The sequence below is a fragment of the Eleutherodactylus coqui genome, chromosome 12 (genome assembly GCF_035609145.1).
Source record: "Eleutherodactylus coqui strain aEleCoq1 chromosome 12, aEleCoq1.hap1, whole genome shotgun sequence".
NCBI classification, from domain to species: domain Eukaryota; kingdom Metazoa; phylum Chordata; class Amphibia; order Anura; family Eleutherodactylidae; genus Eleutherodactylus; species Eleutherodactylus coqui.
The window spans coordinates 37134151-37206239 of NC_089848.1; the positions used below are offsets into that span (position 1 = coordinate 37134151).

The 72089-nt window shown below is 46.2% G+C and overlaps 2 protein-coding genes across 2 annotated transcripts in view; one reads left to right on the top strand and one right to left on the bottom strand.

Moving 5' to 3' along the window:
- SNRPD1 (small nuclear ribonucleoprotein D1 polypeptide) overlaps window positions 1-3440 on the top strand; it is a 6281-nt gene extending 2841 nt beyond the window's left edge. The window contains exons 3-4 of the mRNA XM_066584728.1: window positions 796-987; window positions 3217-3440. Of these exons, the coding sequence (XP_066440825.1) occupies window positions 796-987; window positions 3217-3293 (269 nt within the window). The 3' untranslated portion in view covers window positions 3294-3440. The remainder of the gene's footprint in view (window positions 1-795; window positions 988-3216) is intronic.
- An 11746-nt stretch (window positions 3441-15186) lies between these two features.
- Window positions 15187-58198, bottom strand: SACM1L (SAC1 like phosphatidylinositide phosphatase). The gene is made up of 20 exons (XM_066585617.1): window positions 57982-58198; window positions 55134-55231; window positions 54534-54608; window positions 49657-49784; window positions 44657-44806; window positions 43573-43632; window positions 39151-39184; window positions 37780-37881; window positions 32999-33084; window positions 31485-31571; window positions 30140-30208; window positions 27563-27642; window positions 24716-24814; window positions 22265-22403; window positions 20668-20737; window positions 20513-20585; window positions 20339-20432; window positions 18266-18358; window positions 16682-16739; window positions 15187-15827 (listed from the first exon to the last, which is right to left on the bottom strand). Exons 1-20 carry the CDS (start codon window positions 58008-58010, stop codon window positions 15691-15693), a joined length of 1761 nt encoding a protein of 586 aa, XP_066441714.1. The 5' UTR covers window positions 58011-58198; the 3' UTR covers window positions 15187-15690.
- Between the last annotated feature and the right edge of the window lie 13891 nt (window positions 58199-72089).

The window sequence follows — 72089 nt, forward strand, 5'->3', positions numbered from 1 at the left end:
TCAGCCGCTCGCCGGACAAGTTGCATCTTAATGGCCCTATAATAAGTTCTACAATACAGGGGAAAGAAGATTCTGCGTTGTCTGTGAGGTCATGTGACGTTCCCTGGGCGGTGTGGCTCGGTGATGATGGGTTAATAGGTTTTTTCCATTTTACATAATGGGGGGGGGGGGGGGGTTTGGTTTTTATATTTCTTTCTTAACCATAACTTTTTATTATCCCGTGAGGACCTAATTCTCACCATATTTTATCATTCTACTACACTGCAATACTTTGGTATAGCAGTGTATTAGAATGGCCATGAAGGTCATCCAGAGACTGAGCCTCCTAGGCCACCATGGCTGGCAGACCTCAGGGCCATATTCAAGCATCCGTGTGCCATAGTAACCCATCAGGACCCCCACGATCACATGGCAGGGGTCCAATGGGTGAAAGGGAGCCCCCCCCCACCCCCTGTCAGTGTGTTACATTGTACAATCGCACTGACTGCGGTGTGTAAAAGGTTAAAGAGTGAAGATCGGCGGTTTCTTCAGTCTGGCTGTCGGAGCTGGTGCCAGGCTGCCATACGACGGGAGACCTGCACCAGGCTTCCAATGCAGCGCCATCGAACGGGGTCTGGGTGGTGGTTAAGGGGTTAAATGATAGAATTTAATAAATGTACCTGCAGCTTCTGTGGCAGTGATGGTCCACCTGCGGGACGTCAGCAGAAGAGTCATGTCTCCATCTTATTACTTCTGTGATGGAAGTTGCTGTCCCTCCTCACCTTCATGTCCTCTGAGATGTACCTTGTGTTGTAGGTGTGGACGTCAGTATGAACACTCACCTGAAAGCCGTCAAAATGACTGTTAAGAACCGCGAGCCGGTCCAGCTGGAGACGCTGAGCATCCGTGGGAACAACATCCGCTACTTCATCCTGCCGGACAGCCTGCCGCTCGACACCCTGCTGGTGGACGTGGAGCCCAAGGTGAAGGCGAAGAAGAGGGAAGCCGGTAAGTTGGGGCTTGTATCAAAAGCATGTGGGATCTCTTCTATTGTGCGTCTTGTGGGGGTCTCGCGGCTTGTGTATCTCATGCCACATCGTTCAGGATTATTCCTGGGTGTGAGAGGATAAACCTCCCCATCCCCCCCACGAGTCGTGCCACCGTGTCTGTAGATCCGGGTCGTTTAGAATCTCGTTAAACTAATATTCTGTGGCCAGACTTGTATGAATATGGTGGACCGGGTGGAGTCTTACCGGAGACCGTATGCTCCCTGCGTGTCACCAGTATTTGTGATACACCGTAGTAAAATCCCATAGACTTTAATTGTCCCACTTACACGCGCCGCGCAGCATACACCCGGAAAAATTGTGGCACGTTCTGTCTTGTGTACGCTTACACGCCAAGATGGTGATCGGTGGCACGCCGCAAGTACGCCTGTCATGTAAACCCAGCCTGAGACACAGCAATGGATGGGGGTCTAACCTCGGAGAGAAAGTTGGGGTGCAGCCCCCCTCTTTCAGGAGTACAGGACCGACTGGGGGGATCTGGTCCGCCCCTCCTCCAGTAACGGGATTGGCTCACATGGAACCTTCTCGTCGTGTCCGTGTACTCGCTCTGCCACCTATGGGGGGGGCTTTGTTTCTTCTCCCCTTTATAGTAGGAGTAAGATGAGTGTTTGCTGCTCTTCGCCTGGTTTTGGCTGATGGATGTTTACCAGTGCGGCTGCCGTGTCAGATGAGCGGCACAAACTGCAGCGCCACTTATACAATCCCCGATAATATACCCCGTTTCCACCACGGCGTCCGTAGTACTATGGTGGCTGCTCCAATATAACACCCCCGTCCGCACACGGACTGCGATAACCCCTCACCCACCCCGAGGATTTGGCTGCTTCCAGCTGTTGTCATGGTGGTTTATCTTCTGCTGCGTTACAGTGCTGGTGAATTGTGGGGGCTTGGATGTCGCCTCCATATACTGTTATTACACCTCTGAAAGCTGCTTTACCGAACCTGGTAGTTAGCTTTAGGGGTTAACGTGATGACTTTGTAGGAGGGTGTGGAAGATTAATAGAACTAGAACTAGAATGCAGAGTTGCCTAAATCGTCCAGCTTCCACCAGTGACCGTGGGCCCGCGGTGCCAACGCTGCAGAGCTTGGTGTTCGTGGAGTACAACTTGTTTAAGTGACGGATCGGCTTGTATGTGCATTTTTGTTGAAATTTGCATGCAGTTTTTTTGCATATTTTTTTAAACTGTCTTCTGTGCACCCTCAATAAGTCCGGGCTCACATGACCTGTGCTGATTGCATAATACACAGTTTGTGGGTGTAATATGCAGTAGGGATCTCCCATACCCTCCCATGTTGCTTCTCACACAAGCCGCACAAAACAAAAAATTGCAGCATGTTCTATCTTGGTGCGTAGTATGCACATATACTTGCTAAATTGCTGTTAGGGGGTCACCAGGCCAGCGTGTTACCTCTAATCTGGGTTCATCTCATATTCTTCACTAATGTGGGGAAAAAAACTCCCAAGATCGCATTGCCACACGATAAGACAGAATTACCTGTGGCCAAGCACTTCTCTAGTCAGACACAACATATGGAAGTAATACTTAAAGGCAATTTTAAGTCGCAACGACACAGAAGAATTTGGGAACATAAGTTTATAACCACCTTCGATACTATGAGAAGCGGTATGAATCTCGGAGGGATTTTTCACATCAGTGAAGATTAAGATATGAGTAACCCAGAGTAGAGGTAACACGCTGGCCTGTTGACCCCCCCTAACATCAATTTAGAGACTAGAATCTTCTGGAAGCCGTCCGTCACGTGATACTTCGGCTGTGAGCACAGCCGAAGTATCGCGTGATTACATGTTGACGCATCATACGCTGCACTGCCATGCGTGCCGGCTCCCCAGACGGGACTTGCGTGGTGGATCTGAAGAGGTGAGTTTGGGGTCTTTGGGAGGAGGGGGTGGTGCTTTGTCCGACACGGCCGTGGGCATGAGGCCTTACGGAGAACAATCGCACTTTAACAAGAACGCAGCATGTTCTATTTTACTGTGTATTGTGTGATAAATCCCCAGTGGCCTCTAGGGGGCGTGTAATAAATGCTGTAAACACGCCATTACTCTGCGTTTATACCCAGCGTCGCTAAGCAACAGAGCTGGAAATGTTCACAGCGACTCAATACTTTGTCTTCACTGATATTTTCTTGCACTTTCCTCCATAAACAGTTGCTGGGCGTGGCCGGGGCCGAGGGCGCGGCCGGGGAAGAGGACGCGGCCGAGGAAGAGGAGGACCAAGACGATAGTTTGCCGAGGGAGATGCTCATGGACAAAAAACATCATTTTGTACAGATCTTTTTGTTAAATTTTAATAATGGCTTTAGAACTTGTTCACAACAAACGGGGGGTTCATTCATTTTTGTTTTTTTGAATAAAATTGTTAAAAGCTCCAACACTCCTCTCCGCTTCTGCTTCACCCGGTTTTATCATAGATTGCCCTGAGGCTTCCTGCCGCGGGACAAGCTGCCCGGGGAGTCGCAGCCGAAAGTCTCGTGGTTGTGAAACTTTGCACATTTGTTTGCTAGAATGTATAGAAAAGTCTGTTTTCAGGCCCATCGTGTCCAGAAACACTGAGGGGGGGGGGGGGGTCTCTATATATTGCAATCATGTCAGGGGTGCACGGATGGAAAACTGTTCTCACCAGAGGGGCCCTTTATTTGTTTACAGTTTTTGCTGTGCAGGATATATAGTGTTCAGTTTATTCTGCAGGTCCGTATGGAGATGATTATAACATGTGAGTTTTTTTTCTTTAATTTTTCATACAGAGAGGGGAACGTGCACAAAAAAACGAGGATTAATCTTCCTGTTTCCTTTTCCATGATTCCATCCTGACAGCACACATGGAGGTTGCCCTCTGAGTTTAAAAGTCCCCCTCCTGCCACCATTCTATCCCAATGGATCCGTGCCCAATCATTTATTACTGCTGGAAATACAACATTTTATGTCACGTATGCATGCTTTAGGTCGCCTGCAGACGGCCGGTCAGATCCCCTACGAGAATTCTCACAGCGGGACCTGACCCGAGCCCCTGCAGGGACCAGTGCGGGTCTCGCCTGCTCCCGCCGCTCTAGCTCTGTGATGATGTGACGGCTGCCGCCCACCCGGCGCATGCGCAGAGTGGAGCCAGCGGCCGGGGAGTGACACTTCTGTGCGGGGCTCTGCAAGCCCGGCGTAGAAATAGAGCATGCCGCAATTTGTTTTCCACGCGGACAAATTGCGGCCGTCTGCATAGGATTGCCTTTTGTAACGCAATCCTATGGCAGCTTCAACGGGCGGAAATTCTGCGGGAAATCCCGACGTGGAATTTCCGCCCGTCTTCAGGCAGCCTTATACAGTAATCTATAAGGGTGGGTAAGTACGTGCTGTCATGATGGACTCATGGAAAAGGAATTAAATGTTTTAGCATGCTATCCATCCCGACAGAACACATGGAGGCAATACCAAGTTATACCGGTACACAGCTTGGAGTGGATCACCCTCTAAAGAATCAAAGTGACACACTAGTTGCCTGACTCGCACACAGGGCCACAAAAAATAAGGACTGTAAAGTACCTGGCTCCCACACACTGGAGACTGTAACGATCACCCACAGCAGTTCCTGGACCACTTGTACAGTAGGGGCAGTATTGCAGCTTCCGGCCACCAGAGGGAGCTCATCACAGCAGACGCTCACAGCAGGGACAGAGCTAGGTCTTACTTTTGGGGAGGCCTTATATTTAGCACTTCAGCAACACCTCTACTAGGCCTTATTTTTGGGTAGACACGGTAGTCTCATGACTATTATGTCGTTTAGCACTTTCAAATAGAGTAATCTACAGGATCTACCCAATCGACCTGGTGGTTGTTATTGTTACAAAAAAAAAAATAGAATACCTTGAAAGTCAGTCAGGATCTTTAGGGATACTGATTGTATGGGCTCAAAGGGAGGTCCCCAGAGACTGTCTAAAGGCTGATTTAGACACAATGATTTTCGCTCAAAAATCGCTCAAAGCTGTCTTTTGAGCAATAATCGTTGTGCCTAACTGCACTGACATCCTGCAGTTTTCGTTAAGCTGGTGCCGATCTTACAGCATACTGAAAGATCAGTTATCAGGAATTCACAGCAGGATATACATGATACTATTGTTTCAGCTGTATCCCACTCCCTGAGGACAGGCGGGGTATGAAGAACACAGCTGTCCAGCTGTGTTCTGCATCCCCTTCGCGGAGCACTCAGCTATATAACAGCTGGATGCAGAAGACATGTGGGGCCACCCCGCTTGTCTTCTGCATCCTCGCTCGAAGTGCAAGGTGATCGCTCAATGTTTAAGCGCTCACCTTGCGCTGTAAAACGCACGTGATTATTGCGCAAAAGATTTTCTGAGGGATAATCGTTGTCTAAACCAGGCTTTAGACTAGGTTAAGGTCCCAGGAGGAAGCAGATTTCCTGACGAAGGGTTTTAAGCTCGTTTCACACGGGGGATAAAATTGCGCAATGCGAGTGTGTGGAAATGCATTATGAAACACATGCTTTTCAATGGTTCCCTTAACGTTTGCGGTGGTGCGTGGAAAAAAAATCTTGCCTTTCTACATTTTGCTCTTTATCGCCCATTTTCACATCACAATGCATGAACTTGTGTTTTTCGCACAATGCATTTTAACATTAAAAAGTCCTATTGTCTTTCTCGCAAGATAAAGCATTGCGATATTGCTGCGATTTTCTCCTGGCAATATCACGTTCGCCCTTGTGAGGCTAGTCTGAGTCTATCTGACCCTCCAAGAAATCCGGACCCATTTCTGCTTTATTAGCTCAGTGTACCAAAGAGAACTAACCTCATAACGGAAAACTGGGCCTTGGGACAGAAGGTCCTGCCTAAGAGGCAGTGGGACTGGGGTCTGAACTGTTAATGACAACATCAATGGGAACTTTTTGTCCATGCAGGGGCAATGAAGAGTAGTTGGTTTGCCTGCTTTTGATCTTTTGTAGAGCTTGGGAGATTAGCGGGAGAGGGGGGCCAAATCCATGTCCCAATCCTAGGAGAGTATGTCTAGTGCCAGGGGATTGTCCGTTGTGTTTAGGGAGAAAAATCTGTGGTACTGTGAGTTCCTCCTTGAGGCAAAGAGGTCTATCTGGGGCTGACTCCACTGAGACGGCAATTGGTTGAAAACTCTCATGGCTTCTCTTATGGAGACAGTCTTTCCCCATAAATTTCCTAATGGATTGAACAATAGCCTCCTTTTTTTCTTGAGGTAGGAAAGAGAAGCCTTTTGATGAGTTAGGAAGTACCCCAAGAAAGATTTTGAGTGTCTAGGTCTAGGCTAGATTTTTTTAAAATTATGAAATCAGCCCAGTTCAGAGATTATCTGTCTGACCCAAGTGACTCCCCATGGAATCCAAACTATCTGAGATAGCCTACCGGCTCTATCATTTGGAAACGACTTTAGGCGCAGTGAATATGCCAAAGGGCAGGCAGACAAACTAAAAATGGACAATTTGTATCCCATTGTAACCGCAAACCTAAGATATTTTTATGTCGGGTGGATGGGGATATGGTAGTATGTGTCTTTGAGGTCAGTTGTGTACATGATGCTGCCTCAACTGATCAAGAAGATCGTAAGTCTGATAGTCTCCATTTCAAATTTAAACTAAAAACTGTACCTATTAAGGGACTTTAAATTAAATGTGGTTCGAAAGGAACCGTTAGGTTTGGTAACTAAAAAGTGGAATAATGAAAAAGCTGTTCCTCTAGAGGACTGGGATAACAGAGCTCCCAATTGTACTAGGTCCTGAACTCCTTGTTCCAATCTTTTTTGTAGAAGGGGGTGGTGGTAGGTGGGGGGGCTGAGCTGGTGTCGCTATGAACCTACCAGGTGGGAGGGATGAGAATTCTATCCTAAAACTCAAAACTATTATCTGCAGCACACAGGGGGTCCCAGTTATTTGGGTCCATTTCCCAAAAACTGGGAGAGCCTACCACCCACGGGCTCTCTACCTCAAGACAGCTCGATTCCAGATAGAGATAAAGAGGGAGTTCTTACCCTTACCTCCTTTAGGGTAGGACCATCTGCCTGTTTTGCCCTTGTCTTTCTGATCCCTAGACTGCTATGCCTGTTTGTGAATCGGTTTTTCGGGAAGACTCCATGACAGCACCAACTGTGGCGTACCAACTATATTAAAGAGGACCATCTGTCCTAATATCTAATCTATAGTATTTCGTAAAGTTTTGCAGCTTTTTCCAGACAGCTGCCTTGCATATCTGCTCCACTGACGCAGAGGCTCGTTCTGCCCAATATGTGGACATTGCCCTGGTAGAATGGGCTTTAAGACTCTCCGGGGCTGTTTTATCTAATGCTGCATACGCTTCTGTGATGGCTAGGCGGACCCATCTAGCTATAGAACTCTTCGCTTTTTTCCCCCCCTTTATTTGGGACGAAAAAGTGGATGAACATGTTATCATCCTGCCTCCACTGACTGATGGAGCAGATATATTGTAGCACGACTCTCCTAATGTCGAGGCAGTGAAACTTCTGTTCCTGGTTCTTTTTAGGGTTATTAAAGAATGGAACTATTATGTTCTTGGACCTATGGAAGGACGATGCTACCTTAGGTATAAATGAGGGATCTAGCTTAAGGATCTTGTTTTTGGGGACTCTGCAGAATGGATGGCGGATGGATAAGGTCTGGAGCTCGCTCATTCTTCTCGCTGAAGTAACGGCCACCAGGAAGATTGCTTTTATGGTCAGGATTCTGATAGGAATTGAGACTATTTTTTGTCCCAGACGGAGAGGATTGCCTCCTGTAACGTCCTTGTGTGGGACTGAGACAATGCGACCGCTGGGATACAAGAGGTTAATTTCCCCAGCAGGGACATGGAGGTTCGAATGGAGCAGGCCCTGTGCTTCAAGAATGCTCTGATAAGAAGCTGTAGGTCTTGGATTTTGGTCATAGGGAGAAAAGAGCATTGTTTCTCTGAGTCAACCAAAAATTGCAGGAAGGACTTCCTCTGGCTGGGGGTTGTGTCTGACTTCTGCCAGTTGAAGATCCAATCCAAGTGTTGTAAGAGTTGGATGGTTATTGCTAGGTGCGTGACTAAGAGATACTTGGTTTTGGCCACCACTAGGATGTCATCTAGGTATGGAATTATTAGTATGGATCCCTGCCTTAGGCTGGCTATCAGCTCTTCCATTATTTTGGTAAAGATAAGGGCACTATGGGTTACGGACATGCACAGTAGAGTTCAGTGGACGCCCCGGTGCACATATGAGGTTACACATCGCCATGATGACACTAACCATGGGAGGTAACTCACCTGTTTCTTGGGGGAGGTAACAATTGTTATGACATGTATTGTGATAGGTTAAGTCATTAATGTATGTACTATTTAAATGTGGTATGTTGCTGTGTATTTTATACTTGAAGAAGACTCACCAAGAGTCGAAACGTTTCTGCATTTGGAGGAATAAAGCATTTTTACTTGCACCAGATTGCTGCCATCTTTACCCCTCTTTTGGATTTTGGTAAAGAAGTGGGGGGCTGATGATATCCCGAATGATAGGCAAGTAAACTAGAAGTCGCGCACCTTTCCTCCCATGGGCAATGCAAATCTGAGGAGTTTCGGGGATTCAGGGTGAATTGGGACATAAAAGTAAGCATCCTTCAGATCGATGGAAGACATAAATGTTTCACTGTGAAGTTTACAGTCTCCATTATGAACCTCCTGTATTTTATAGAACTGCTTAGAGGTTTTAAATTTATAATGGTGTGCGACTTCCTGCAGTTTTTTTTTTTTTAAGCGAGAATAGCCTGGAATAGCGGCTTGTGAATTTTTTCCCCACGGGGACTAGAGTCACGGCCTGTAACTGCAGTAAATCACATAAGCCCTGCTGAAGAATGTGTAATTGTTGAATGGGGCGCTAGTTAGTCAAAACATTTTGTTTGGGGTGAGAGAGGAGCTTTATCTGGTACCCTTGTTTTAAGATCTTGGGGATCCAGGCATTCTCGCAGAGCTTGGCCCATCTTTCCGAGAAGGCCTGCAGTCTCAACCCTACTGGGATGCAGAAAACCATCAGTAAAGAATCTTGCGCTCCTGGATTGTATAAAAGAAACCGAAAGCAATGGCAGAAATCAAGTATAAGTACGACACTTACTCAGCAGGAAGGGAGGGGGGGGGGGGGTATGACTAGCAGATGCCCCCTCCTGGAAGTGTCGACTCCAACGTTTACGAGATGATTTATGGAATTCCCCGTGATAGGGGTTGAAGAAGAAGCTTCTTACTCTGCACTCCTTACTTTGGGTAACTGCAGCAGACCATTTTGCCCTTGCCTTTATATGGTTCTGACTGTTGGCCTGAGGCACGAAAAAAAGCGCCTTTGTCTCTGTGATTTTTCATCTGGAAAGCCCATTCTCGTATCTGCCACTTTCTCTTGGATTTTATCCAGATCAGGCCCAAACAGGAATTGCCCATGGAAGGGTAAGGAGCAGAATTTGCGTTTTGAGGCAAGTCCACAGACCAGGACCTGAGCCATAGAACTCTCCGAGTGGAATTGGACAGGGCTGCTGTGAGCACTGATTGTTAACCTGTTTCAGCTGAGGTGTCTGCCATAAAGCCTGTTTCTATCTTAAGAACTGGAAGTAAAGCATCTAATCGTGTGGGGTTTTGTTAGAAATATGGAGGCCTAGTTAGTTTAACCAAACGTTGAGCATCCCAGCCACACAAGTGGCTCCCACGCCGGGCCTAAGTAAGCTAGAGGCCGCTTCACAGGTCTTTTTCAGGAGGCTTTCCGCCTTGCTGTCCATGGGGTCTTTTAGTTTAGTGACATCCTTGAAGGGAAGGGACGTATATTTAGCCACCTTTGCTACTAGAAAAAGTCTACCTTAGACACCTTCTCCTAGTCCACGCAGTCTTCCTCAGAAAAGGGATAGCGTCTTTGGATGTCTCTGGAGGTGAAAGACCCCATTTCGGGTTTACTACACTTTTTTTTAATGCTAGCATGGACAGGAAAGATGTGCTTCCGCCTTTTGCTTAGACCCCTTAAAACTTCATCCTGGATGATACATGGCTTCTTGGGTTTCTCCATGTTGAAGGTAGGCCTGACTGCTTTAATAAGCTCTGCAGTGTCCTCATGGTTAAATATGAACTTTTTATAGGTCATCATTTGAGGATCCGCTTGCTCCTCGATATCCGAGAATATTACACTTTTATCGAAGGCAGAATAGTTGCCCGAGCAAGTTGACCCCTTGACTTGTGCCAGAATAGAGGAAGTAGCTGGTGGTATGGCCTAAGACACTAGGCATGAGTGGACTTCCTCTCTAATTAGCAGCCTGACACCTTCCATGAATCTCCAGGATTCTTCTTTTATGATTTTGGCTATGCATAATTTGTACAGGGTTTTAGTGTATGCTGGTGGCAATTTTTTCAAGGACGCCGCCCATTTTTTGTTTTGATTTTGCTGTCCCAGCTGCATTCTTGACCCCTGGTAAACAACAGCAGGGAAAGGATATATAAATTCATATACACAGATACATTTGTTTTTGCATGAGGCAGCCAACGGGCTATTTACAACACCGGTTCAGGAGTGTCCAACACTAGAGCACTCATATCTACAGTATATAGTACTGCAGTTTAACTGGATGTAGATGCTATAAAAGCACTAGGATCCTTGTAATCAACCTTATCTTTTCTTGGATTCCTTTTTCTTTTTTTAAGAATTGCCACCAAAACCATGCCCCCCCCATGCGATTGCGTCATCGGGCCAGTCACATGGTCCCACAGGCTCCACCCGCCACTAACGTCATTACCTAGGGGAGCATCAGAGCGCTGCGCCTGCTCCTACAGCAGGCCCATATGCACAACGGACCAGGAGCATAGGGAGAAGGGGTTGAAGACGTGCGCAGCTCTAACGTAAAGCAACGGTGGCTGCGCTGATTTCGAATCGAGCCTGGGTGAACCTCCCCTGCAGCAACCCAGGAGACGATCCTCTGGAAGAGAAAAGCAGCCCCGGCTGCCTCTGGTCATGCCGTAAGTATCTTCTTTTTTTCCTTCTTCATGCCAGGTACTCCTGCGAGCTCCTAGCACCTTTCTGGATACCTGCCTACTGACAGAACAGGAAAACCACTAAGGAAGTTGGGAGGGCTTTAAACCTCTCCGTGTGTTCCTGTCCTATCTGGAGGCGGCAATCTCAGGTGGTGCTGTCGTGGAGACTAGAGGGAAAAGGAGGATTCCTTTTTGGTCGGTACTCGACTGCAAATACTTTTTTCTTATCACCAGCTTTCTCCAGAATGTTGTCCAGTTCTGGCCCAAATAATCACTCTCCCTGGAAGGGACTGGAGCATAATTTATTTCTCCCCTGTCTCTCCTGTCCGTGCCTTAAGCCATAGGGCCACGCCTTGCGGAGTTGCCCAATATCTCGTATTTGTCTCAGAAGTGCATGGACCATTCTGAGGCATCCGCCAGGAATCTAGTGGTCATTGTAAGCAGTACCACACGTTTCATGATTTCTTCCCTAGGCTTCCTCTGTTTCAGACAGTTGTCCAGTTGCAAGAGCCAGAAGTACCTTGAGTGTGCCACAGAGGTGGCTGCTATATTTTATTCCAGAAGACTGGATGTCATCTCCCATGATTTTTTGAGGTCAACCTTTTTATCCATAGGGTTCCTTAACCCTTATGTCCGCACCCAGGTACCCAATAGCCGCTTATTCATGATTTTTCTGTTTGTGCAAAGATTTTTTTTCAAGCGGCTTTAGATCCTTACAATGACCTTTCTTTTTTTTTTTAAAATGGAAATATTTTACCAGAATTTTTAAAGCATGTAATCATTTTAAAAAATAGAGTTGAAAATAGCGTTCCGCAGTCGCACCCCGGGTGCCCGTGTGTATTTTTATATTATAAATGAATTTTTAGCTTTCTAAAATGGTATTAAAATAAACATTTATAAACACTAATAATTCTATAATTTATAATTAAATAATTGAAATAAGTTATATAATTACATGCTTAGAGTAACATTTTCGCAGAGGATACATTTTGTCGTAGTTACGGCGTGTTCAGCGCACACGGGTTTACTGCAATTCGCACAAGATATTCTTGTTTTTCTGCGTTTTCTGATAGTTTGTGGATAGCAAATGTGGCAAGAATCAACCACAACTTCTCGCGCAGTTTGATTTAACTTTGACTGAGATGTCGAATGTAGCGAAACCCTGGAAATCGATCGACCAAAAACACTTCCAACTGCCAATTTAGTTTCATAATTTCTGAGAATTTGCAGATTTTCAGAACGATCTTATTGGTCCTGCAGGCTCTTCACTCAACTGTCTCAAGAAAAGCCGTCTTTGGTTAGTTTTCTTTGGAACCATTTTATTGTTTTCGCAATCCACGTGGCTGAACTCGCAATGTCGACAAGGTTTTAAAAAAAAAAAAGGCTAATTGTCATCTATTTGTACGCCGATGCGTGGTATATCTGCCTGACATTCGGTCCATAGTGTCGACACCAGCTTTGCATTTATTTTGCAAACTCCGTTGTTAATTCTTCCATGGTTTCGTAACCTGACTGATTACACGCACAGCAGAACGCGTTCGGACTCCTAATGAAATACATTTGTAATACATTGTATTCATATTTATAAAAATATAAATAATGAAAAGTTTAAAAGCTCGTTTCAGTAAAAACAGGAGAAAACTATTACAATAAATTCCTGTATTTGTCAGAGAACATGTTTATGCATTAAAATTCAAAATACAGTGAACATCCGTTACTCAGTCCTCTGAGTACGAGAGTATCAGTGACCCCCGAATTCTGTAAAGCGCGTGGGTACCCGGGGGCGAAATGTTGATAAGTCCGGGTTCGTATAAAACGGTTAAGCTGGGGAGAATCTTGAAATGGCAAGGTGGTTTTCCTAATCACTTTTACTACTTGTAGGTCTGCTTTGGGCACTTCACCCCAGAGCTTTGTATCCTCTGCCTATCCTTAAATTCCCTGGAGATAGATGGCCTCTTTTCTGCATTCTTCCATTCTTCAGTTACGAGCTGCTTTAGCCTTTTTATTTACCAGAAAGACCATCTTGCGGCGTGACCATAAGCTCCTAAACATTTCGTCCTGGACAGACCATGGCTGTTGGATGTCTAGACTTCCATAGTCTCTTGTACGGCTTTTAGTAGTTCTTCAGTACGACCGGTAGAGAAGTATTATATTTTACCGTCTTTGACGATCAAGGGGGGGCTGCTAATTCAGAGAGTTCATCCTCAGATAATTCCATATCCGAATTTCGGAAAAATAGCTCAGAGTGCGGTGCCTTTATTTTTCTGGTCTGGAGGGTCCTGGCTGAGGCCGTGAGACCATTTCCTCTTGTAGTGCCTTAACCTCTTATCCATTAGGGATACCGACTCCTCCCCGACTAGGTCTGCGGTACAATCAGCGCAAAGAGATTTGTTTGCATGGTCATCATTTTTGACACATAATGCAAATTTTTTTTTTTTTAAATCAGGCTTTGGCCTTGGAGTTTCATCCTGCAATAACAGGAGAAGCCGGCCTACCGGACAGCCTGTATACGGGGGTTTTTTTTGTCTAGGTGGACTACTCATGGTTTGTGGATTTCCCCGGAAAAAGTGTCTGACGTCATTGGAGAGCGTTGCAGCACTCAGTCATTCCCTGGTGCCCTTACACCAGACGTCACACCGCATCAGGGCCCATACACAGGAATGCCGTGCATGTGAGGATGGGCCCAGCAAGCTGAAGGCTGCTTCTGCTCCGCGTGAGCGACTGCAAGGTATACGCTTCAGTTTTCTGGCACCCCTGCGCCAGACCATAAAGGTTCCCACAACCGTTCCGTTCTTCACTCCATGAAGGAACCCCCCTCTGTGTCCATAGGAACAGGAAGAACTCTGGAGAATTATGGTAGGAGGTGTCCTTTTAAAATTTCTTCTTCCTGTCCCAGCAGGGCCAGAGGGCAACCTCCATGTGTGCTGTTAGGATGCACAGAATGGTAAAAAGGGGTGTTGTGGGGTTTTTATACCCCTGTAGGGGACTTAAACCAGACAAGTCCTGATCACTATGATAGTGTATTACAACTCTTCGCTATTGTGATCGATAATGTATTGCAGTACAGATCACAGGCCATGGCAACCCATTAGCCCTCTATTACATGGCGTGTTCCCTCTTGACATTATTGGCCCTCCGATGTGTAATCACAGAGGGCCAATAATGTTAGAAGGAACACACTACCGCTGTAAACTCTTTACATGCCATAATTTACATTTTACTGTTAATACCTTACATGCCAGGATCAGAGACCCTACTCATCATCTACTTATATAGGGCCCTCTAATAACTATGTGTAGATATACCACCCTGCTAAGATATAAATTTACGTACTGTGGATTAAGGCGTTAACCGTAATAAGCTTTATAAAAGGTACGTTTACATGGTACGACTGTGGGGCACACAAGTGCCCGACAGCCGTACCAGTGACTATTGTTCCTGTGCTTCACACAGGAGTGATAGCCGTTCAAATGGGCGGTTCGGGCATCGGCTGCCTGCCCACCCGCCTCCATTCGCAGTAAACAGGAGTTGCTCACAGACTGAGGAGCCGTTCCATTTCATTCAGTTGAAATGGAAGGACTAACGATTGCTGATATATATACGGATATGCCAACAGCACATAAAGTATACCACGCTTGTAGTCAGACCTTTTAGTTCATGAAACAGCCACACGGAGCCTGGGCTTACTCCGGATTGTAGTATCCTAAGTAGAAGACGTGGCAGCGTCAATGGGTGTAGAAAATAAAAGTAAATTTATTCTCCCAAGTGACTTGCTCAGTGCCCTGTCAGAGGCCATGTGTACACGCACTGACAGTCGCCGACTTGCTCAGTGCCCTGTCAGAGGCCATGTGTACACGCACCGACAGTCGCCGACTTGCTCAGTGCCCTGTCAGAGGCCATGTGTACACGAACTGGCAGTGGCCCGAAGCTGCTCATTTGAGGGATTATTCGGCTGACTACTGGCCCGTGTGAAGGTACCTTGTAAAATATTACAATGCAAGCTTATCTACAGAGTGAACCAAGGAGACATCGCACCGCCTTCGCCTCTCGCAGCGCTCGTTTCCACTAATTTATTCCATTTTAATAGTTTCACAGTTCTTAAACAATCAGGTTTTAGCAAGACGACTGAATTAAAACATTTTATTATAAATTAAGGCATACAAATGAAGAAAGGAGATGTCTTATTACACGCAGTAGGAGGAATGCTTAGAGCTCATTTATTTATCGTGCTTCTCTTCTTAAACTAAATGCAGATTTAAATAAACAAGTATTGTGTGATTAGAGAATCTTAAGGCGGAACTCAGAATGAAAGTCTTTATTGTAGAACAAGTCACTTACACGCTTAACGATGAGGTCTCGTCTCCGGCGATGGTGGAAGAGTCGGTAATATGCTGCAAATCATTGCAAAAATGCACACGGAGAAGCAGATGGCTGAGAGTATGTTGTGCTCCACGTCCCGCAGCGTACATGGCTGCATCGTCATGCCCAAGGCAGAAAACAAGAGCCAATGGTGGTTTGAATCAACTTCAGTATTCGGAAGATCAACAATGCGATTGAAAGCAGATTAGTAAAGACTCCAGGTATGGCTTGTGGAACGATCACTGCCAAGGTACGCCGAACAATTGCAAATTCAGTCCATCTTCTCTTTTTGCACTAGTTTTGGAGCATCGACAAAGTCTTTGCCGTTGTAGAGGATAATAGTGGCTGTTCCGATGCTAGCGATACCCCAGAACAGTACATAGGCCAGGGTCTCAGTCCACGTGTCACCTGCAAGAAGTAATAGATTTTATGTATACACAGAAGGATTCCTTTCACTTCATCCCACCCCAAAAAAACCAACATTTTCGTCACAAGAACTATACAGGTCCAGCAAGTTAACATGTCATAGTGATGGGGTGTGAGCCGACGCTCTGCACATCCCGGCTGTATTATGCAGCAGTACCCCCTCTCTGATGGCCAGGATCAGAACTGACTTGTATCCGAGCCATTTAACCCCTTGGGTGCATGATGACCACAGCATTTAAGCAGTTATCAGGAGGCCGAGCTTTCCATTATGCAATTGTGTAGTGCCTATTGGTTGCAATGGCAGCCAGGGGCGTAATGAATGCCCCAGATCCGCCATCTTATTGAACCCATTAAGGAGTATGTATGCTATGCCGAAAGGCATAATACACTGCAATAATTCTGTAGTGCAGTGGTATCCGCTATCAGGCTCATACATGGTCAATGTGAAACAGTTAAAAAAAACACTTTTGAAAAAAAAAAATAAAATAGTATAGCTGCGTCTGCAAAAGTCTAATTTCTTAAAATATCATTTATACCATGTTAAAAACTTGGGGTCTGGGGTCACCCGGACTCTAAAAAAAAAGTAATTGAATAAAAAGCAATCAAAACAATACATGTACCCAAACATGGTAAAAATAAAAAACTAACTACTGCCCTCCCTGAAAAAAAATGAGCGTTCATACAGCAATAAAATAAAGAAAATGGGGTTGAAAAGTAAAGTTGTTGCCAGTAAAATACAAAAGTGGTGAAAAGTGGGGGGAAGGGGGCAGCAGGAGAGAGGAGCAAAGTGATTGCTATGATAGTTGGCCACAACACATACAGCAGAGCCGACTTACCGGCCATCAGCAGGCAGATGATGCACATGGAAAATGCAACCACCATAATGATTGGCAACTAGAAGTGAAAGACAAGTTAGAATGCAGTCATTGGCTTACATGTTCATGGGCCAGAAAAACAAGCAAAACTTGGATTGATAATATGCTAGAATTCCAAAATGATTCTCCTGGCATAAAAGTACAACTGTACAGCAATTTGATGAGGTTTTGGAAAGACCATGGCAATGTTACTAAACGCCACACCTCACAGGACTAGTAGTTAATGTCAGCAGCGTAACTCATATCTATAGAATTAAACCATTTATGTTATGCTCTGGGGGGCCGGGGGGTCCTCTGCCTCTTCCCCCCTGGGGATCTGCCGGTAGCATTTACCACTTTGCTCTCTCGACATTGGCGGTTATGATGCCAGGCGGCTAGTCTGAGTTACTGGCGCTGCCCACTAAGCAAGATTTGGACGTGCTGGTGACACAGTTGAAGCAGTCCCAACAGCAAGCTCTAAGCTCCATGTGGGGTGATACTGATGAACTTGTGAAGGCCTCCTTGTCTGTATAATGCAAAAGTGGGACTGTTCCCAGATGTCTTGGGCCGCACCGTGGGGATGAGGCGCTCACTTCAACCATTGCTAATTAAAATTCGGGAGGCAGGGTCAAGCCTTTCATTTGACTGTCGCCCCCTTTCTCCTTAGTCAGTTGAACACAGGAATAGACAGAAGTCTTAGGAGAAGGCAGAAGCTGTCTAGTTCCTCGTAGTGACCAAGTCTGGTACTCTACCGCCCTTTCACAGCACTGGGTGGAGAACTCTATCTTCGTCTAGAATACCTGTGCGAAGCTGTTCGCCACAACTACCCGAGATCCGTCCTGGAACTTCCAACCAAAGCTTAAGGTGTGCTGGTGGGTTGAGATTCACTGGCCTCACTTCAGAGACCATTTGTTCCGTTCGCGAGTCAGTTCCCACATCATTTTCAAATCCGCTTCCTAGCATGTTGGACTCTTTTCATCTACAATTTGTAGTTGCATCTGAGTGCCGAATATTAGGTTTTAGGTACCTCCATAACCCTACTTTTTTCAACCCTGTTGTCCCCTTCCCCATTATGCACCGCCTGCCCTCAGCAGCCTGAGCCACATTGAACAAAAGTAGCCTTTGAGGAAATCTAGACAAAGACCGTTGTACTTATTCTAGTCACCTCGGAGGCCACCCTTACGCCCCCCCCCCCCCCCCTTCTCCGAGATACAAAACAGCTTTTGAAGAACTCACCCTTGACTCAGGCCTGATCTATCACACTTTATGATGGTACATATCCTTCTCACTGCTTACCCATCGGATCAACCGCCCCCTCGGTTTATGCTTCATTGGAAAGCTGACCTGCGTCTGTCCCTGTCACCCGTGCAGCAACAGTGAATCTTTGTCTTGTCCCATAAATCTCTATTAGCTTTTCTAAGAGGCAAACCAAGAGGTCCTATAGAGGTGCTATAGGGTACCCTCATGTCTACATGTTCTTTTTCCTTCTATTGATCCACTTTGCTGGAGATGTGGTGAAAAAGACGGCACTCACAGCCCCCCCCCTCTAAAGATTTACAAACTTACAGCTAAAAACTTCCAGTCTTTCTGAATTTGTAGAGGACTTGTAGAATAGACTTCTTCAACTGAATAATTTCCAAGAAACAAATCAATTGAATCCTGCAAAAGAAAAACATTGCATGTCAGTGCCTGCAAGTATTGTACTCTTCTATATGCCCATTCTGTACCACTGCAGACCCGATCAAGACCTGAAACCGGATTACTGATCAATACGAACAAGTCACACAGCAATAAAAATAAACGAGAAGCAGAATATACATTTTACAAGCCGGCTAGAGTCAGAACACTGGTTCACAGGAAGGAATAAACTGGAAAGAGCCCCCTTACAGCCGACCTCAAGCTAATCATGGAGGGGGCGATTGACAAAACCCAAGCCCCATGCCTGTTAAATCATGGTTGATGACCACGGCATACTAGACCCATGAAACAGCAAACAGTATTTACACACACAGATCACCTCTGTATACAGGTTTAACAATACAGAGGATGAGATGCAGCCTTGGCTCATGCCTTTTCCGATTTAATATATATCACACGCCACAGAAGTGTGACAATGTTGTGGGGGCTCCTGTGACCCCCTTGTGTGTGCGGCCGAGTATTATTCTGCTGGAAGCCCCCATGAGAGGAACACATGGGCTGCAGGATGTCCTGAACATATCGCTGAACTGTCATTGTCCCTCGTAGCACTACTAGGGGGGACCGACCGTTGTATGTGATGCCCCTCAGTCCATCACACCAGCAGGGGGCAGTGTGCTGCTCCACAGCAAAGGCAGGATTGAGGCGCTCACCCCCGAGGTCTCCAGAAACGAACACGGTAGTCATCAGCGCCCAAACTACACCTGGGTTCATCCCTGAAGACGACCCGGTTCCACTCTGTAGTTTCCAGTTTCGTTGTTCACGTCACCACTGCAAATGGAGTAGTCCATGCAAATATGAAACAGCAACAGAGGGTATCTTTCTTACTTTCAATCCATCTTTATTGTGCCTGGTAGGCTTTTTCATGCTTTACTATGGGGAAGGAGCGCGAGATCTCATTTAGATGTTGCGCGCGCGCTCTATGAAGCGGCAGACGCCGCTGAACATGAGCACTTGGCTGGAAGCTTCATTGTGTAGTGAATCTTTATGAGTGGAGACACCTGCATCTTCAATTCAGAGCACCCATCAGAGCATCTTTTGGACATTTGGTATGTTCGTTTTTAACTATTCATGTCTATGATAGGGCTTTATGTCTTATGTGTTTGATACAAATAGGCGGTGTATTATGTAGGGGTGTATGGACCTGACAAAGACCAAGTTTATAACGGTCGAAACGTTGTCATTTTACTGGGCACAATAAAGTTGGACTGAAATTGAGAAAGATACCCTCTGATGCGGTTTCATATTTGCATGGACTACTGAGTTTTACCGATACAGGATCCAGAACCGGGTGAGAAAAGTGCATCAACTAAGTATTTGGCAATTCCTCCCTCTTTTCTGAGGTATATGTGTGTGCTGCTACCACATCTATAGTTTCAACCACTGCAAATGGAGGCAATGGTGGGTGGGTGGGTGTCCAATGCATTACACATAATGGGCACTGAGTCCAAATGTCTGTCAGAACCATTTTCAGCCCCTTGGTTGAAAGACACAGGGGGCCTGAAACAATAGTACCACCTGTCTCTGGGTGGCAGACAATGAAACAGTTTGATAATCTGAGAAGCACTTCTGACTATTCTCTCTACAGGTGGTCTGCAGGGGGCGTCCTGAGCCCGGTCATCTTGTGTGCCCTCACACACCCACTGGTGCCAACACCCCCTAACAGTCTGGTCAGAACGGCCGGTGGGGGAGAATTCATCGATACGACCATCCAGCTTCTTACATCCCAATAATGCGCCCCTCTCAGACTCTGGTAACGGGTGAAATCTGTTCTGTGTGTCGTAGAGGCGTCTAGTGGCCAACAAGCTCTACACAAGCGGAAGAAGAGGTCACTACACACAAGGAGCCTCCGAGAGCCTCTTATAGGCCAAGGGGGGCACAAGACTATTCATATCTTGTGACTTTCATCCAGAGTGAATACAGAGCTTGAATATAATGGCCTACCTGTCTAAAGCCATCAGAAAAGTTGTTCTTGTAATATCGTATGAGAGAGTTCCAGCCATCCATTATAAGTCCCCAGTGCGTTCGTTTGCCAGTTCTGAAAAACAAATACATGCTCAAGGCAGCGGATACACGTTTATGACGCAGCAGGGCATTATCTGCAGGGTTATAACTTGCCTTGTGTAGTCCGTCTTCAGAGCTCCTGTTCCTGCATATTGCTTGGCGCACGCATTCGCATTATCGGCCCAAGCTGTGAACACAGGGTAATAGATTAGACTAAACTCTGACAAGCTTCATTTATGGGAATTTATGATGATTAGCAACAACTTTACCATTTTTATAAATCTTTTCAAACTGTACTTGTTCTTCTATTCTCTGTCCAATATGGAGGACTCCAAGCCTCTGTAACAAAAGTAGTAACAAAGGTTTTACTAGTTGGGACAAGGCCTGAAGCCGGCCACACACGGGTTTATGAGGAAGTATTTTAGCCTCTTCTGGGCCAGATGATAACCAAGAGAAAACTAGAATGGGTTGTCTGAGTTATGCAAAAGGCATCTGAAGGGTCCCCCGTGGTGATCCTCCCTCCGCCGGCGGCTCGGGGTCTCTGCTGTGCCACAGCCAATGGCCGCTCTCGGAGATTATAAGGGAGCTCTGTCATTGGCGGCAGCAGCTTGCTTGGAGCCGGCTCAGGCTGACTTGCAGCCCGTACAAATGACGTCAGCAGTGAGACCTGGAGCCAGCGGTGGGGGATGAGCGGGGAGAGATAAGCATCAGCTGCTCTAGTTTACCCCATCGAGATGCCCTTTACATAAGTCGGACAACCCCTTTAATATTCTAGTGGTAGCTCTTTATCATTACTAACATCTTACTTCCCTTTCTATGATGCCAGGTAACATAACATATCAGGTCAAGCTGGTTATAAATTAAAGGGGTGGTCTAAGATTAGCAAAATATGGCTCCGATCTTCCAGAAACAGCAGCGCACGTCCATGGATCGTGGAGACAATGTAGCGCAGCTTTGTTACAATGGAGCCCAATTATCAGATACAACTAGAGATGAGCGAGCGTACTCATCAAGGGAAATTACTCGAGCGAGTATGGGCATTTTCGAGTACATGCCTGCTTGCCCGAAAAGATTCGGAGGCCGGCGGGGGAGATCTCTCTCTCTCCCACCTGCTCACTCCCGCAACTCACCGCTCACTCCCACAACTCACCGCTCTCCCCCGCCGGCCCCCGAATCTTTTCGGGCAATCAGGCATGTACTCGAAAATGGCCATACTCGCTCGAGTAATTTCCCTTAACAAGTACGCTCGCTCATCTCTAGATACAACCAATGACTGCCTTCTCCTAAAGCGGTTCCCACCTGCTCATGTTTTTCTAACCCTGGAAATGTCTTAGAGACCGTTGAGTGCAGCTTTAATTTTTTTTTTAAATAAGTCAGGACTGCATTCAAAATTATTGGAAATGTGAAGGAAGGCCTTCTCCTTTCTGCTGGACCCACTTCTTACTTTGGCGCAGGAAGCCACATGTGCATTTCCAGCCTTAAACGGGCACTAACTACGCCCCCAGTGTTCGCTCATCTTGTAATATACATGCATTAATGGTTTTTCTTTTACCACTGAATCAAGTTTAAGTGGCTGCCACTAGGGGGCTCCCTTCCGGCAGCTCTGCAATCCACTGCAGAGGGACGGCATTCAGATGGCGCAGGGCTATGTAAGTTGGAGAGGAAGCGCCGGCCAGCACCGTAATGGCAGAATGGCTGCTTAGGACACGTTCTCCACCTGTACGTGGACCGCAAACCGCAGGGCAGGAGAAAAACGGGAAGATCTACATTGAAGACTGAATTGATCAAGTTCAATCTGGGTGCAAATAGCAGCAAAGTACGTTTTAACTCAATTTTCCTATAATAGACTAAATAATATCGCCATACCTGTAACTGAGCCTGAAGGGAGCGACGAGCCAGCAGACTCTGAATAACGTTGGTGCGATCCAAACAATCCATACAGTTACTTCGGAATATCCCATCTTGGGTCATTAACACTTTTCCTTCAGAGTCCACCAAGAAATAGCTAATTGGAGGAAACAAAACCACGTATTTTATGCACTTCATTCTGCAGACCACCAATAGTTTTTATGTATATATAATATACACACACAGGCAGTTAGAAGGGACCTCCAGGGACATCGGGTCCGACCCCCTGCTCAGTGCAGGATCACTAAATCATCCTAATATTATAATTTTTTATATTACTATACACACACACGTTAAGTAATAATTAACCCCTTCAGGACACGGCCCTTTTGCCCCCATTTTCAGATTCTCTGCCACACATTTCAAAAAGTCATAACTCTTATTTATCCTGCTTTCTGGATCAGTTGTATGTTTCAGCGGTGCGACTCTGCAATCTTTGAGTTGAGGAGGGGGGGGGGGGGTCTTGTTTCTACAGCAAGAATGACATGGTGACTTTTCTACTGGTCGGTACAATTAAAACAATACTGAATTTATGTTTTTTTTTTTGCTGTACTACTCTTAAAAAATAAAATTTCTTTGTAACAAAAAAAAAAATTTCTGCCGCCATCTTCTGACCGCCATAACCTTTTTTTTAATTTTTTTATTTATCTGTCGACATGTTTGTGTGAGGGCTCGTTTTTTGTGGAATGACCTGTAGTTTCAATCGGGGTACATAGGACTTTTTACATCGCTTTTTATAAAATTCTTTCTTCCAAACAGAGTGACCAAAAATAGCGATATTCTGCTTTATTTTAACATTCACTGTGCTAGATAAACAATGCGATACTTTGACAGATCAGACGGTTACGGATGCAGAGATGCCAAATAGTTTTTGTTCGAAACATGAGACAGGGTGCGGGGGGCTTTAATTATCTTTTCTTCTCTTATAATAATAAAGAAAAAAAATTAAGACCCCACAGGGGAGTTGAACTTGCGCTAGTTTGATCGCTCCAAAAGTTTCATGTTATACCATTACATTACACCACCGGCATGACTACATAGGCAATCTGCAATGACCGCCCTAGGAGCCTTTAGAAGGCCTCAGCTACCATAGGAAACGAACGTTACTCCATAATCTCATCGGAAGTCAATGGAAGCCGTCCAACCCGCGGCCCATCTGCATTTAACATTGCGTGCAGGTCGCAGATTCCGTATCATTGCCCAACGGCGCGGGGAGGAAAAAAAGAAAAAAAAAACCAAACTGTACTGCGCATGTCTGATGGCGAGCTGCCGGGTTCATCCACAGTACAGATAAAGAGGAGAGATGACCGGTACATGCAGACGCCGCTGCTGTCAGGGTCGGATTCCGCAGTGGGATCCCGCATGCGGATCCGGCTCTGCCGTGTGCAGGCGGCCTAAGAAATTTATAAATCACTAAGTTAAAAAAAAAAAAAATCAGGATCTGTTTTAATTAGTAAAAAATTGTAATTAATAATTATTTCTTGTTATTAAAGATTATTATATTTATTTAGCGCCAACATATTCCGCAGCGCTTACAACACAGGGGGAACAAACAAAACCACAGTTCCATGTAGTAATCAGTTGGAAACAGTAGGGGTGAGGGTCCTGCTCCAACGAGCTTACATACTGCAAATAGGGTGATACAGAAGGTAAAGGGGCTGGAGATGGGCACGGTATGGTGAGGTGGAGATGTGCCCGGTATGGCGAGGCGGAGAGTGAGGGATGCTATACACAGACAATGGTCAGGCTGTATAGTGGCGGAATCAGTATGACTGCAGGTACCAGATGATTACGGCTAGCAGGGATTGCAGTCTGTGGGACATGGATCATGTTATCAGGGGAGTAAATAGGGGTTTTGGTTTAGAGGATATGGTATGCCATCCTAAAGAGGTGCGTTTTTAGAGCACGCCTGAAGTTTTGTGTGTTGGGGATTGCCCGGATAGTTTTGGGGTAGAGGGTTCCAGAGGACTGGTGCTGCTCTGGAGAAGTCTTGGAGGCGAGAAAGAGAGGTTCGAATTAAAGGGGCACTCAGTCTGATTTCATTAGAGGGCTAGGTGGTGGATTGAGATGAGGGATACAATGTAGGGCAGTGCTGTGGAGGGCTTTGTGGGTGAAGGTAGCGAGTTTGAACTGTATTCTGTATTTGACGGGCAGCCAGTGCAGTGACTGGCACAGGGCAGAGGCATCTGAGTAGCGGCTGGTCAGAAAGATGAGCCAATACAATCAATCTAACTAAAGACTAAGAACTGGCAAATAACTGGTAACAGTCAGACATTTCCTGCGATACTATGTAGGAAGCTGGGAGCTCAGGGTTGGCCTCTGTTTAGGGCTTGCATGATGCTCTATTGCTGACAGTTCCACTAATAGTGTCGTATGTGACTGTGTCCTAATATCCACCAGCACTCTCACCCAAATTCATCTTGAACTTCAGCCACCTGATCCACCAAAATCTGCAAGCGGTCCCAGCGCATGTGGCTGCATTCTTTGTGGAAGTCGAAAGCAAAATATCTATAAAAAAATAAAAATAAGAACTCAGTTGCAGACGATAAAGGATAAAACTACATTCAGTGAGCCGTTACATCAGGCCGTCACATCGGGCTCTTCCTATAGAATGAAGCAGAACAAACCCATGAGCTAGAAACCTGCCAATATCCAACGCCTCCCCTGGGTATCACCCACGCACACAGAGGTATATATGAATGCTTTGCCCCAACTGGCTTAGAGCGTTGGAGCCGCTGTGGGTGTTAGGTGCTCGCTGTAACTTATTTAGGAGGTAGGTGTTGCTTTCATTAATAGAGTTCTGTTTCCATGCTTGAGGATCCTCTCCGCTGCATTAAACTCTTCACTTTCTTGGATGTTCTCCAGTCGCACTCCGGTTTCAGCAAGGAAATACTTCAAACCTCTTTGTACTTTCTCAAGTTACTGGCCCCTCTTATACTATCCGTCACGAAAACAGGCCCGCTCTGTAGCTTCTGCAGGTACAATATAGGCTCTAGAGGTAGTTTTGCTTGATTTTGACACGAAGACCTTTTAAAGGGGTTTTCCAATTACAGAGAATAATAGCACATCTTGTGAGATCTGATAAGCATTGGCCTGCCATCCGGAGTAGGCAGAGGTGGCTATGTAATACTCTCCCATTTAAGACTACTGAAAATCAGGACTCACATAAGGGTCAGGCACCCAATTTGGCTGCCATCTCATTACAGGCAGGACAGTGCAATTTTCTTTAACTATTAAGAACAATTTAACTTTGTATAGATATATCAGGGGTCAGTTCAGAGATCTCTCCCATCATCTATTATACCAAGGACTGTAACAAGGGGGCGCTCTAATAACTATGTATAGATATATCAGGGGTCAGTTCAGAGATCTCTCCCATCATCTATTATACCCAGGACTGTAACAAGGGGGTACTCTAATAACCATGTATAGATATATCAGGGGTCAGAACAGAGATCTCTCCCATCATCTATCTATACCCAGGACTATAACAAGAGGGCGCTCTAATAACTATGTATAGATATATCAGGAGTCAGTACAGAGATCTCTCCAGTCATCTATTATACCCAGGACTATAACAAGGGGGCGCTCTAATAACTATGTATAGATATGTCAGGGTCAGTACAGAGATCTCTCCATCACCTATTATACCCAGGAGTGTAACAAGGGGGCGCTCTAATAACTATGTATAATATATCAGGGGTCAGTACAGAGATCTCTCCCATCATCTATTATACCCAGGACTGTAACAAGGGGGCGCTCTAATAACTATGTATAGATATATTAGGGGTCAGTACAGAGATCTCTCCCATCATCTATTATACCCAGGACTGTAACAAGGGGGCGCTCTAATAACTATGTATAGATATATCAGAGGTCAGTACAGAGATCTCTCCCATCATCTATTATACCCAGGACTGTAACAAGGGGGCGCTCTAATAACTATGTATAGATATATTAGGGGTCAGTACAGAGATCTCTCCCATCATCTATTATACCCAGGACTATAACAAGAGGGCGCTCTAATAACTATGTATAGATATATTAGGGGTCAGTACAGAGATCTTTCCCATCATCTATTATACCCAGGACTGTAACAAGGGGGCGCTCTAATAACTATGTATAGATATATCAGGGTCAGAACAGAGATCTCTCCCATCATCTATCTATACCCAGGACTATAACAAGAGGGCGCTCTAATAACCATGTATAGATATGTAAGGGGTCAGTACAGAGATTTCTCCATGATCAGTTTGTACCCAGGACTGTGACAAGGGGGCGCTCTACGTATAGAGAAAAAAAGGTTTCTACTCCAACATAAAAAGTAATTAAATGAAATAAAGTTTTGCTTCATTTCACTGAGATTCTACATATAAATCTATCTGGGTCCTCTGTGAAGTGCAAGAATTATTTAAAGGGGGTTGTCGTACGACATTTGGCTCAATTCCGAAGTGAAAGGCAAGAAGCATCCGCACATGTGCACCACTGGCTCCATTCACTTTAACCAGACCTCTGGAGATCGTTGAGTTAGCTATGCATACGCAGCCGCCCGCTGCCATTCACTTCAGTATTGAGACACGGCTGGGGTGTCTGCATAACAGGCAAGCTTGTTTTGAGAGAACCCCTTTAATTTACTAGCCAATGAGCGCTTTCCACAACGGATTACCAGTAGTGCTCTCATTGGTCAATATCACAGAGTCCGTGAACAGAAGCGGCACCCAGAAAAAGCGTCCAGGAGGGTTTTATTTTGCCCGGTCTGAATAAACTGACTTGTATTAATTTGTGGTCTAACTTTTCTTGGAGCCTGGAAGCATTGCCCTTGGTTGGAGAGCAGCGGGCCGGGTGGGATGATACCTTAAGACTCCTCTTCATTGAAACATTTGTATAAAATATCAACTGGCTCAGGCGTGATCTGTGAGCTGAGGGCAATCTAAAGGTTTCTGGAACTCCTAATCATTCCAATAGGAGCGAGACCAGGTCTACCAAAAGCTGAAAAAGGATCCCTACTGTAGTCCGAGGCTGGTGGGCATCTCAGCCGGCAGACTCCCACTAGTTACCCTGAGTTTTTAAAGGAGATACTTTTGAGAGGTCACAAAGTAAAACTTAATCCCTTCTCTAAATCTTCGCTTCTAAAATGAAAGCAGAGAACTCAGGGATCCACGTTATTGAGATTCAGAGGAACTTCTAGGCAGAACTACACAACACTACAGTAATAGAAATCTAACAAGTCTTGAGACACTGAAATTGTATAATTACCGAACCATTCCATTTCCAAGACCATCGACCATCTGGGAAAACGTTTGCTCAAGGGGTTTTTCGGATCCTTTTTGGTTAACCTAAAATGAAGTAAAACCCCAAATTTTAAAATAAGTTTAAAAAAGGTTTATATAAAAAAATAATAAAAAAAGGTAAAAAAAACACAACCCTTTTGCCATATTTATAGGAAAATAAAAATACATATTTGGTGTCGCTGCGTACGTAAAAGTCCGATCTATCAAAGTAATGCGTTACGGACCCCACACCGTGAGTCTCATCAGAAAAAAAAAAAGATGCCAGAATTGCGCCTTTGTCAACCTCTTTGTTTAAGAAAGAATGTAATAAAGAAGCAATGAAAAGTCGTATGTATACAAATATGGTAACAGCGGAAACTACCGGGCGTCCCGCACAAAAGGAGTCCGTGCAGAACCATGCCGACGGAAACAATAAAAAGTTACAGCCATCAGGAGACGGAGGGGATTTCAAAAATGTAATGGCTTGGAAAAAAAAATATGAGTACAGGAAAAACAAAACCCTAAATTTGACATTGTAATAAATCGGACGGACCCACAGAGGAAAGTTTGTTGCAGTTTGTGTTCCGTAGAAACAAGATGGAGGAATTTAGACTTTGCCATTTCACTCCACTAATTTTTTTGTTTTTCAGTACAATAAATACAAGTACCATCGAAAAATACAACTGGTCCCACAGAAAACAACCAGAGACGTCGACGGATAAACAAAGTTATGATCTTTTAGAAAGGGAGGGGGGGGGGGGGGGGGGAGGAATGAAAATGGGGGGGGGGGGAAAAACCAAAAAACGTCTGTGCCATTAAGGGGTTAAATGGTTATCCCAAAATCTAAAAGTCATTCCCCATGCACAGGACTGTTGGAGGTAACCGAGCATTCGTACTTGGCCATTTCTGTCAGCCCCGTTGAAATTAATGGAGCTGCAGCCAAGCACTCTCTGGTATCACTCCAACCAATGTGGGGGCAGTGAGTCCACAGTGACAGAAGGGGCACAAGTGACCCTGTTCTCTACGTCTGTGGGGGTCCCAAAGCTAAAGCTATCTCTTATCTTGTGGATTGGGGTTAATTTAAGATTTGGGAACAAACTCTAAAATAACTAGGGCAATTTTTTAATTTGTTTCAGCAGATTTAGAGCTGTAGGCAGGTGAGGGTAACTATTAGGGATGAGCGAGCGTACTCGGAAAAGCACTATTCGCTCGAGTAATTTGCTTTATCCGAGTATCGCTGTGCTCGTCCCTGAAGATTCGGGTGCCGCTGCGGCTGACAGGTGAGTCGCAGCGGGGAGCAGGGGAGAGCGGGTGGGAGAGAGGGAGAGAAAGATCTCCCCTCCGTTCCTCCCCGCTCTCCCCTGCAGCTCCCCGCTCCGGGCCGGCACCCAAATCTTTAGACCCGAGCACAGCGATACTCGGATAAAGCAAATTACTCGAGCGAGTAGTGCTTTTCCGAGTACGCTCGCTCATCTCTAGTAACGATGCCATAGGGGGTGCTATTATGGGAGTCACAAGCAGGGCTCGCTCATACGGGCATAATCTCACTTCAGTTGTTAAAATACTCTACATATTTGTGTGACGCCCGCACTCTTCAGCCCCTCCGCCTTGTTTTAAGCGCTTGTTTGCTCCCGCCCATTCACTTCAATGGCCTATTACATTGTGTAATCTGCCCCAAAGCAGGTCACGCCACGTTGTTTTGGCGCCTGCACATCACATGAAGAAAAAATACACTCATGTCAACGAGCCCTCTGAAATCAATAAGTTCTATTTACTGCATATTATGTCTGAAAACCCCCTTTAACAACTAAGCGGCTGCACACAGCTTAATGCTCTTATGTGCAAACCTGCCCTCCAAACGTGAAGGTTGAGATCTGCTCAGGCGCCTTCATACACCAGACCGCTGACTGCGTCCACAGCCGGAGGGGCGCGCAATAAAAACGCACTTCATGTCACAATGAAACTTTCATTTTTTTTCTTCTTGCACTTTCTGAATAGCTTTATTTATAAAACGCCTCCTGTAGGACCTGCGGGGTGAATTAAACACGCTGCACATTTTGCTCCAGAGATACTTGTGCAAAAACTCACAATTGTTTTGGCCTACCAGCCGCCACTCCTCTGAGAAGAGTGTGCCGCCAGCTGCATGGGTGCGATCGCACCAGTATTGGGGGTAATGCAGTCCTTTTCCATTTAGCAGTTTTCCACTATAACTGGGCATTCACTGGAGCCCTCGTAACCGGACCGCTGCTGTGCCAACTACTGGCAGCGCGGGTTGGGGCGCTACTGCTGCCCTTACTGACTACATAGCACTAGGAATAAAGCCATCATAAGCCCCTGGGTCCTTCTGCAGATCCCCAGCTGTCCAACGGCGAGAGCAGGGGCTTTCGAACCTCGGACATATATACCCACCTCCATGCCTAGGGATCCTCAGCGGGGTCAAGACTTCAGAAAACAAGATGGAGGCCTGAAGCAGAAGCGGCGGCTGCAAGCCGCTCATTTACATATTGGTTGCACATGGCCCTTACAAGAACACTGCAAACCATAGATCAGTCTAAACACGTACCAGGTTAACGAGGACTTGCTTCCCGTAACTAATTATCTGCGAGTCAAAATGTCGCTGAAATCCGTCCATCTGCGGAGAAAAAGAAGAAACATCAAGTAAGCGCCGTGCAAACAGCGCCATTGCAATAAGAACAGTCCAACACGAGGGCCGCCAGAGCGATAAACCATAAGAAATATTAGGGGGATCATTTTGCGCCTCTGAGATATTTCGGAATAAAGTCCCTCCATCTAAATGAAGATCTCCGGCTTTACCGCAGACAAATCCCGCCGCTCATGCATCCCCAGTGCTGGAGACTACGGCTTGTGGCGTGGAAATCTCCGGAATATAACCTTTACTCGTTAGTCCCAACGGCCTCGCAGCGCCGCTCCTACGGGATTCTCGCGTTACCGCTGCATCACTTTAACAATAGAATCTAAAGCATTAAATGCCATCCCCACCAATCCGGAACCGTGAAACCAGTCACATGATGCAAGGACTGCCCACCATAAACTAAACATCATTAACATATAATCCGCTCTATAGTTTAACCCAAATTGATATCATGACCGCAAATATCCAGACCGCGCCACAGCGCATAAGCCGCTACGCTCATCTCCTCCCCTCGTAGGGTTAAGGACCCTTTCTATGCCACAGTATCTACAAGGTCCAATGGACACATTTTAAGGAGTGTTTTGCTGCCTCAGAAGTGTCTGATCTCCCGCAATGTCTTCTGAAGCAGCACCTTAGTGTTCTGGTTGTGCATCCGCCATTCTACATTACACGGAACATGCAATCACGTTACACGCTCACTGGGTTACTACATGTGTCGGGGACACGCGTGTACTGGCATGGCTGCCACCTCCCATGGCCGCAGTTCTAGTTCCCCCACAATGTAACCGGGTTTACTGATAAAAGCACTTGGTGACGAGCTGTTGCCTGAGGTTTTGCCGCTTGTAGCCACAGAATCCCCCCAGTACGACGCTACAAGGGGCTTTATAAAGAGCTCCATTATTTGTTCTTATTACTAAATTGCGTGAAAGTAGTAATTGCATGTTTTCTTCCAACTCCCGGACTGCTCTACAGCTGCAGTATCCTCCTCCTATGTTGCCGATTCGGTCCACGGAGAGGAGCCACGTGTGGCCGGTCTATCTACAACCCACTCTTCATGGAGGTTATACATGTCTTTCACAGCCTTATGGTATGTTGTGGGCGACTGCCAGGAGCATGAAGAATATTGTCCCCACAGCTTCCTTGTGGTTTTCACTATTCCTAAATGTTACGTCTCCTGATTGGTGCGCTAGGACGGGCCGCACACGCCAACTGGCGCGCCAGGACGGGCAGCACATGCAAACTGGCGCTTACTTACATGGTTTACTGCATTGTTGATCTGAGGCTTTGGTTTGTATTTCAAGTTCGGTCTCTGTGACCAGAAAAATGGAATTGATCCACGAGTCTAGAAACGGAGAAAACATACAGCGATGAGCCTTGTGCTCTACAAACTATTAGACGATAACAGATTTCTGCCAACTGAGGACAATCATTAAAGCCCCACAATAAGAACATCCAGACTTATGCAACTATATGCGTCCAAAGGGGAAGGAGGTCCACGTCACATGACCCAGAGCAGCCAGTAAAGGCTGGATTGGGACTGGTTTCTGGTTAAGTTTATTTTCCCGGACGACCCCGCAACCATACGACGCTGTTTATAATGCTCCTTTTACGGATGTTATCCCCGGCTGGTTCATGTTTGTGCAGCCCGTTTAGACCGCATGGTTGTCACTCTCCTTCACTTCTTGTTCAGGGTTTGACATTCCTATTCGAAAGACTGAAGGACCAGACTTTAAACTGCATGGGCCGGCAATGATTTTTATGCCAGCTGTAACTGGACGAGGGAAGACCGCACGATTCTCGCTCGCGGTTCAGTCGTTGGTTCGTGTTTAGACTGAACGCTAATCGTTCCATCTGAGCGCAGCATAAGAACGCTTCCGATTCCCAACAATAGGATTTGCATCAAATGAATTCAGACAAAGTGAAGGAGATTGAACCCTCTAGTCCCACTTCAGCCGAGCCGGACTGGATCAATTTCCCGCATCGATGTCTTGTATCAAGAAAAAGCATCCTGGGTGATCAAAACAAGGTTTTCCATCTCCAAGACAGTTTCCAAGTTAACTGGCTTCTGTAGTCAACAAGGTCACTTCTTTTCTGGGATATTTCTGAAATGCAAAGTGCAGTTTATTTCTATTGCGGATTCACCGTTTTAACCCCTCTAAGACTATCCATACATCCCAATGGGTGGCTATGGCACCCGGAGGCTAGGAGCCTCTGGTTGAGCTTCATAGGCCTTTGAATGCACTACTGTATTGAAGTATAGCAGTGTATTAAAATAATAAAAGATGCTGATCAAGTCCCCTAGGGGGACAAAAATAAAGTTAAAAAAACTATACAAAAAGTGTAAAAAAAAAAAAAAACAACAACAAAGTTTGTATACCGAAAGTGCAGAGAAAAAAAAACACAAAAAACAAAGCGGTATATATTAATACCAAAATCGTGCTGACACAGAGAATAGTGTTATCACATTTATTTTGCGCATAAACGCCATTAAAATATAATTTAAAAACACAGGATCTTTTTTTCCCCAGCACCCCTAAAATTTTTTAAAATAAAAATTATACATTACATGCACCCAAAAATTACGACATAAAAAAATACAACTTGTTCTGCAATACGCCGGCCCTCATACGGCTATGTCGACAGAGAAATTAAAAAGTAATGCTTCCTGGAATAAGACAGTAAAAAAAAAAAAAAAATAGTTTGCAAACAGACTGTCACTAAGGGGTTAAAAAGCTGAGAGCGAATGAAATCCATTGGTGTAAGCCTTACTTGGACAAATGAAGCTTTGCCCCCATTGCAGTAAACAATTTGTTCCGTCTCAACAAAATTTGCAGCATGTCCTTCAGAATCAATACCTGAAACAGAGCAGAATACAAAGGAGTTCAAACAAATTAAAGGCAATGAGCACCTTTAAGACTAGAGTTTGTTTACATTGGTTAGTGATTGCCTGGAGCGGCTCTAAATGTGAGCTACAGTCCTTATTTTGTCATTTGCTGTCGGACCCCCGATACGCGGTCTGCAATCTGCTCCTAGTTTCAGAGTATTCCCCCACAGTAATATGTATCTAGGATGCTGCTGCCCTCACTAGCTCACACGCTCCTGCACAGCCTCAGTCCTCATGAGGGATTGTGCTAGCGGACATTGACGTTAAGGAGTGTGGAAGTTCCCACCCCCTTTTGCTAGAGACTCCAAGGGATATATCTTTTACTGGACTCTGAAGGTGTGGGGCTGGGCTATGACACAGGTACTTCCCTCCCCATCTGTGCACTCTTAAGCCTGTGGCATCTATATATTGTTCAGTAAGTTTAGCCTGTTTGATCTGCCCGCCCTAAAGACTTGGATGCTTTCCACAATCTGATCTACCATGTAAAAAATCCTGCCTGCTGTTACCTCTAGCACTAGGAGGGAATAGAGTCCGCCAACACAGCTGGGAGCAGCGTGCTGTCAGATCTATGTTGGAAGCAGCAGGACAGTCCGCCATGTGAAGGAACTGCACATGCTCTACCACAATGAAATGTTAGGACATTTTACATGAAAGACAATTGAGAGAGTTGCTTAATTTGGGATGCAGGAAGCAAAACAAACAAAATCTCTCTGCAAAGTGTCCAAAGCTTTTATTAAAAAAATAACTTCTGACCATGTGAGTGGCACAAAATACAAGGAGTTTAACAGTCAGGGCCACCGGGAATATCTGCTGTACGAAAAGGAATACAACTAGGACCTTCTGTACAACAGTCCGAACACACTGTTCTCTGCACCATCCGATTCACGTACAGAGCGCATAAGTGTGTCTCGGCCTCGGGTCTGGAGACGCGGTCAGGCCGGGACACACTTCTACACTCCCTACGTGAATCGGATGGTGCAGCAGACGGTGTGGTTGGGTCCTTCAGAAGATGTGGGAGAACTTTCTGGGGCTGTGGCGGTGGCCGTGGGCCATCTTGGTGGCAGTTAATTTGCATTCAACCCTAGGAACGTCAATGGAAAAGGGAACATGATTTAAGGGTAGAATTTCATCAGAGATTGAAGTGCAACCATTTTCGAGTTACGGATTGTGTCATTTTGAGCATTAACAAAGGGGTTATGTTGAATAATGCGGTATGGAAACCAAACACCAATAGGATGTACTTTCAGGTACCAGAAGATGCTGTTATCAATCCAGGCCAGAACAGAGATCTTCCTGATGGTTGATAACAGCAGTTCATGTGAGCTGGCTGAAGCTTTCCATGAAGAAGGACAATTCAGAAATTCAGGGATACTGGTAGTGAGCACAACAAGCTGAACCGGTCATCTACACAGTCATTCTGATGCCCAGCGCTAGCGGCTTTCACAAAGAGCCCCTCAGCAATCTTTATTCTAAGCAAAATAACTCCAATTTTGATGACCTCTCTGGGTATTGTAGTCCGCCCATTCCATTTATTACTTTAGTTGCCCACCTTTGTGCCCGCTCAAGCTCTATGTCCTCTTTGAGTACCGGTGCCCAAAACTGTCCACAATATCCCATGTGTGGTCTGACCATTGACTTGTAAAGAGGAAGAACAATGTTCTCCTCATGTGCCCCTAGACCTCTTCTGATGCCCCCAGGATTCCCTTTGCCTTGGCAGCAGCTGCCTGACACTGGTTGCTCCAGTTAAGCTTACAGGTAACTAAAATCCCAAGTCCCTCTCCCTGTCAGTGTTCCCCAGTGGTTTCCCATTTAGTGTGTAATGGTGACGTGTATTTCTCTGCCTGTGTGCAGAACCGCACATTTATCAGTGTTTGACCCTTATTTACCACTTTTCTGCCCCCAACTTATCCAGATCCGTTTACAACCACATTCTATCCTCTCAATATCTTTGCATAGTTTGGTATCGTCTGCAAATATTGATATTTTATTGCACAATCCTTCTACCAGGTCATTAATATATTAAAGAGAGTAGGGCCCAATACTGCCCCCTGTGGTGTCCCACTAGTAACAGTGATCCCCTCCAGTACTGCCCCATGTGGTACCCCACTAGTAACAGTGACCCCCTCCAATACTGCCCCCCTGTGGTACCCCACTAGTAACTGTGACCCAATCAGAGTACGTACCATTTATAACCCCCCTCTGATGTCTATCTCTGACCAGTTACTTACCCCCTTACTCACATTCTCGCCCAGACCAGGCATTCTCATGTTATATACCAACCTGTTATGCAGCACAGTATCAAACACTTTGGAAAAGTCCAGATACACAAGATCCAGTAACTCCCTGGTCCACTCTAGAACTTACCTCCTCGTAGAAGCGGATCAGGTTGGTGTGACAGGAGCGATCTCTCATAGATCCTCCAGGATGGCATCTCTTAGAAACCCTTCACACATTTTACCCACAATAGACTTCAGACGCGCGATCAGTGTTTTCCAACGACATCATTCAACATAACTTTATTATTGCTCAACATGACCTCCATAACTCAGAAACTGATGCAGGGACTGACAGAATAACGGCACCAATCACTGCCCGATGAAATTCTATCCTTGCATCGTGTATCCCATCCCCCCCTGAAGTTTCTTGGGCTGAATCCAAGTTATCAGCCACCGAGAGAGCCGACAGTCAGCACCATAGGGCAAAAAAGTGTCCCCTCCCGCACCTACGGTAAGTGTTCTACCAAGTCTCCTATCAGACAATATTCTGTGTGACCCGGAGTTTTGAATCACCCAGTATTTAGAAGTTTTATTACAACAATAGGCCGTTCATCCGCATCCTTCGCTCTCCTGGCACCCATGGAAGCAGCTGACAGCCTCTGATGAGCCCAGCGCCATCTTCATGATAGACGGCCTGGCAGAAGTCAGGTGACAGCTGCGGCCAATCTGAGTCCACAGAGTCACCGGCCCAAACACCATGGTGCCCAGGCTATGAGCGCTGATGTGAGTGTTGACAGTGACACTGCGGCCTCCGATAGAAGTCAGCTGATCGCTGCAGCCAGTCGGGCCATCTACCCGGTCTGGGCACCAGGAGGAGAGTATGCCCCTTTTTACACTTTAGGCCGGGCTCAGCAGGTGGACAGGTTTTTGTTGTAATGACAAAACCCCTTTAAGAATTCAGACTACCGATAAATGCAGATTTTATCCGGTGTGAAAACGGTGATCCTATACTAAAGGGCTGTTCCCATCTCCAAGATGCCTGATAAATGCAGGGCCCAGAGACGCACCCATCAGTAGAACAGGGGCCACAAGGTCTTTGGGCACTCCGATGCCACATTTTCTATACAGGTAGGTCGTCCTCTTCACTGAAGTCTAAGTCCATTGAAAGGAAAGGGAAGAGCAGCAGCTTTAATGTCCGACCTTCGTTGAGGTGCTGCTAGAGGGAATCCGTTGCCACTTTGATGCCCTTGTCCGACCGCAGCAGGTAGTGACAGGCAGGCCGACCGCAGGGATAGGTCTGACTTAGGTCATTTCACACGGGCAATAAACTGTGGGGTTTGTTTAGTTGCGATTTGAGGATCGTTCCGCCCCCCCCTCCCGCCTCTATTTATAGTAAACAGGCAGTAGTTTGTAGATGGACTGCCTGTTTACACGGGCCGACCTGTTCAGTTCTCATGCATGCAGAGACCACCGTTCCTCGTTCACTGGTGCATGCAATTAGACTGAACCATAAACAAAAGAACCTGAAAGATTTTGCAGCCCATGTACAAGGGTTATGTATCTTAAGTAGTTTGTCAGAAACCTAGGCCCCCTGCACACGGGCCGAAATTCCACGGCAGAATTTCTACCCTCGCCCACTGCTATAGGATTGCATGCATGCAATCCTATGCACACCGCCGCCATTTGTCCGCATGAAAAAAAAAAATCACGGTATGGCCTATTTCTGTGCAGTTCTTGCAGAGGCCCACACAGAAATGTCAGTAGTGACGGGCCAGCCCTGCTCTGCGCATGTCCTGGCTGGGCAGCAGCTGGCACATCGCAGAGCAGAGGAGATGACGGGAGCGGGTGAGCCGCAGGTCTCTGCAGGGGCACGGGTCCACATCCTGCTGCGAGAATTCTCACAGCGGGATCCAACGCGGCTGTCTGTAGGCGGCCTAACACATAGAAAAAACACATACAAAAGGACTACAGGAAGTAGTTCTCAATATTCCCAAATTACAGGCTCGCTCCGCCTACCCCACCCTTCAGTCACTGATTGGCAGTTCTTTCTCTATGCCCAGTAACAGGTAGACAGCCATCAGTGGTTGGGGAATGGGGTGGGCGGGGGCCACCCGAGATTGGATGGGCGGGGATAGCAGCAGCTCATGAATATCAAGGACTACTTCCTCTAGTCCTCTGTGTGTTCTGCTAGTAATAAAATGTAGGTTTCTGACAAACTACTTAACGGATACATAAGTCAGACATACCACTGCAATCAGCCTGAGTTGTGGAATGAATACATTCGGTGCATCCAACATCATGCAGAATTGCTTACAGGGGAATTCAGGTTTAACCCTTTATGGACGTTCCATAACTGCTTTTTAGGAGATCATCATCCTCGACATCTTAAACTTAACACAGATAACGCCGGCACTGAAAAGATCAGCATAGAGGAAATAAAAGTACCATACCTCTAACATAGTATCTGACGCCGGGCCGGAAGCAACTTCTTCTAGAGATGAGGATCCAATCAAAGTATTTTCCATTAACAGAACAGGAGTGGATAGCAATGACTGGACATAGTTAAGAAAAACAAAAAGATACAAAAACACAGAAACCACCGACCAATTGTAAACCGGCTAACTCTTTATTTACACAGCACTTCACACTACGATCCAGCGATTGCGGCAACCTACTTACTGCTGTGAAATCAGGTTTTTTTATTTTAATCAGTGCTCTGAATCAAAAACTTTGAAGCGACATCGTGCAGCCGCCGGGCGGGCTTGCAGATTACCGGCGACATCGTGCAGCCGGCGGGCGGGCTTGCAGATTACCGGCGACATCGTGCAGCCGCCGGGCAGTGTTTTAGCCTTAAACAGTTTTTTGCCATAAAACCAAGTAATCTTGTAGATATGAGACCTTTCAGTGGCTTCCAAAAATGCATGATGTTACAGCGAGCTTTCCAAACTACTTGAGGTTCCTGAAGAAGAGCCAAGAGTAGGTTGGAAAGCTCGCTATATCATGCATTTTTGTTACCCATTAAAAGCTATTATATCTACAGGATTACTTGGTTTCTCTTGCTGGAAACAATCACATTTTGCTCTACTGGCGACACTGAACCAAACTTTTCTTGTTTTGCTGTGTGGGAGCAGAACACCCGATCACAACCCGTGAGCCTTACATCAACTTACTGTAACTTATCAACAGCCTTATGCAACGACAAACCTACATTCTTAAAAACGGCTCGTCTGAGTTATGCAAGTTTTTTGCCCGCTGTAAGTATTATAAAACAATCTATACTCCTCCCATCTGACCGCCGGCTTTGTTTGCATTGTACAGCGCTGATATGCCCGTATACAAGATTGACTGCTGCAGTCAGTCACTGGTGATCGACGAGACCACAGAGGTATGCAATTGGCTGCACCAGTCACGTGTATATACTGGCATGTCACCACATCAGCGTGAGAACATCGCCTGGTTCTGGAACAGCGGAGGGTGTGTGTGTGGGAGGAGGTAACGGGACAGGTAGGTGTAGTTTTCTTTAGAACACTCCAAGCTGTCAGAAAAAGGTTTTGATACCTCACCCTTCAAACGGTATAAACGCAGTAATATTAGGTCTCGCTAAACCAGCGTTTGAGGTCCCGTTCAGAATCCCAGTAGCCGCTGCTAGAAAACAAGACTAAATAGCTACAAAATGTCGGCCAAACATAAATCGTCAGTGGGGTCCATAAGACAGATTTGATCAGCCAGGGGATGCCGTTGTCCTGCTCCCCAAGCAGGGACGCTCCGACGCCGAGCGCTGGTGTGAACAGGCACTTATGGGGTTGGATAGTAAAGGATACACCCATGGATGACCGGCATGGCAAACTTATGAATCTGTAAATGGAAAAAGTAAATATTATTTGATATCTGCAAAATTAGATATGGGAAGGATTAGCGTAGTATTGGTTTCACATGCAGGTCCTTAACAAAATTAGACAAAAAAAAATTTAAATAAAAAACACTACAGTTTTGATGACATTTTTATTTTTTAAGCCAACACCAGTAGTGGAGCCAGCAGGGAGGAGAAAACCTTCCTTTATAATTTTCTAAATCTTGTAGATCCATTTTTGGAGCTTTCAGACCAGAGATTGGATCTGCAGGAAGATCATTTGCATATTCCCTTGCATTCTGGGAAGATCAAAGAATCACCCTAAGCGGAAAGATTGCCGGGATTAGCCCGGTCTAGCTGCTCGGAGTACATCGCCAGACAGCGTGCTTAACAGTGCGCAAAGTTGTACACTTAGTATCTTATAGGTTATGTATCGTGACTACAATTCTTGACTTTTAGAAGCTTGGAAGTGGACATCAACTGACAACATGGAAGAGGAGAGCAGCCACATGGTGAGCTGCAACATATGCTATATGTTTACAGACCGACCAGAGGAAAAGCCAAACTGCACCGGCCAGAAATGTCAGCTTGAGTGTCTACTGGAGGAAAAAGTTTTGGATTTCTAGACCATGGAGTGAATTACCTATACGATGGACTGCTTGCTAGAGACAGGTTGCAACTTACAAAAACAAGGAAGCTCATTAGTAGAGCTGTAAACTAGAACAATATGGGAAGGGAAGTGAAAGGACAGATACAAATATACAGCTAATTAATACATTTGTGAACTTTGTTATTAGAAGTGGAAAGGAAACACAGACAAAAAATTCTGAAGGAAAGCAGAGGAGCAAGAGACCCCGATCACAAACTACACAAATGCACAGAGCATGGGAAACAAACAAGGAGAATTGGAGCTCCGAACACAGGAAGAGAAATATGATGTCATCAGCATCAAGGAAATTTGGTGGAATCATACACATGATTGGATACAAGGCTTGAAGGATACAACTTATTTATAAGAAACAGACCTAATAAAAGGGGAGGAGGGTGTTGCGTTGTATGTTATGAAAACATTCATCTCCACAGAGATTCAAGCTTCAGAGCTGGGAGTTCTGTAGAAACTGTTTGGGTAAGAATACAAGGAGAGAACAACAGAAAGGACACCATTGTAGGCATTTACTATAGGCCGCCTGGACAAGCAGAAGATATGGATGAACTCTTTCTACATCAGATGGCCAAGCTCTTAAAGAAGCTCAACATAGTGATCATGGGAGATTTTACCCATCCAGACATTTGTTGGGAATCTCTCAGGTAAAAGTAATGGATCCAACAAACTCTTATCCGCTCTTACTGACAACTTTATCCTCCAGAAGGTAGAAGAGAAAACAAGGAGATCTGCTATCTTGGACCTAATTCTTACCAACAGGGAGGGAATGGTTGAAGTAAGGGTATCTGGGACCTTAGGAGGCAGTGATCATGTGATCCTTGGATATTGGATAACACTGGCAAAAAGACCTGAGAAGACTTCGACCTCAAGGTTTGATTTCAGAAAGGCAGATTTTAATGAACTCAGAAAGAGGGTAGGAAGAATCCAATGGCTGGATGTTCTTAAGGACAGAAATGTCCAAGAAGGTTGGGAAATATTGTGAAATGAGATTCTCAAAGCACAACCGTTAACAATCCCTAAAAGAAGCAAGAATGGGAAGCATTTAAAGAGACCAGGATGGATGAACACAGAAGTTGCACACATGTTAAAAATGAAGAAAAATATGTTTATCAAATGGTAAGAGGAGGGAATATCTAAAGACGAACATAATGCAGTCTGAAAAGACTGTAGGGCAAGTGTCAGAAAAGCTAATAATGAATTGAGGCTTACAACAGAGGCCAAAAGCAATAAAAAAAAAGGTTTGGAGGTATGTCAAAAGCAAAAGAAAAGTCAAAGATGTTATTAGATGCTTACAAGATGAAAATAGTGAATTGGTTAAGAAGGATGTTGAGAAGGCCGAACTTTTAAATTCCTATTTTGTATCTGTTTTCGCTCAGAAAGTAGATGGAACATCAACTATCTTCCCTGTGCTATTGGGGGAATAAAAGAATGCAGGCTATCTATAAGCAGAAAGATGGTGAGGGAACACTTAGCTAACTTACATGAATTGAAGTCTCAAGGTCCAGATGAATTACATCCTAGGATACTAAAGGAAGCAGCAGAGGTAACTGCTAAACCATTCGCCACAATCTTTGAAAATTCCTTGAGAACAGGAGAAGTCCTAGAAGATTGGAAAAGGGCAAATGTTGTCCCCATCTTCAAAAAAAGGGAAGAAGGTGAATCCAGGAAACTACAGGCCTGTGAGCCTGACTTCTACATCGGGAAAGATCTTTGAACAAATTATTAAACAGCATGTATGCAAGTACTTGGATAAAAATGGAGTAATTAACCAGAGCCAGCATGGGTTTGTAACAAACAAGCCATGCCAGATGAATTTAAGTTTCTTCTATGACAGAATCAACGACTGGACACTGTATATCTTGACTTTAATAAAGCATTTGACAAAGTATCTCCCACCATACTTATTGAAAAAAATGACCAAATATGAGATTGACAAGGCAACTGGCTGAATGATCGTACTCAAAGAGTGATCATAAATGGCTGCCCATCCAAGTGGAAGAATGTATCAGGAGGGAATTGATGGGAAACCGATCAAATTTGCCGACGACACAAAGCTAGGAAGGATAGCTAACACTAGGGAAGAGAGTATTCCAGAAGATCTAGAAAAGCTTGAACAGTGGGCGGTCACTAACAGAATGGTATTTAACAAGGAGAAATGCAAAATCCTACATCTGGACAAGAAATGTGAAAAAAAGCACATACAGAAGGGAAGGAATTGAGCTAAGCAGCAGCACTTGTGAAAAAGACTTGGGTATACTAACAGATCATAGACTGAACATGAGTCAACAATGTGATGCAGCCAAAAAGGCAAACAACTCTGGGATGTATTAAGAGAAGCATAGAGTCTAGATCACGTGAGGTCATTATCCCCCTCTACACTTCCTTAGTCAGACCTCATCTGGAATACTGTGTCCAGTTCTGGCACCCCACTTTAAAAAAGACAGACAAACTGGAGCAAGTTCAGAGAAGAGTTACCAAGATGGTGAGCGCTCTGCAAATCATGTTCTATGAGGAACGGTTAAAGGATCTGGGAATGTTTAGCTTGCAGAAGAGAAGGCTGAGAGGAAACCTAATAGCGGTCTACAAATATCTGAAGGCCTGTCACAGTGCAGAGGGATCAGTCCTATTCCCATCTGCACAAGGAAAGACTAGCAGCAATGGGATGAAACTGAAAGGGAGGAGACACAGATTAGATATTGGACAGTGAGGGTGATCAATGAGTGGAACAGGTTACCACAGGAGGTGGTGAGTTCTCCTTCAATGGAAGTGCTCAAACAAAGGCGGGACAAATATCTGGGATGATTTAGCGAATCCTGCACTGAGCAGGGGGTTGGATCCGATGACCCTGGAGGTCCCTTCCAACTCTACCATTCTATGACACTTTTGGTATATAGAAGGCTGCCAATGCAAACCTTTCAATCGTCTGAAAAGGCCCAAATCTTTGGATTCAGGTTAGTTGTATCTTATGGTTATCGACTGAGCATCACAACAAGCTGCCTCACCATGAAAGATTTCAGAGGTTTTAACAAAAATCTAAAATTTGAGTTTGCAAATCTTTTAAGACAGACAACAACAGAGGGTTAATGGTAAATCGGCGGGACATTACACACTTGAAAAGCAGCAAGTTAATCAAATGGAATTACGCCGAATGCACATGGCTGGGAAGGATCCCGCAGCGGAATCAGACTGTGCCCAACCGCTGACCCCTGTGTGCTTGTCCACAGTGTTCTTTATATGTAATGCGGATGTAGTACAGATGACACAGCGCCATCGCTAGGCAAATAGGAAATCCTGCCACACAGGAGCAAGAATCGCTGGCTCGCAGCGGGGAGATGATTCAGGATCATCGCTCATCATTTAGGCTGCATAAAATCCTGAACGCTGATCGTTCAGTGTAAACAGCAGCCGTTCAGTACTGAACAGCCGCTATGTTAAATGATTGGAGGGGGCGGGGAGAGCAAGGAAATCTCCTCCAGCTGCTCCGCTGCGAGCCAACGATACTCGATCCTGTGCAGCAGCACCAGAGTACATGGGGGGGGGGACGAGTATCGGGCATCATGTGCATACACTGAAGTTAAAATATTGCCTGTAAAGCGTCCCATTTCCTGTTAAAAAAATTGAAGGTGCAAAAAAAAAAACCCCAGAAATGTGACATTTCAGCAGGCTACAAAACCGTGGTGAGGACACAGCCTAATGATACTGTAAATCAGTGACATTGGTATTCTTTACCTCAGGTTGGGCAGAAAATTCTCGAAGTAGATGGCCGTTCCAAACAAATCTCTGATCTGCCTGGAAAAAAAAATGCACTTATTAATTCCAATAAAAGTACCAGAAGTGAATGCTGCAATCACAACTGAGACGTCAACTCAGATGGATCATCAGCGTAACAAAATGTATATATGTATTAAATAATGTATATAAAAGCAAGCACTGACTGACTGACTCGCCACTAATTCTCTAACTTCCCGGTGTTGCAAAACTTAAAATTTGGCAGGAGCATTCTTTAGGTCCTAAATAGGAGAAGTAAAAGGGTCGCAACTTGATTATTCAATTCGAAGTGCGAAAGTAAGTGACCCCCTATGTCATGGAACTAATAACACATCTGAACCACACAAACATGAAATTTGACACGACCATCACCGATTGGTGGATCTTTTGTTATGAACAGTAACAGACAGACGTGTCAGGAGGGCGGAGAAGACATGAAAGCGCTGTACAGATGGACATACATGACAGACTGCTGGATTCAGCTGCCTGTCACTATATTGTGCTGCCCTCAGCCGGGAAAACTAAGGCCTCATGTCCATGGACGGATTGGATTCTGCATGCAGAAACCATTTGCGGCTAGCAGATGCAGTAGTTTTTCCGCGCGAATGTATGCAAATGCACTGCGGATCATCCGCGTGGAAAAAAAATCCGCAACCCCACCTGCCAGCCGTTTCCTCACCTCCCTAGTTGATTTTAACCTTCAAATCCATAGTGCATCTGTAATTGTATTTGCGGATGCACTGTGGATCGTCCGCACCCATTGACTTCTATTGAGCCCGTCTGCACTGAATGGAGCGCGCTGCAACTTGTTTTCCACATCAAACGCAAATCAAATCTGCATGCTTAAATTCCGCTGTGGGCATGATGGGGCTTAAGGGGCCCAACAGCTTCTGCTCACTTGTAGCACTTGGAAGTACAAGGAATCATCGACCTGCAAGCGCCAGAAGCGGTGATTTATGACATCTCCTACATATATCTCCGTGCAGATAGAGTCCTGCTTACGTTCCTTAAACTTGTAAGTGTGTAATAGTTTGCTTTCTCTTACCCTTTCCAGAAGGCTCATTTCTTGGAATTCTGGACTTGTGTTGGACAATCTCTGCAGAGTATGGGTAAGATCATAGGAGGTGGAGAAGTAGAACCCGTCCACGCTGAGCACATGGTTGATCATGGAGAGGAACGCTTTATTGTCCTGTAACTGAAGAGGAGAATCAGGTCAACATTCTTCACTGAAAAACCTACATACCGAGCAAAACGGGTGAAATATAGTAAAAGCGTGTTACAAAGAAACAGCAAACTGAGAAGTTCACAAGAAGCGGGCTGCAAGCGGGCGTACTTGCATTGTGAAATCCGGCACGGGCGTCCGCCCACAGATTTTGCAGCAAATACTGCCCATAGCATGCTATGGAAATGCCCTTTATACTGCACACGAGCGGAAATAGATTGCAATTTTTAGCTTGTAGAAAAAGGAAAAAATAAATAAATCACAGCATGCTGTATTTTTGAGCAGCTTCCATTGAAGTCAATGGAAGCAGTCCGACCTGCAGCCATTCTGCAATTAACATTGCAGAAAGGTTGCTGGATCCGCGTCATCGCCTAGCGATGGATCAGGAAGATTTGTACTCTGTATGTCCGTTGGCTGAACAGCCGGATCATCCACGGTACAGAAGAAAGAAGAAAACAGGTATGTGGGGTCACCGGCCGGGCACAGGGTCGGATTCTGCTGCGGTATCCCGCAACCACAATCCAACCCATTCGTGTGCAGTCGGCTAAAATCAGTAGAGGAATAGGTCGTCTTCCTAATCAACAGAATTTTCAAATATGACACTTGCACATATCCACGAGCAGGTGAAAAAACAAGCACAATGAAAGATGGCAACAGTCAAAATATGTAAGGCCAAAAAAAAACCCACGACACACGTTCAGCCTATTACCCTCCAATGTTCATCCAGAGGAAGGCAAAAAAAAGGGAGGCAGAAGCCAATGTTCCCCATTTAACTCCTTTAGTGGCATGCCCGGAAAATCTCCAGGGCTTGCTGCACTGACCATACAGTTAGACCCTGAAGATTTCTGTGGACAGCTCTAGTGCTGAAATGTGCAGAGCACTGAGCTGTCATATGAAATCTTCCAGGGTTTTTACTGCATACACAGCGCAGCCTGCCATAATACCAACTTTCAAATTATTGAATTCAATGAATGGCAGAGCGCTGCCTGTGATTGGCTGAGCATTGTGACCAATCACAGGCAGCGTCCAGCTGTCATTCTATGAATGGCTGAGCGCTCAGCCAAATCAGACACAGCGCTTTTAGCAGGATCTTCAGGGCAGTGCAGGGAGACAAGTGGCAAGACCTGCCAGATCCCGAAAGCGACAGAGAGGGGAGTATTTTATTTATTTTATATTATATATATATATATATATATATATATTTTTTTTTTTTTTTTTTTTTTACGCATGCTAGGGAGGATTTTTTTAGGGTACCATTTGGAGAGGTGAATATATATATATTATTATTTTTTTTTTTAACATACATACTAGGGATGATTACACTCCCAAGTTCAGAAAAGAAAAATCATATTTAAATTGCTAATTAAAAACAAAAAAAGAGCTTGGTCACTAAGGAGTTAACTATTCTGCCAGTTCTAGATTTCTATTGGGATGTGCTGACCTCATTTATCCTTTTTAGTTCTAACTGTACTAACCCCTCCCCTGCTATTTCCATTACTTAGTCACAGGTCGCTGTCTACACAGTCTCGCCTTAAGCTTACATCCTAGGTCCCTGAAATCATTGTGCACCATGACCACTGGATCCTCACCAGCTCTTCCCAGCAATCTGTCATCCGGATCCACGATGTGTCAAACTCCAGCGCCAGGAAGACAACACACCGTTCGATGATCCCGGTCTTTGTGGCAGATTGCCCTGTCTGTCCCCCTAACAGAGTCCCCCACTACCAGGACCTGTCTAGCCTGCCCTGCGCTCCTATTCCCCTTATTACTAAAGCAGACATCACCATCGCGGTCAGTGGCCATAGGTTGCTGCAGCAGTGCTAACCCTGTAATGGCATCCCCCTCCTCTGCCAACTTGGCAAACATCTTGGGGTGTGCCAGTTCAGGACTAGCCTCCCTGGATCTCCTCCCTCTATCCCTCCTCCTGTCACCCAGCTAGCTGCCTGCTCATCCTGCACCCCCATACTTCCATCTACCCCAGCGAGTGCTGGCTCAGTTATCCTCGGTGTCAATGGATCTCAGTGTTGTAATCCACACATTTAGATCCAGGATCTCTGCTTCCAAATGTACAACAAGCTCACATTTTGTACAGCAGTATGTACCTGGCTGGTCAAGGACGGCATGCACGGCACAAGATGCACACCGGACGCCATGCATGGCACGAGATGCACACCGGACGCCATACATGGCACGAGATGCACACCGGACGCCATACATGGCACGAGATGCACACCGGACGCCATACATGGCACGAGATGCACACCGGACGCCATACATGGCACGAGATGCACACCGGACGCCATACATGGCACGAGATGCACACCGGATGGCATTGTCAGTCATGGAGCTCATCGTAAACGGGGATCATACAGATAGATTAGATAAAAGTAACATATGCAAACATTTCAAATAAGCAGTAAATAAGTTAGTCTTCCAAAGTTCCTGAATCCAAAGTCACTGATACCAAGTCACACACTTGACATAATAGATTTAGAAGACCGTACACGAAGAATACAACCGCACGCCCACTTAATAGTTACGTGTAAATAAGCCTCAGTGCTCAAAACTTGTTCGAACTTGAGCAATAATCATTCAGTGTGAATTCGGGAAAAAACAAACAAATGCTCACTTGTCTTCAGCGTTTTGTTTAAGCTGACTTGTCAGCCAAGAGAGGATGCTGGACAACCGACATGACCCTGGCCTAGTGGGTTCTTCTGGGATTGCCTATCTGGGCCATTATGGTAGCGTTCTTTAACTGGCAAAAGCAAGAAAATGGCAGCAGGGAGATATAGTGACTGGTAGCGGAAGACAGAGTTGCAGGGGGCACAGCAGGACCTAAGGCTGAGGGGGAAGAGCAGGATCTGGCCAACTGCCGATGTACTTCCGGGAGAAAGTCTGCCCCTTCCAAGACGCTAACAAGTCGTCCCACCCTCTGGCTTCAGCCTGTGGAGGTGCAGCTAGCCCTGAAGGGAGAAAGGCGGCGGAAGAGCAGTTTTCTCCCCAGCACAGGTGAGGAAAGAGGGGAGACCACGGTAGAGTCATGCTTCAAAGAGTTGGAAGAGGAACAAGGAGGATGGGGGAAGCCAAGGAAGACCTCCTGACTACATGGCTCCAGGACATAAGGAAACCCTGAAAAAGGAAAGGATGTCTCCCAGACAGTGGATGGGAGAACGAAAAGTGTCCCAGAGGCACATGGCAGGGAAGTTGCCACACTTACTAAGTCTGGGATATTTACTTGGGCTGAGGTACATAATTTCAGAAATAATCAGCTGGCCAGGATAGTAGGAGTCCAGCAGTGTTCACCCCAACTCATCGCCCCTTGGTAAGGTAGGGAGTACTCCGGCTGGGAGGACCCTAAAGATGTTGGAAAAGTATATTGCATACTCAGCATGGATCTGAGCGCAGGAGTTTTCATTTTATTCATTTCTTGTTATACTGAACCATTCACTTTGGATTACAGAACCTCCCAGACTCTCCCCCCACTCTGTGGATACTTTAGGTCTTCCAAGTGCTTTCACCATTTGGCATACAGGGTCCAGCTGCCCACACCAGGCGAGTTCCTACCAAGATATTGTTTTTTTAAGCATTTACTTGTATTTCTATATTTCGAAGCGCTGTTTACGCATTGTCTTGCCCCACAGCAGTTAGGGCACGTTTGTGACTTGTGTTCCTCTGGAGGCAGGGCAGGTAACACAGAGGTTAGAGCCACACTGTTCTCCCTCATGTGGGGCAACGGGGTGATTTGGTGCCAACCCTTTATTCCCAATCTAAAAGGAGAAAAAAAAACAAAAAAAACAGACATAGATAAGAGAAGCCCTGCAGAGCAGGAGGTCCACCTCCTATGGACACTAAGCTAAAACTAACTTATCTCAGTGCCTGCAGGAGGGGCGTAGCTGGTAGGAGGGATTAGCTCTTCTGTGCTAAAGGTCCAACTCCTATTGGCGGTAGCTATACCAAACGTCTTGCTGTGTCCCCCAATGAGACAGACCAGAAATAGAGGGATCGAGTGTTTTCGAACAAGGCATGGTCATAGTGCTATACTGGCTGCAACCAACATTTTCAAAAACTGCCAACATTTTGGGCTTTTACAACAGTGTTAAAAATATACCAAAAATGGTGTGATCAAGGAAGAACATATAAGGAAATGGGATCCTATGTATTAAAACAAATCGCTGATTTAAGGGGTCAGAAGAGGATGTTCAGAATCTTCTGATGGACAGTCAAGCAAATTGCAGCTCAACACAACACTGGTGGTCCAACTAATCTGTCCAAATGCACAACTCATCATTCCTTAGCACGATGACCTATAACAGACGACCAATTCAACTGCCATTGCTAGGAGAAACAGGAAAGAGACTCCAGTGGGCGAGACAGCGCAAAAGGTGGATCACTGAGTAATGGGGGATACCTTCACCTGGTTGAATGAATCAAGGTTTCTGCTGCACCATGTCTTTGGGAGGGTGAGAATCTGGACCAAGCAGCATGGATGACCACCTCCTATCAGGACACGTCAGCACCTCCAGGTAATCTGCAGCCACTATTCCTGCAGAACCCTCGCGGAGCAGTGAGAGTCGGCTAACAAAATGGCCTTCAATGTAGTATATTTAGCTACATCTTTGATATATTACATACATAGACTACCGCTCATTACCTTCAACACACAAATTGTCAATTTTTCAGCAGAGAAGCTACTCGAACGAATATGGATTTATTTAGACGGTGATCAGTGCCGAGTGTGGATGAGAGGAAACCTGGAAACCTTGCGTTAGTATATCTGTGGTACACCGAGCTGCAGAGCATGCACAGGTCTGGCCAAAACTCACCTGAGTATCAGTTAAATGTAAAATGGTCTTTTTATAGGAAATTATATCAAAATCTGTTGCCTTCCAAATGGAATGGTTGAGAAGGTCGCCCACTTTCTTCTTACGAGTAATCACCACCAAATACATTCCTGCAAAATTGAAGAGAATTGTATCAGATATAATCCACCAGAAGCGTCCAATGTAGGGAAAACACAAAACGGCTCCAAGGATCGGGGTGGAAGGAAAGCGATGCTCCAATAGCTGAACGCTTTAATTTACCATATTTACCAGCTAGAGAGCCATACAATATAGGCGGGGTCGGAACGTGTTTCGGCTAGCACGCGCCTTTTTCAAGCAAAATCTAGAAATACATCTAGATATTCAAAATAAACTTGCTCAGGATTTTTTTCCGTGTCCGACGCCGGTTAGTTGCCGTGACTGGCTGAACACGGTTTTTTTTCGGCCTCCTATACCATGTAGGACTTTGGTGGTCCAGCTGGTTGGAGATAATCATGTAGTATCAGATATCGTGTCGGGGAGAACTTGGACACCAGCCCTTACACAAATGCAAGGAGGTTCCTCACCACCCCCTGAGGAACATGGGACCCCAACCTATGTTGGCCACAAGAACGCAACGATTTGGGGGGAGGATTTTTAAGGCCCAAAATTCCCAATTTTCAAAAGCCATCATTTTTCTGTTGAAATGGCCATATGGGGGGGGGGGGTGTTTTTTTTTGCGTGGTGAACTAGTTTTTATTGGCATCATTTATGGGTCCATAGAATGTATTGTAGAAAACAATCAATTCTACCATTTTTGTTTCCTCACAGCGTTAATCATGCAGCATAAATGGCAAATTCTCTCAGCGTGTTGGTACAAGGACTACAATTTTTTAGGTTTTTCCACTTTTGTGCAATAAAAACCTTCATTTTTCCATAGACGGATCTCTAGGAGCTGTTTTTTTTTGTGACTAGCTGTATTTTTTTTTTTTTTTATTGATACCATTTTGGGATACATACAGATTTTTTGATCACTTATTGCTTTTTTTTGGGGGGGGGGGGGGGGGGGGCAAAATGAACAAAGCATTTTGCCTATGTTTAGATTCTTTTTACCATTTTTTTCCCATGCAGGATAAATTTGGGCGTTCAGTTTATTGTACAGGTAGTTATGGTTACAATGATGAGGTGTTTAATTTTTTTTTTTTTTTTTCTATATACAAACAGGGTAAATTGCACAAAAGATTTTTTTCCCCTCTACACTTATTTTCATGTGCTTGTAGGGGACTTGAACCATAAAAGCTTTGATCGCTATGATAATACATTGCAGTACTTCTGTAATGCGATGTATTATAGCTCACAATACTCTGTCCCTGGGACGATCCCTAAAATATAACCTTTATTTAAAACTTCGGCTTCCAAATGAACAAACATATAAAGAAAAATATGACTATCCCGGCCTCCTTGTGTCTAATATCAGCAGCTGGTATAACTGCCACAACAGATCTACGCACCTCAGCCCACATGGGTTGTAGATTCGGTTTTCCCTAAGTAGGTAAATCTTATACTTAGGGATATTTTTGTAGTATATACCAGGTAGGTATCCGCTACCACATTCCCTATTTAGAGATTAGCGGGTCTGTGTGTAGATACATGCATTATTCACAGTCGAGCCCTGACGAATACCCTCGACTGATCACAACTTTAGTAGGGATCTGTACCAACTACATGGTCACTGTGGAATGACGGTATGTACCATTACTGCCAGATTTCCAGTCCTGGTACCATATGTCCGCTATCAGGACTACAGCTGGATCCAGACGTAGCGTTATACACTCAACCTTCAGTTTATAATATCCAACAGCCCAACGTCAAACATGCTGAAGTAACAGGCAAGTCTGTCCTGGAATAGACCGAAGTGCCTGAAATTAAGTCCCCAGCAGTTTGTATGATGTTGTGCGTGGCACTAGTCATCTATCATCATGTACGTATGTGCATAGGCTGCTGCTCGGTTAATGCTTATTGGTTCTGGTTCAACGCGTTTGTCGGTTCAAACGACTCCTCAGGAACCCAAAATAAACTAAACCTTCTCTGCAGGTGCCTCTATGGGGCAAACACTAGTGACCCCCACTGAGCACGTCTAGAAGATACGCTGAAGAATCCTGACTGCGGAGTGCTATGGAGATGCCTAAATGGGTTCTGGAGAAGGATACCCCTGGCCTAGATTCTTGCCTGGAGCTACATGACAGAGGATAGGCTTCTAATTCTTTGGCTGTCAGCAATCTCTCAGTCATTTAAACACCTATCTATCTGGATAGTACAGGGTTAACACAACAAACAAGACGGCAGCATGGCCTCCAGCCTCGATGGTAGAAATCCAGCAGGTGCTCCCTCCATTATAGGCCTAGCCATGTGCCCTGTGAGCAGATTGGGGCCACAATGGGGGTATTGATGAACACAGAAGAACTAGTGCTGTAAGATTTGGGAGTTTCCCTGCTTGAAACAAAGGAAACTAATGAAAGTGACATTTATGAAAAAAAACAAAACATTAATTTAATTTTTCACCTGCTTTATAATAATTTTTGCAAACAACTGGGGTCAGAACGCTCAGACCATACCTAGATGAATGGTCTAAGGGGTATAGATTTCAAAACGGGATCACTTGTGGGGGCTTGATGGCTCTACAAGTGAGCAATGGGGCCCGGAATGTATTCCGTCGTGCCCTGAAAGCCAACGGGTGTTCCCTCCATTATAGACCGAGCCGTGTGTCCTGTAGGTAGATGGGGGCTACAACGGATAGTTTCTGAACACGGGACAAACAGGGGGATCCATTTTGGGGTGCAAATCCTCATTTGCATGTGCACTATACAAAAAAAAAAAAAAAAAAAAAGCTTCCCAATACATTAAATAATACAACTCGTTCCGCAAAAAAACAAGCCCTCAGACACCGACGTCAATGGTTAAATAAGTTATGATTTTTTTTTTTTTTTAACCCCTTCCCTCCCCATGACATTAGGGTACGTTATGGGAGAGGGGTAGTTCCCACAAAATGACGCATCCTTACGTCAGAGGAATAGCGCAAGATCATGACAGATCTCGTGCTATCCCGCAGCGGGTACCGGCTGTGAGTCATAGCCGATCTCCCACAGCAGCAGCGGAGATGCGCCCCCTGCTGTTAACCCCTTCCCTGTCGCGATCTATATAAATCGCGGCATGGGAAGGGTTCACAGAGGGAGCACGCTGCCTCTGTGAAGTTGCCGGGCTCTCGCGATATAATCGCAGAGAGCCCGGCCTGTTGCGTCAGACACTGGCGTCTTGTGTTGCCAGTGCCTGGAATCGCTGTATAAGCGATAAGGCATGGCAGGCCTTATCCAGCGATCATCAGTGCTGTGCTTTAAGTCCCTCAGAGGGACATAGATGGTGTAAAAAAAAAGTTAATAAAAACGTACAAAAAAAGACAATGTAAAAAAAAAAAAAACAAAGAAAAAACACTTTGTGCTTTTTCTCATATTAGCATTAAAAAAAAAATTAAAATGGCACATATTTGGTATTGATGCGTCCGTAACGACCTGTACAAAAAGTTAAACATGCTTTTTATTTTGTATGGTAAAAAGCATTAAAAAAAAAGAAAAAAAAGCTAAAAAACAGAGGCAAAATGCTAATTTTTAGCATTTTGCCTCACAAAAAAATGCAATAAAAGTGATAAAAAAAGTATATTCCCCAAAACGATACCAATAAAAACTACATCTCGTCTCACAAAACATAAGCCCTCACAGAGCTCCGTCCTTTGTAAAATAAAAAAGTTACAGGACTTTGAACGCAGTGATATAGAAAAAAAAAAAAAGTCCAAAAAAGGGTTTTTATTGGTTTCTATTAAGTGGGAAAAAAAAACCCAAAAAAATATAAGAATTTTGGCATCATTGTAACCGTACCGACCCGCAGAAAAAAATGGATTGTCATTTATGCTGCATGATTAACGCTGTAAAAAAAATAATAACTAAACAAAAGTCTGCAGCAGAATTGATGCGTTTTCTCTCCCTGCGATTATAAAAAAAAATAATAAAAGTTTTACAATATAGTCAATGTACCCAAAAATGGCACAAATAAAAACTACAGTTCACCCCACAAAAACAAGCCCTTATACGGCCGGGGCGACACAAAAGTAAAAAGGTTAAAATGGAGATTAAAAATCGGCCAAAAATCGTTGCGTCCTTAAGCCCAAAATAGGCCGTGTCCATAAGGGGTTAAAGGGTGGGGTTGGGTGGGCCCTCGTATGGCTAAATACCCTCTGCCATATTACTTTTGATATCTGTGCCAGGCACATTTGGTAGAGATGAATGATAAATAATGACCATTTCCGAGGACTCTTCCTGCTTCTGTCCGGCGTGATCCCTACTATTAGCCTAAAAACTAAGAACATTTTACTGTGTAACCAGTATTTACTGAAGGGGTGGCCCACACACATTTACCACTAATCCACAGGGTAGGTGGTGTCTGACTGTAAGGACCACCACTGATCTCCAGAATGGGGGCCGGAGTCTCTGGTTTGGATGGAGTGTACTGCTGCTCCACTCACGTCTATTGAACTGATGGCGCTCCGCTACCTCCATAAGCCGTGACTCTGCATGCGTGACCATCGTCTTATAAAAACTGGGGGATCTCCATTCTAGTGACTGCGGGGGAGGGGCCAGCAGCGTGGCCCGCAGAGACCATGCGTTATCACCTATCCTGAGAACAAGTGAGAGATGTTTTTAGACCAACCCCCCCTTTAATTGAACAGGAAGGAGGTAAGCCACAGGATTAGTTGTTCCCATTCATGGTCAGACACGATATAAACCTTGATGTTCAGGTTGACCAGTTCACCATTATTTGCCCCCAAGTTCCCCTGGAACATGTTTACTCACCTGCCACTAATCGTACCGTCCCCAGGATGCCACATATTTGCCTTGTGATCGCTGACGGTGGGATGTCCTTCTTCACTGCAAGATATGATGAGTACGGTTCAGTTATTACATGTCGGCAGCCAGAGTATCCTCCAGGAAAAGTCATTTAGCTTAAAGGCGCCAATCTACAATGTAGCTGCGGCGTGATATTAGATATGATGAGTACGGTTCAGTTATTACATGTCGGCAGCCAGAGTATCCTCCAGGTAAAGTCATTTAGCCTAAAGGCGCCAATCTACACTGTAGCTCTGGCGTGATGTTAGATATGAAGCCGTGTGCGTGGCTTATCACCACCAGCGCAATAGATTCTCTTGTACACAGCAGAACCCACTCCTTCGGTTGACAAACAAACACTAAGAATAGGTCAACCATCTGCATTTAAAGAAAACCCCCCGGAAGTCTGTAAACGGAGGGACTAGTGAGTAAAGACTCCATCCAACCAAGTCCCACTGTGGGGCGACTGCTGGAGCCACGGGGTTACTCCAGGTTTAGGTTTGATTCAGGACTAGCGAGACGTCCGAATACAAACGAGCGGCAGATCATTAAAGCATCGATCCATACCTGTAAGAGTGACCTCTGTAGACACCCTGTCAATGGCAAGAACGTCATCAATGCCGTCATCACAGGCTTCCACAAAGAACTTCTCCGGTGTGGTGTGCCTAGAGGGGATGAAGAACAAGCCGCACACATTAGGGTAGCAATACAGACCGTGGCTGCTCCAGGGTCAATACACACGGAGGGTGCTGCCTGGCCGACTCAGACGTAACCTCCATGTCCCTCACTACCGACTGGCGGGCTAGCCCTCCCAGCCTAAAGCTATAACCTGGACAAGTCCAGCTGTCCGTCCTGCACCCACACAGCTTGTGACCCAACGTGGCAGCTCCCACAGCTTGGCCACGCTGCACATTTCCTTCTACCGCGTTTCCCCCAAAATAAGACGCGGTCATATTTTTTTGCCTCAAAAGAGGCAATGTGTCTTATTTTCAGGGGGTGTCTAATAATACTCACCTACCGCCGGCATTCCTGTCCTCCAGCAGGCAAAATGCTCCAATTGGTCAATCGAGCGCTACATCAGCCAATCACAGCCAATGACATCCTTGAGTGGCTGTCTGAGGTTAATCCAGTGCCAGCTTTCATTGGTTAATCCATGTCAGCCAATCAAAGCATTAGCTTGCTGGAGGCGGGGTATTCAAGTCCCGCTTACAGGAAGAACTGCTCTGTTTGCTTGAAGGAGGACGCAGCAGCGATGGAGACCAGCGTGAGGACCGGAACGCTGGCGGTAGGGGAGTATTTTTTATTTTTTTTTGCACTATAAAGTTTTTCTTCTGAGTCTGGTGTCCTCAATACCGGTATATGGTGGGGGAGGGGCCGGCCGGGGCCGCTGGGCGAGGACAGGTGAGGTTTGTCGGAACTGAGGAAAAAGACTGAAAACTCAGAAGGGCTGAAGAACAAACAAGAAGGTCGCAGGAGCAAAGGACTGGTTTTATGTTAGCAGCCAACGAGAGGATACAAAGTGGAGCCCTAAACATGGCCGACTGCAGGCCGACCGCTTCCAGAGCAGCAGATACGGTAACGCTCTGCCCTCGGGGGTCGCTGCCAGCGTCTGGATGTAGACAGGAGAGCCGTTGTGGAGCCGCCTCCCCGCTGTCTGCTGTTGGGTGTGGAAGAACACAGTAATAACGTGGAACGCAGCGCGCCACGGGGCGCCGACACGCAGCACGGGACGCCGGAGGGCACCGACACGCAGCACGCACCGGATGGCGCCGACACGCAGCACGCCACGGGGCGCCGACACGCAGCACGGGACGCCGGAGGGCACCGACACGCAGCACGCACCGGATGGCGCCGACACGCAGCACGCCACGGGGCGCCGACACGCAGCACGGGACGCCGGAGGGCACCGACACGCAGCACGCACCGGATGGCGCCGACACGCAGCACGGGACGCCGGAGGGCACCGACACGCAGCACGCACCGGATGGCGCCGACACGCAGCACGCCACGGGGCGCCGACACGCAGCACGGGACGCCGGAGGGCACCGACACGCAGCACGCACCGGATGGCGCCGACACGCAGCACGCCACGGGGCGCCGACACGCAGCACGGGACGCCGGAGGGCACCGACACGCAGCACGCACCGGATGGCGCCGACACGCAGCACGCCACGGGGCGCCGACACGCAGCACGGGACGCCGGAGGGCACCGACACGCAGCACGCACCGGATGGCGCCGACACGCAGCACGGGACGCCGGAGGGCACCGACACGCAGCACGCACCGGATGGCGCCGACACGCAGCACGCCACGGGGCGCCGACACGCAGCACGGGACGCCGGAGGGCACCGACACGCAGCACGCACCGGATGGCGCCGACACGCAGCACGCCACGGGGCGCCGACACGCAGCACGGGACGCCGGAGGGCACCGACACGCAGCACGCACTGGATGGCGCCGACACGCAGCACGCCACGGGGCGCCGACACGCAGCACGGGACGCCGGAGGGCACCGACACGCAGTACAGGACGCCGGATAGCGCCGACACGCAGCACGCCACGGGACGCCGACACGCAGCACAGGACGCCGGATAGCGCCGACACGCAGCACGCCACGGGGCGCCGACACGCAGCACAGGACGCCGGATAGCGCCGACACGCAGCACAGGACGCCGGATAGCGCCGACACGCAGCACGCCACGGGACGCCGGATGGCGCCGACACGCAGCACGCCACGGGACGCCGGATGGCGCCGACACGCAGCACGCCACGGGACATGCGAGCGGATGCTACCGGTGACTACAGGCGATGTACAGGAGGAACATGCGAGCGGATGCCCTAGAGGGAAGCTACAGGCGGTGTACCGGCAGGTGTACACATCTCATATCACTAGTGACAGTAATATACCCCAACTCCTCCACGGAGGGGATCACCGCAGGAGCCAAGGCTGGAGCGGGTGACAGAGGGGTTGGTGGAGAGCAGAGTGAGAGGAGAGCTCCCCCTGCAGGTGTAGCCCTGTAGTGTAATGTACCATGGGAGGCAGGTAGGTACTACCTACTGACAGACTATCCCTATAGTATATATTGTAATGTACTGTGGTAGGTAGGTGTGCAGGCAGGCAGGCGGGTAGGTAGGTACTACATAGTGACAGACTACCCCTGTAGTGTACTGCGGTAGGTAGGTATGCAGGCAGGTAAGTACTACACATTGACAGACTATCCCTCTAGTATATATTGTAATGTACTGCGGTAGGTGTGCAGGCAGGTAGGTAGGTACTATGTACTGACAGAACACCCCTGTAATGTACTGCGGTAGGTGTGCAGGCAGGTAGGTACTATGACTGCCGCCCCCGGTGATCTTGCTGCTGCCCCCGGCGGTCACTACATTCGCAGTGAGGCGCTCCGCTCGTACTCACAGCTTGAGGTTCTGGTAGAGCAGCGCCATGGTCCGCAGAGCTCGCAGTACTTCTCAGCTGGCCGGCGGGCAGACAACTCCGCGGTGTCAGACGCCTCGTACGCGCAAGTCACATTCCCTGACCTACTTCCTGCTACGTACGCCAAGGCTACGGGGGCCGGCGAGGGCAAACCCGTTGTCCGCAGTGGGAGCCGCGGTGGACGGTGCGCTGCGAGGCTCAAACTTAGTTCGAAATCAAAGGGGAAGCTGTCTTAGCGCGTGCGCGTCCCCCGGAAGTAGTCTCCGCCCTCCTCACAACATGTACAATGGCCGCCAGCTGAGTGTTGTGATGCCTCCTGCATTGTGCCAGCACTGGGGATGGGCCTGCAATGAGCTGCCAGCAGACACCCCACGAACACCTAAACAATGCAGTACTGTCAGGTGTTTCCATGGAGTCCTGCAGCAAAATCCCCAGGAGCACTGCGTATATTTACCGGGTCTTCTTATAGGGCGGCGGGCTCAGACATGGCGGCTCAGCTCCAGCATGCCTCTACGTCAGGGCGGCCCGCAGGGAGGATATGTTTTTTACTCATCTGCATCGCCGACTCATTGTGTCACATGATCACTCGACTGAAACACGGGGTGAACGGCGCGGGTGTCGACTGCGGAGGGCAGCACTGGAGGGGCAACATGGGGGAGTAGAACGTATCATAGGACACAAGGCCAGTAAAGGCTGGAACCCCCAATGAGGGAGAAGCCAATTGTCCCCATTTAAGGGATTCCATTCTGGCACTGGGAATAATCCCCGGATCACCGACCCTTCTGAAGTAATCAGGGGCCATATCATGTAATATTGTACCGCTCAAGGAGTGCGTCCGGACCCTCTTATATCGTATCACCAGCACCGCATCCGCAGGGGAGAGTTCCATAGCGTCACTGCTCTTACAGTAAAGAACCCCCTGCTGTGTCAGTGTAGAAACCTTCTTTCTTCTCGACGTAGAGGCTGCCCCAATATCACAGATGATGGGAGAGATCTCTGTACCGTCCCCTGATATATCTATACATAGTTATTAGAGCACCCCCTTGTTACAGTCCTGGGTATAATAGATGATGAGAGAGATCTCTGTACTGACCCTGATATATCTATACATAGTTATTACAGCGCCCCTTGTTCCAGTCCTGGGTATAATAGATGATGGGAGAGATCTCTGTACTGACCCTGACATATCTATACATAGTTATTAGAGCGCCCCCTTGTTATAGTCCTGGGTATAATAGATGATGGGAGAGATCTCTGTACTGACCCCTGATATATCTATACATAGTTATTAGAGCGCCCCCTTGTTACAGTCCTGGATATAATAGATGATGGGAGAGATCTCTGTACTCACCCCTGATATATATATATATATATATATATATACATATACACACACACACAGTTATTAGAGCGCCCCCCTTGTTACAGTCCAGGGTATAACAGATGATGGGAGAGATCTCTGTACTGACCCCCTGATATATCTATACATAGTTATTGGAGCGCCCCCTTGTTACAGTCCTGGGTATAATAGATGATTGGAGAGATCCCTGTACTGACCCCTGACATATCTATACATAGTTATTAGAGCGCCCCCTTGTTACAGTCCTGGGTATAATAGATGATGGGAGAGATCTCTGTATTGATCCCTGATATATTATACATAGTTATTGGAGCGCCTCCTTGTTACAGTCCTGGTATAATAGATGATGGGAGAGATCTCTGTACTGACCCCTGATATATTTATACATAGTTATTAGAGCGCCCCCTTGTTACAGTCTAGGGTATAATAGATGATGGGAAAGATCTCTGTACTGACCCTGATATATTATACATAGTTATTAGAGCGCCCCCTTGTTACAGTCCTGGGTATAATAGATGATGGGAGAGATCTCTGTACTGACCCCTGATATATCTATACATAGTTATTAGAGCGCCCCCTTGTTACAGTCCTGGGTATAATAGATGATGGGAGAGATCTCTGTACTGACCCCTGATATATCTATACATAGTTATTAGAGCGCCCTCTTGTTACAGTCTAGGGCAGGGGTGGGCAATTAATTTTCCCATGGGGCCACATGAGAAATTGGAATGGTTTTAGAGGGCCAGACCAACATACGAAGGCTCCATGCACATTGCCTTAATGGGGCCGTATTCCAGCCGCCCGATTTGCGGCCAGAATACGGCCGCCATTGAAAATGAATTTTGTCCTTCAGTTGGCTTGAAAGAAACGTCAACTTTCTCATGAAAGCTGTCACAAAGTTGAACATTTCATGTACAAAGAGGCCTTTGCCTTGCAGCTTGACATTTAGTTCATTCATGAGTGCAGTCACATCAACAGAAAAGGCCAGATCTGCCATCCAGCGTGTATCTGAGAACTCTGGGATGTCTTTGCCTTTCTGCTCACAAAACTCCTGAATCTGGGCTCTCAGGTTCCATACTCTTTTAAGCACCTTGCCAACACTGAGCCATCTCACAGCCGTCTGGTAGCCTATGTCACTATGTTCACTGTCATGCTCCTCCAACAGTGCAACAAATTGTCTGTGATTTAGTGCTCTTGCCCTGATGAAATTAACTATCTTAGTTACAATATCAACAACATGGCTGATTTTTAGCACCGACTTGCACAGCACCTCCTGATGAATAATGCAATGCAGAAATATACATTTCTGTTCTGGATTCATTTCAGTCACTTTTTCTTGCATCCGCTTCAAAAGTCCGACATTTTTCCCTGTCAGATTTGGACAGCCATCGGTTGTAACACCTACCAATTTGTTCCATTTTAGTCCTAGCTTGTCCATGGATGCATTTACCTCTGTAAACAAATCACTCCCCGTTGTAGTATCTTTCATTGATCGCATAGCTGCCAGCTCTTCCATCATCTCAAAGTTTTTTGTTATCCCACGTACAAAAATAAGTAACTGGGCTGTATCTCGGATATCACAGCTCTCGTCCAGAGCCAAGGAAAAAAAAGGTAAAATCATCCGCTTTCTTTTGCAGCTGAAGCTCCAAATTCCCCGCTATGTCTTCGACCCGTCTCGTTATAGTTCGCCTGGAGAGGGGCACATTTGCGAATGCTTCTTTTTTCTCAGGACAAATTAGCGCTGCAGAGTCCACCAAACATTCTTTGACAAACTCCCCATCAGAGAATGGCTTACTGTTTCTTGCAATTTTGTAGGATACTACAAAGCAGGTCTTTACGGCTGCATCCCTGGATGAGTGAAGCTTTTTAAAAAATCCTTGCTGACTTTGCAGTTTTGCTAGCAAATCTTCAGATACCCGTGCCCGCTCTGCCTCCGCAAAGTTCTTGTATTTCTCTCCGTGTTTAGTCTCATAATGGCGATGCAAATTGTAATCTTTAAATACAGCTATCTGCTCTCCACAAACTAAACACACAGCTTTACCTTTGGTTTCAGTAAATAGATATTTAGAAGTCCATTCTTTGTTAAAAACTCGGCATTCTGCATCAATTTTTCTTTTTTTAATGTTAGCCGCCATATTTAAGGGTTAACAGCTAACCTCGGAAAATAGATTTTTTTAATACACAGTAGTATGCTCCTAGGAGAGGGCACAGAGAGCTGCCCCAAGAAGAGAGATTAAAAAGTGAATATTATTAGTATTATTATTCTAATTACAATGCAAAGGGAAAAGTCCTGACACTTACCAATGACGAGCGTGGAACGATTGTCCTGGCACTCCCCAAGGTCCGCAACGAGCATCCTGGCACTCAGAAGTTACAGTGGCATCACTTACTCAGCATCGGGAAGCAGTGAAACTACAAACTCCGAAGCCTTGTCCATTTTGTTAACTTATGTGCTGTTTAATAAAGTTATTCAAGCCTACGTCATTGGTAGAGGTGCTTGAATAAGTAAGGCCTGAATAACTATTAGCACAGCACAGAAGTGAACAAAATGGACAAGGCTTTGGAGTGCATAGTTTCGCTGCTTCCCGTTGCTGACACCGGACTCATTGGTGAGTCACCAGGACACTCTTTGCGGGCCGGTCCGAGCTATTCAGCGGGCCGGATGTGGCCCGCGGGCCGTGCTTTGCCCAGGTCTGGTCTAGGGTATAATAGATGATGGGAAAGATCTCTGTACTGACCCCTGATATATCTATACATAGTTATTAGAGCGCCCCCTTGTTACAGTCCTGGGTATAATAGATGATGGGAGAGATCTCTGTACTGACCTCTGATATATCTATATATAGTTATTAGAGCGCCCTCTTGTTACAGTCTAGGGTATAATAGATGATGGAGAGATCTCTGTACTAACCCCTGATATATCTATGCATAGTTATTAGAGCGCCCCCTTGTTACAGTCCTGGGTATAATAGATGATGAGAGAGATCTCTGTATTGTTCCCTGATATATCTATTCGTCCCTGTTCCTCGGGACTTACCTGATCCACTTCCAGAGGCTCGGCCCCAGAAGTTGGCATGGGAAAAGTGGGACCGGGTCTGCTGGATTCCCTAGCCTTACGGGCCTGCCATTCCTCTTTTCTAGATCTCAGCCTCCTGTCAGCCCTTACTGCCAATTCCATCAGATCATTGAGTGTCACGGGGACAGGATGATAAATGAGTAGATCCTCGACAGCGACAGAAAGACCCAGCAAAAACACGTCTTTAAGGGCGCTATCATTTCAAGAGGTTTCACCTGCATACTGTCTAAATTTAGAATAATAGTCCTCTACCCGCTGCTGCCCCTGACGTAGAGACATGAGATGACATACCGCCATCCCCGCACGGTCCGGCTCATCAAAAATACCTCCAAGTTCCCGAAAAAAACAAATCAACTGACTGCAGGCAAGCCGAACTCTCGGGTAAGGAGTAGGCCCTTGTCTGGGGGCGGACCCCGAAGAAAGGACATAATCCAACTTTCTGGGATTCTGAGCCAGAGGAGCGGGGCCGCATCTGAAAATACAATCTACATGCCTGCTGAAAAACAAAAAACTTGCTCCTCTCCCCTGAAAATACCTCAGGAAGTGGACAAATGGGCTCAGGAATAATTATGTTACGGTATACTACCCATGATACGCCAGCCCGGGTGCCCTAGATCTCATCCACAACCCCTGTCCCTGCCTACTTGCCTCCACTCCTGGCTAAACCCCAGGCGGGCAACTGGGCGACCGTCACTACTCTCACTAGGGACTGAAAAAGGGACGCTGGCGTCCCTGGATGGAAGAGGTAGAATACTGACAGAAAAGGCAGATGTAAATAACCAACACGAACAATACTAAGCAGAACTGAGGCAGATGGGAAAACCTGGCGGATAATAGCAAAGTATAGCAGACAAGATGACAGAAGTAGGAGACCAACAGAGGCAGACTAGCTAGTACACTGAGGGAAACCAATAACTGGCAGTGATTGCAAGCCTCTGCCAGAGCTTTAAACAAAAGCCTCCGCCCAGAGGCGGAGAGAGGGAGACAGCCAACTCCCAACAGAACAACAAAAGGGAGCTCGTGCACGGCCGCTGCACTCACAGGTTCACAGGTGCACGGGCGCCACCAGCACCACACTGCCCACGCTGGCTAGGCACACGCGCCCCCGGCAGCCAGACAACAAGCCGGGGGTTAGCGCCCCGACTGCGGGACCCTGCACATCGCCGCATGGTAACAGATTGTTTTTGGTCCCATACTGTAAGGATTGTTTCCTGAAGCACCCTTGTCTGGGACTGGGCCCAACCTACTGCTGGGATAAAAGGTGGTTAGTTTCCCTAGAAGGTACATGGTCAACCGAATGGAACAGACCCTCTACCTCAGGAACACCTTGATTTGAAGCTTTAAGTCCTGAATCTTGTTTATGGGCTTTACTGTGGAGTTTATTGTCTCCATCTTGAACCTCCCGTATTTTATTGAAGTGTTTAGTGGTCTTTGTGTATTATAAATCTAATACATTTGTTTGCATGAGGCACCCAATGGGCTACTTTAAACACTAGAGGTAGCAGCCAGTTCGGGGATATCTAACACCGGAGTGCTCATGCCTGTTAGCACTGCAATTACATGGACCAAGATCCTGTACTGAGACTATGATCTATATCTGTCCTCTTTTGGTCTTCTCGGATTCTTTTTTTAGAATTTGCTGACATCACCATACCCCCCACCCATGCTATCCCGTCATCGCACATTACATGGGACCATAGGTCAAGAGGGGTACTGTCTCCTTAAGGAGAGCACCCAAAAGTTGTGTGGCGATACCTAGGTGGTGAGTGGGTCGGGGGATGGCATCATCTTTTCAAGGAGACCACCCAGAAGGGGTGTGAGAAGACACCTAAAAAGTGAGGAGACTTATAAAGGCCATGCACGCTCCCCTGGGTAATTAATGCAAATAAAGAAGATGGTATTGTTCTGTCTTCCTTATTTGCATAAATTACCTAGAGGAGCCTGCATGGCCTTTATAAGTCTTCTCACACCCCTTCTGGGTGCTCTCCTTGGGAAGAGATGATGCTATCCCCCAACCCACTCACCCCCAAGGTGTCGCCACACACTTTTTGGGTGCACTACTTAAAGAGAGACAACACACCCCTCTTAACCGACATCACAGGCCTCTTACGAGCCAAGCCAGAAACCTACTACAAACACCCCTGAAACAGCTGTCTGTGTATGATTTTCTGGCTTGGCTTCCTATTCCCAATCATTGTTTTACAGACTTGTTAAAAAAAAAGTACATTGATTTGAAGGAATGCTACGATCCAATAGGTGGCGCTGCAGTGGTATTGTTCCATCTTAATTTTTTTTCATGGGTCCGCAGGGCTTGCATGCAGCGTCAGCAGCGCTTAAGAGCTCAGCATCCACTCCTACGGTAGGGCCCACCAGCCACACGAACCAGTTGTGCTGGAGGAGAAGACACTGCACAGGCCTCCTGTATAACCACCTTGGCCGTGGTGAGGAGGAATTCAGTATGAGATAACTGCCATTGCAGCGACCTGCTGCCTCTAATCCGGAAAAGTATGCTGCATCTTCATGCCCGGAACTCCTGAGAGCTCCCAGCACCGCTCTGGATACCTGCCTCCTGACAGGCCAGGACAAACACTGAGGAGGGTGGGAAAAGAGGGGGACCTTTAAACCTGTGTGTTCCTATCATATCAGGAGGTGGCGATCTCAGGTGTGCCATGGGTAAATAAACAGAGACAATGGATAAATAAACAATTGTTGCTGGCATCAGTTAAAGGGGTTGTCCCGCGCCGAAACGGGTTTTTTCTTTTTTTTTTCAACCCCCCCCCCCCCCGTTCGGCGCGAGACAACCCCGATGCAGGGACGTACAGAAAGCTTACCGGAGCGCTTACCTTAATCCCCGCGCTCCGGTGACTTCTATACTTACCTGTGAAGATGGCCGCCGGAATCCTCTTCCTCCGTGGACCGCAGCTCTTCTGTGCGGTCCATTGCCGATTCCAGCCTCCTGATTGGCTGGAATCGGCACGTGACGGGGCGGAGCTACACGGAGCCGGCATCCTGCACGAAAGGCTCCATAGAAGAAAGCAGAAGACCCGGACTGCGCAAGCGCGGCTAATTTGGCCATCGGAGGGCGAAAATTAGTCGGCACCATGGGAACGAGGACGCCAGCAACGGAGCAGGTAAGTAAAAAACTTTTTATAACTTCTGTATGGCTCATAATTAATGCACAATGTACATTACAAAGTGCATTATTATGGCCATACAGAAGTGTATAGACCCACTTGCTGCCGCGGGACAACCCCTTTAAGTTTTTCTTCTCTCTCAGGACCAAGACCCCCATGAAGAATTCTTCCAGCCATGACTCCTCTACAAACTTCCCCCATTTTACCACAATTCTCTTTTCCTAGTAGCTTCCCTTAGCATTAATACCCCTCTGTGGCTCCAATTCATAATGGTGTCACCTCTCTGAACCAAATTAGTAAAAGTGGCCCACTTAGAGTCTCTGGGGTCTCATTTGGTAATAATGCTCTCTGTGGCCCCTGCCTCATTAATTAGTAGTCATCCTACCCCTTCTCGAATCCCGGCTGGGCAACAAGATTTTTACAAGCTACTACTACTCTCTCAGGCTACAGGCACATGAGCGCAAGTTTTGCGTGTTGCAAGACGCACATACTTTTGAATGGAGTCATTCACATGAGCAATTTTTTTTCCACGCAGCGATGCTGCAAGGTAACAGATGGCTACATGTTCTAGCTTTGTGTCCCTTGGAACGCATTGCCCATTGTTTTCAATGGGACAGATAAACAAATCACATGCCGTGCGATGCGCATGCATGATGTAATGTTTCAATTGAAATCAATGGGAAACATTTCCAATCCTCTAGTGCATGAGATCGCTCGTAAAATGCATGCTGGCAAGCGCATCTCAGTCAGCTATCACGCTCGCCCATGTGAATGTAGCCTTACACTATCAAAAGTTCCGAAAGCGGTGTGCCACATTTTTAGTAAGAGTCCCCCCTCTGTGGCCAATATTAGTAAAAGTGCATTCTCTGACACCTTATGTGATGATAATGCCCCCCCCCCTATCTCTGGGGTCCCATTAATAAAAAAAAAACATGCCCCCCTCTGGCCACATTTAGTAATTGCACCCAGTCCCCCTAATTAGTATTAGTATCCTCTGCCCCAATTTAGTAATAGTCCTCAAACTCACTGAACCTCTCGCCTGGTAGCAAGATTTTTACAAGCACCTTCTCCTTGACTCGCGCTGTCAGACGTTTCTGAAGCCATGGACTGCTCTCTGGGTAGAATAAACAATATTATCCCTATAGAATGGTGTGACAACCAGAACTTGTGACAGCGTGAGTAAGAGGCACTTGTGAAAATATTGCTGCCTGGCCAGACATTGGGGAGCGGATCCCAGCGAGACAGCAGTAGGGTTGGGTCATGTGACCTCGTGCCATAAGGCAGTAATTATTTTTTCTTTTACTGGCAATAAATATTGTTGGTAAAAATTAATTACTGGCTCAAGTAGTAATTAGTTGTCAGGCCAATAGTTTACTAACTTGGCGACAACCTTATGTTCAGGTCGGTGTTATATTTGGTAGAGCTGTAAAGAATACAGATATTTGATTCATAGAATGGGAGAGGGGGAAGGGACTTCCAGGGTCATCGGGTCCAGCCCCCTGCTCAGTGCAGGATCACTAAATCATCCCAGACAGATGTCTGTCCAGCTTTTGTTTGAGCACTTCCATTGAAGGTGAACTCACCACATCCCGTGGCAACCTGTTCCACTCATTGATCACCCTCACTGTCAGAAAGTTTTTTTCTAATATCTAATCTGTATCTCCTCCCTTTCAGTTTCAGCCCATTGCGTCTAGTCTTTCCTTGTACAGATGAGAATAGGGCTGATCCCTCTGCACTGTGACAGCCCTTCAGATATTTGTAGATCGCTATGAAGTCTCCTCTCAGCCTTCTTTTTTGCAAGCTAAACATTCCCAGATCCTTTAACCATTCCTCATAGGACATGATTTGCAGACCACTCACTATCTTGGTAACTCTTCTCGGAACTTGCTTCAGTTTGTCTATGTCTTTTTTAAAGTGGGGTGCCCAGAACTAAACACCGTATTCCAGATGAGGTCTGACTAAGGAAGAGTGGAGGGGGATAATTACCTCACGTGATCTAGACTCTATGCTTCTCTTAATACATCCCAGAATTGTGTTTGCCTTTTTGACTGCTGCATCACACTGTTGACTCATGTTCAGTCTATGATCTATTAGTATACCCAAGTCTTTTTCACATGTGCTGCTTAGCCCAATTCCTCCCATTTTCTATGTGCTTTTTTCATTTTTCTTGCCCAAATATAGGACTTTGCGTTTCTCTTTGTTAAACACCATTCTGTTAGTCGCCGCCCACTGTTCAAGATTTTCTAGATCTTTTTGAATACTCTCGCTCTCTCTTCCGTAGTGTTAGCTATCCCTCCTCGCTTTGTGTTGTCGGCAAATTTGATCTTTCTTGTGCGAATTCCCTCCTCCAGATCATTTATAAAAATGTTGACCAACACGGGGCCTAGGACAGAGCCTTGTGGTACCCCATTTGATACATTCTTCCACTTGGATGTGCAGCCATTTATGACCACTCTTTGAGTACGATCACACAGCCAGTTGTGAATCCACATAACAGTTGCCTTCTCAATCCTATATTTAGTCATTTTTTCAATAAGTATGGTATAAGATACCTTGTGAAATGCTTTATTAAAGTCAAGATATACTATATCCACCGAATATGCCTGATCAGTCCAGTCGATGATTCTGTCATAAAAGGAAAGTAGATTGGTCTGGCATGACTTTGTTACAAACCCCTGCTTGCTCTGGTTAATTACTCTATTTTTATCCAAACGTACTTGCATACATGCTGTTTAATAATTTGTTCAAAGATCTTTCCCGGTATAGAAGTCAGGCTCACAGGACTGTAATTTTCTGGATCCACCTTCTTCCCTTTTTTGAAGATAGGAACAACACTTGCCCTTTTCCAATCTTTTGGGACCTCTCCTGTTCTCCAGGAATTTTCAAAGATTATGGCGAGTGGTTCAGCAATTACCTCCGCGGATTCCTTTAGTATCCTAGGATATAATTCATCTGGACCTTGAGACTTAAATAAATTCAAGTTAGCTGAATATTCCCTCACCATCTTTCTGCTTATAGATAGCTTGCATTTTTTTATTTCCCTAATAGCACAGGGAAGATCAGCTGATGTTACATCTACTGTCTGAGAGAAAACAGATACAAAAAAGATACGGATTACTTACTGGTAGTCCCATTTCCAGGAGTCATCACGACGGCCCCATTTACATATGGAGGTTGCCCTCTGACCTCAGTTTAAAAGCACCTCCCTTTCCACCATGCTTTAGTGACTTACAAATTATTACGGTGGACAATGTTTGCTAAACCAAAATTTACCTTTATTCGGTCGTATTTACATTGAAAAGAACATTAATTATTCTAGAAGGGAGGGAACTATGGGCCGTTGTGATGACTCCTGGAAATGGGACTACAGGTAAGTAATCCGTATCTTTCCAGGTCGTCATCCCGACGGCCCCATTTACATATGGAGTATACCAAATCATACGTGACTTTTAGGGTGGGACTACTGCCTGGAGGACTTTTTGTCCGTAGCCCAGGTTTTTGTCTGACTGGACGTTAACCCTATCGTGTCTGATAAACGTGTGTTATGCTAGACCAGGTGGCCGCTTTGCAGATTTGCTCGGCCGATGCCTGGCCTTTTTCTGCCCAAGAGGAGGAGAGAGAGCGTGTGGAGTGGGCTCTAATTTTTCCCGGGGGATCGAGGCCCCTGGCTTTATACGCCTCTTGGAGGGCAGTCTTGATCCATCTTGCAATGGTGCCCTTAGATGCAGTCTTTCCTTTTGCCGGCCCCTGAAATTGGATAAAGAGGTTATTATTTTTACGGAAAGAGCGGGTAGCTTCTAAATACACTAGAACAGCTCTCCTAACGTCTAGGCTATGAAGTTCTCGTTCTCTATCATTGCGAGGATTTTGACAGAAGGAAGGCAGAGTGATTGTCTGCTCTCTATGGAATTTAGACACTACCTTCGGTAGGAAGGCTGGGTCTAGCTTAAAGGTGATTCTGTCATCTTGTATAAGCATGTAAGGTTCAATACAGCAAAAGGCTTGTAATTCCCCTATTCTCCGAGCCGAAGTTATGGCGACTAAAAGGGTAACTTTTAGTGTGAGTAATCTTAGTGGGAGTTGGGAGAGGGGTTCAAAAGGGGAGTTGGCAAAAACTATTCAAGACTAGGTTTAAGTCCCAGGTAGGGAAAGTTTCCGTAATAAAAGGCCGAAGCCTATCTGCCCCTTTGAGGAATCTACGAACCCAGCGGTGTTCTGCCAAAAGGAAAGTCTAGGTAAGACCCCAGTGCGGCTGTCTGAACCTTAAGGGTTCTTGGGCTAAGGCCTTTTCCTAGGCCTGCCTGCAAAAATTCCAGGATTGCGGGTATATCGATCTCTGGGATTTTGCCTGGATCTATTTTGCAGAAGTCTGTGAACTTCCTCCATATCTTAATCATAGATGGCTGTAGTGATAGGTTTACGCTCTTTGTTAAGGTGGTAATCACTTTATGGGAAAGTCCCTTCCCTCGTGGTATCATGCTTTCAGCATCCATGCCGCTAGTTTCAATTTTTCGACCCCCGAGTGGTTTAGCGGGCCCTGGAGAAGATCTTCCACGGCCGGTAGTAGAAGTGGACCCTGGATCGTCAAGGCTTTTAGCAGGGGATACCAGGGTCTTTTGTCCCACATGGGGCAACTAGGATAACACCCGGCTGATCTGGATTTTTCTGAGGGTGTGGGGGATCAGTGGGAAGATTGCTCTTAATTCTCTATAATTAGATGAGCGCTTTGCTACCTGGAAGTCCCAGGTTCCCTGTAGATTTAGGTAGGCTACTTGCGCTCCCCATCCTGTTTTACTGGCATCTGTTGTGACGGGTACAGCGGGTTCTCGCGACCAGGAGGTACCTTTGTTTAGGTTCCTCTGTGAGGTCCACCAGCGTAGGGACTCTCTAACTTGGACGGACAGGCTCATCTTCTTATCCGGGGCGGTCTGCCGTTTGTCCCACCCGGCAAGGATGAACCTTTGTAGTTGCCGACTATGGGCTTGTGCCCATGGTATTATCTGTATGCATGCTGTTAGAATACCGAGCACCTTCATCGTTTCTCTGGTAGATACCGTAGTAGCCCGACAGAGGGAGGTTACTGCTTGGATAAGGTCTTCCTTCCTAGATTAAGGAAGCCGAGATTCGTCGATGTGGGAGTCTAATAATACGCCCAGGTATACCTTTTGTGTACCTGGGTTCAGGTCGGACTTCTGTTCATTGACTATCCACCCTAAATTGTTTAGGGTAGACAGGACCGTGGATAGGTCCGTGCGTATGGCCTTTTCCGTTCTTGACACCAGCAAGAAATCATGCCGATATGGAAAAATAAGGATTTGGTTCCGTCTGAAATAGGCTACCATTTCTATTATTATTTTTGTAAAAACCCGAGGAGCGGTCAAGATTCCGAACGGTAGGGCCGTAAACTGATAGTGCCGGATTTTGTCACCCTCCCGCAGGGCGAATCTCAAGTATTTGATGGACTGCGGCTATTGAGACGTGGTAGTATGCGTCTTTGAGATCTATAGAGCACATTACACTATCAGGGTCTATTAGTGAGACGATAACCCGCACCGTTTCAATCTTAAATTTTTTGTATGGAATAATCTTATTTAGGGCCTTGAGATTAAAGATAGTCCTAATAGAACCGTTTGGTTTTTTGATTAGAAAACAGGGGGGGGGGGGGGGGGAATAGAATCCCTCACCCCTTTCGTGATCAGGGACTTGTGCAATGACCCCTAAGTCCTTTAGTTCTTGTACGCTTTTTATGAGGTTCCCTTGTTCTTGTAGGGACCCAGGGGAGGTTATGAGGAATCTCCTAGGGGGTAGAGAGTGGAATTCAATTCGGTACCCCGCTTCAATTATCTGGAGTACCCAGGGATTAGATGTTATCCCCTGCCACTGATTTAGACAGTGTGCTAATCTACCCCCTGTTTGTTCGGGAGAGGGTTGAGTTTCCTCACCCCGACCTTTGACTTCAGGAGGTGGCTGCCGTGTCCTCCTCGGAAAGGATGGTTTTCTGTAAGGCTGCCGTCTTTCTCCAGGATTTTGTCCAAGACGGGCCCAAACATGTATTCCCCTTGGAATGGGATGGCGCAGAGTTTTATTTTTTTGATGTTATGTCTGCAGCCCCAATGCCCTTCTTGCAGTATTGCTAAGGACCCCGGTTTTTGCGTCATATCTGACGGTCTCCACTGATGCGTCGGCCGGAAAAACGGTAACCATTTTTAGGAGGGGAAGACAACTGGCTAACGCCTCTCTGGGGGGCCCGATCCTTAATAGAGGCTTCCAGCCTGTTTAGCCATAGGACCATGGATCTGGCCACAGAAGTTGATGCTATGCTGGCCTCGTGTGAGGTGTCTTCAAAGGGCAAGAGGGTTTTCTTGGCTACCTTTGCGCTTTGTATATCGACCTTTGGGGTCTCTCTGTATAGGCGGACGTCCTCAGGAGCGGACGCAAGCTGGCCTTCATCTGCAATCACCTGTTGCAGGGTCTGGTTGACCGGGAACATGGCCGTACATTTCGTCCTGAATCGTCCTGG

Excerpts from the sequence above, each read along its gene's own strand:
- SACM1L (XM_066585617.1), bottom strand. The coding sequence starts at position 58,010 with ATGGCGCTGCTCTACCAGAACCTCAAGCT. Across the intron at positions 43,633-44,656 it reads AAATGAGCCTTCTGGAAAGG|GCAGATCAGAGATTTGTTTG; the intron begins GTAAGAGAAAGC and ends TTTTTTTTCCAG. Across the intron at positions 20,738-22,264 it reads CCCTTCAGGCTCAGTTACAG|AGGCTTGGAGTCCTCCATAT; the intron begins GTATGGCGATAT and ends CTTTTGTTACAG.